General features: G+C 40.7%; 1 pseudogene; it reads left to right on the plus strand.

Annotated features, from left to right (window-relative positions):
• Positions 1-6,848: 6,848 nt before the first annotated feature.
• LOC116904460 lies at positions 6,849-58,604 on the plus strand (annotated as a pseudogene).
• Positions 58,605-72,089: the final 13,485 nt, after the last annotated feature.

The following is a 72,089-nucleotide window of genomic DNA, read 5'->3' on the forward strand; positions in this document are numbered from 1 at the left end:
TACATGTTTCCATATAGCGATTCATGTATGCTCCATCTGGCAGTGGAGCCAGGACTGCGAGGAGTCTTGCAGTTTTCTTCGATGAGGGAAATGGGGAGGAGCAATAGCAGCGTTCTATCAGTACACAGATTCCAGATTCCCTGCCAGGCATGATGGGTATTCCTGTCATCCCACCAAAGTTCCAGCACAGCTCCATTGACAGTGTGCCTTTGTACTCTCTCTCTCTCGGTGGTTTTGCTTAGAATGTTTGCCATTTGTCCACTTTTGGACAAATACTTACAAACAGTGTCCTTATTGGGTTCATCATTAAATACTCTTGTTTTCATTTGTCTTCTCTCAAAAGCAGGCTTTTAGATGAGGAGTAAAGATTTTCTGGTTTGTTTTAAAGACAACATGAGGGTGGAAAGGTGAAGTAGGAAAGAATAAATTGTGTGTCCATCAAATAACCACTGGGACAACCTGACCTTAACGCCACCTGGGAGCCATGGGAAGGTATAGCCAACACACTTTACCATTCCCCCGTCCAAGCAGCATGAAAACCAGGGATTTGCCAGATGAGTCAGTCTCTGGTTTACTTTGAAAGGAAACTTCATTATCCCCTGGTGTGGCCCGTGTACAGGAAGAGTAGCTTCTGGCTACCAGAGTGTTCAAAGTTAAAGTTACTGGCTGTTAGAAAGGAAAGTGCTCTGCCCAGAAATATAAAGGAGTAGGAATCAGAGCAGGACACCAATAGCGTGTGCTAAAGCTCTATAGTGTACTTGGTTGTCTTATTATTAGAAAGTGAGTTTCGAGCATTTCCTAATTTCTTCCTAATCTAATTTTCACCACGGATCAAAAGATAAAGATGGTGTGGCAGAATCAATGTAGAGCAGATGTAAGTAAAGATCCTGCGTAAAAGATGGCCTTTACCTGTCCTTTTGTCTACATGTATACTATATGTCCATATATTAAGCCATTTCACACCAAATCAAATACATTTAAGTATCTAAAATTTACATTCTGTCCAAAAGAAGTGGTGGGCAGGGGAGGAAAGTAGGATCACTAATGACTAAGAAGTGTACTTTTTTGTTTCTGCCCACAGTAAAATATCTTCCAGAAAAATCTTCATAGCTTTTGACTCTGACTAAAATACGGCATCACTAAAGTTTGGTAATGAAGTAAATTGAGCGTATGTGTCTTGTTTATATTTTCAAGACGAATTTCTAACTTACAGTAAAATGATGTACTTTTCCTTTAGTGTTTGTAAGGGAAGATGACTCACGCGCCTGCCCAAACCTTTGAGAACGCACGTTTTCGTATTGGCATTTTATCTATGAAGCCCACTACAGAACTGGGACCCATATCATTTGGGTGACTGTTTCCACATAGAGAGCTAGACAGAGCATGGATTTAGAAGCAAAGTTCTACTCCACTAAGGCTGAGGAAGCTGTTAGTACCAGGTATAGAGATAGCAGGTCTGCCTTTATGATACTTAGTAATTTTCAATAAGTTCACCTTTGGTGACTGTAAAAGGATATTTTCTGAATTACTTTGCCTTTACAGACGTAGGCATCATTCCTAAGAAGTGGGGCTGTTACGAAAATTATACAAAAGAAACCGGAGTAAAGTTACCCACTTTTTCATGTTAAAAAGAAAAAAGCTAATGCCATGTATTGAGAGGTTCTTTATGTTCCATTGTTCAGTTTGTTAAATTCCATGCGTTTAAAAATTAGCACTTGGAGTCTAAATCTTATTTAAAACAATATTCTACATATTCTTAGTGAGATCGAGGACTAAGTGCTGTTTTTTAAAATTAAAGTTAACTTATAAATTTACAAAATAGCATTTAAGGCAGTTGAGTTTATTTCTGGAAAGAATGCCCTTGTCCATTTTGAAACTGTTTCAGGGGAGAGAGGAGTCTAGGCCTGGTTAGTGGGGAAGTGGAGGAGTTAGAGCTGAGGGTGCTGTTGGGAGCCCATGGGAGAGGACGAGGAGGGCGGGCCCAGCCCCCTGCCTTTGTTTCACTCAGAGTATATTGACTGACCTTTATTTGTTTTAGTCATTGGAATTCAATGTTGGACTTTATTTGAAAAATTGATTCTACCGCCCTTCTTTTAAAGTTTGATAACAGTGATCTAGATTTTCTACAATATTGGCAATTTCTCCTAAATGCCACCAAGGAAGTTGGGTTTTACTTTCCGTCCAGATTCAGGGTAGAGCCACTTCATACTGTGAAAATTATAAGCATTTCTTCTAAGTTAGCTGAGTCTCTGTCATCCTGTGCGTTTGTGACCATGATGTTAAACTTAAGAGAATTGGACGGATTTCTAAAGAGCATCTACTTCTATCATTTCATTTTATAGATAAACTAAAAACCCAAAGTGGATGTGACCCACCCCCAAGGTCACATTGGGTAGAAATGAGTATGGATTCGAGTGCAGTGAATGAGTGCAGTGAACCTTCTCCATAGAGATCCCACTCTATCAATTTTGACTAACGATTGTGTATATATATATATATATATATATATATATACACATATACATATATATGTGCATCAAGTATAATACTACTTACTGAAGCAAGTATACATGTGCTTTATTAGATGTCTGTTAACCTAAGAAAGATGAGTCCTGGTCCCTAGGGTTAAAACGATCTGTTTGGTAATGGATGTTGATGGCATGTTGGCCACCAGAGATGCATTGTCCTTTGTGTTGATAACACCACCCAGATTCCCCTGTGGGTAGTTAGCAATGCACTAGCCTTCCCCACTCCCCTCTCAGCCCTTTCATTTTGCCACAGTCTTTGTGGGGTTCCAAATCTAAGTCCCTGTCCAGCCCTAGAAGGTTGAAGGCCTAAAGCTAATGCTAGGCAATTAAACTATGACTTGGGACTTTGTATTTTAAGCAGGGGGGTTCAAATATGGGGAAATATTTCAGAACTGATGTAGGGCAGACCACTGACTAGTTTCTGGATGCTTTCCCCACTAGACATCTTAGATCCTATCACTTTAAAGCATGGCTCTTTTAACCTCCTGTTGATTCTCATAACTCTCCCGTTTGAATATGCTCCCCCTATTTTCTTAAGTTAAATAGAATTGGTTCATGTTGCTTGTCATCCAATTAATGACTACGTTTGCGTAAAAGATTCCCCAATTCTCAGATGGGACAACACTAGAGAGGAGTGAGGTGTCCCAAAGGTTGGGTTATTATCTCAAATTCTGAGTCATCGCGCCAAGAAACGACACCTTTAACTGCCACCAGAAGCTTGTAGATTTCTGTTCATTGACAGGCTTGGTATTGGGAGACCTGTTATGCGATAAAGATAATTCCGTTCTCTGCTTTATCTTCTCCCCATTTAGAGACGACTTCCTAAGAAGCTGTCCTGGGCCTCTCAGGGCTGTGAAGCACTGTCCTCCGGTTCCCAGTGTTCATTTTGATCTGCTAAAGTACCCTTGTGCTGGCCTTCTGCTGAGTGCTGTTGACCTTGTTCGCTGATTGCTTTTAGTGATTCCCTTCAGTGATTGATGGAACCGACCGGACAGCAATGAAAACAGAGCCGATTCGCTTTATCTTAGCAGGATTAAAGCCTGGAAAGAAATCTAATTTTTCTTTATGGGGAAGGGAAGTCAGAACAAAAGATTTTGATCAGTGTCTTAAAGTAACATGAAAGGAAGACTGGAGGGTTTAATATGGTAAAAGGAAACTCCGTAAAGGAAGGGCAGCATAGCGGTTGGGTTTCTAATGGAAGGAGTGGGACTCTCCAATTTCCTCTTTAACAATAAATGCGTTCACATTGTAGGCATGCTATAGACACTGGCCCATGTTGCCTCTGGATACATTCATGATGTAACTAGGAGCAGGAGTGAGGAGAAAATGGAAATGTAGTATAAAAATTAAGGTGGTTGGACTGGAGCATCGGATGGGATGGTTGGCTCTTCACCATCCCATGATACCTCTCTAGCTTCATCCCAAGCAGTAATTGTTTATAACTATTTTAAAATTTATTTAATTTTTAACTGTTAGTAATTGAAGGCCAGTTGCAGGTTAGCCTGTGGTGGGGTCCTGTCCCAACAGGATGAACTATTAAGAAACTCCCTTTCATTCATTTTTTTTCTCTTGTGGAAATATATAGATAATTCTGTCATAGGGAGAGCTGGGCTTCAGAATGTTGATGCCGTATCATTCTGCTTCTGTAAACACACTTTGTGTCAACAGTCGGCCATTTAGCCTCTGTTACACACTGCAAAATGGAGATGTGTCAGTCAGAGGCCAGCCTACACGGTGCCTTGTGTAAATTGGAAAATGTCACCCTGTCCTTGCTCCTGAAAATGTGTTGCCCCATGAGCGTGGTAAATGAAAGACAGGCTTGATTTCTGACCTCCATTTAAAAATATAAGCTACTCACCTGTACCTAGCGTTCATATTGAGAGTTTTTGGGTTCCCCTAACCGAGACCAACTATAAACATCTCAGACCAACCAAGAATCCAGTGTCAGCATAGTGTAGGACGTAGATCCGGAGGGAAAGTGGCAAGTACTGCCTGTCTCACATCAGAGCCAGTGTTTTAATTCAGGAGCCAGGGAGTTCTCAGTGCTGCTGTGACACGTTTGACCCTTCATAGCACTGCTGGCTCAGAGCTTGCAGTCTCAGGGGTGGTGTTTGATTGCCTGGTCCCCATCTGACCGGGAGCTAGCTGGTGGAGAAGGATCTTCTGAAGGGCGCAATGGCAGTCGGGTAGTATCCAGTGCCTCCTTGGAGGATCTCATCCCCGATGAATGCGGGATGCAATTAGCATGCAGTGTTGCATTGTTTCTCAAGCTTCCTGACGCTCTCACCCTTTAACACAGTCTCTTATGTTGTGCTGACCCCCGACCATGAAATTATTTTTTTTCCCTTTTCTTCTTTTCGGAGCTGGGGACCGAACCCAGGGCCTTGCGCTTGCTAGGCAAACGTTCTACCACTGAGCTAAATCCCCAACCCCATGAAATTATTTTTGTTGTTACTTCATAATTGTAAGTTGGCTATTATTATGTAAATACCTGTAAATACACGATGGTCTTAGGTGACCCCTGTGAAAGGGTCCTTTGAGCCCCACCCCCCCAAAAGGGGTTACAATCCACAGGTTGAGCCATGGAGAGAACTTGGTGCTATACAACAGAAACCATAAATCCTATTCTAGGTTTTAGGCGGTGAAACATTCTAAAGATATTATCTAGACCTGGATCCCTTAAAAGACTACTCTGAAGACGGAGCATAAAGTGTTAGCGCTAAAAGGACTTCAGTGACAAGTTTTCCTTGCCTCGTGTTTTGCGTCATGCCTTTTTCTCTGCACATAGACATGACAGAAAAATATAAAAAGAGGACGCTGTTGATGGTTGAAATTTCATAATTAAGTATTCATGAAGTGTTGTGTGGATTCATTATCCTCTTTATATAGTCTCTTTAACTCACCCCCAAACTGAGGATAGAAGACAGTATACTCCAAAGGAAGAAATGTTCTCAGACGCATATCTATTCCCCGTGGAGTGAAATGTGATGTCTTGATGTTATCCGTGTGTGAGAATAGCAAAGTGGTCCTACAATTGACAGTGCAGTCTGCAGGATGGGATGATGCTCTGCCCTTAGGCTTCCACAGGATCCAGTCTTCTGTGTGACCCACATCTGCTGCGGCGAACCCTGCTCCTAGTGCCTAGGCCTTCCAGAATGGGAGAGAGGATGTTAGCCTTTCTTTTTCTTGGTCCTTGTTCCTCACTCTACTAATTTTCCAATTCACTGTGATGTTTTCAGGCCCTTGAATTTCCACGGTGCATAAAATTACTGACGCAATGTATGGCTTGGTGGAATTTTATCTCTGACATCTTATCATTGTGCATAAATCTGTTTGTGTACATTTTAAGTGTTCTAGTGGCATTCTAAGCCCTGGTTTGTTTTACTGATTTCCCTGGTAGGCAAAGCCTGGGCTACCTGTAGGTTCTGTGTGGATCTTACAATTCTGGTGAACAAGACACACACAAGTAGATGCATATATATATTCTCATAAATTATGAAGAAAAATAATTTTAAACAAAACCAACCTTGTGGGAGAACAGCAAGGGTAGGGCATGGTCCACTGAGCAACCAGGCTTCTCTGAGGCACAGAGCAGTCGCAACTTAAAGATAGACAGGTGTGATGGTTTGCGTGCGCTCATCCCAAGGAGTGACACTATTAGCAGGTGTGGACTTGTTGGAGAATGTGTGTCACTGTGAGGGTGAGCTTGAAGACCTTCCTCTAGCTGCCTAAGGATACCCAGTCTGTTCCTGGCTTCCTTCAGATGAAGATGTAGAGCTCAGCTCCTCCTGCACCATGTCTGCCTGGATGCCGCCATGCTCCTGCCTTGATGGCAATGGACTGAACCTGTAAGCCAGCCCCAATTAAACGTTGTCCTTATAAGACTTGCCTTGGTCATGGTGTCTGTTCACAGCAGTATAATTCTTACTAAGACAACAGGAAACCTATCAAATAAAAGGTTGGGCACACAAGAACTAGAGAAGCAGAAAGGAATATATAAGCATACAGTTATAGAATATAGAATATAGAAGCAGCGCATACAGTTTAGGAGAGCATGGATTTATATGGTTGCAAGAAAACACAATGTAATAGTGACTTAGTATTTAAATGTACTTTGCTTAAACAGTCTTTTCTCTGAAGCATCTGGGCTCATTCCTCAACCAATCTAATACATTGCATCTCATTTCTACACCTGCTGCTATGGCTACTCCAAAAGGAAGGAGTACACAGTGCTTTTCTTTACACCCTACAACTGAATTCATGAGTTAAATGTTCTCGTGCTTCATGATGCTGCTTCATTGTAAAGAGCTGGGATACGCAATGACGAGTGGAGAGCTGTGTATTAGGCTCCGACTGGATGGTATGTGAGGAGTTAGACTATGCTGGGCAGAGATTAGCCTAGGTGAACGTCCCGTGGTAGGGCTACAGTCTGCATGCTCTAGAACTGCTTAGTAATAATGAGATACTCGACTCCCTGTGGCTACATAGCAGATAATAACTTGAAGTGTGACTCAGTTTATGGCTCTAGTCCTCAGGGTTCTGCTGTGTCTTTTATTGAGGAAAAATATACTTTCTAGAGTTAATGCTAAATGAGAGGCCTGTAGCTGATGATCATTATGGACTATATATCACATGTGGCAACCATAGCCAGACATTTTCTTACTTAATCCTAAAGACTATCATTGCTTCTGATTTGAGGTTAAAAAAAAAATCAAACAAGCGAACAAGCTAAATGACTTATTTCAGGTCACACAACTGGAAAATGGTGGCACTGGTGTGCAGACACAGGCAGTCTTGACTTCTGTGCTACACTGTAGTTCAGATTGGCGAGGAAGGACCCTGCTGATCAGGTGCTCGAGCGTGTAGAAGAAAAATGTCACATCTTCAGAGTCATGCAAATGGCAAGAGAAAGGTGTGTGTGCGTGGTACTGATGAGGTTCCATTCTCTTTCATGTTAACATCCCCCCCACCCCCGGGGATCAGACTGTGAGGAAACAGTACTTTGTTAACTTAGCAGAGACTCTCTCTCGTTCCAGTGTTGCCATTGTTCTTTCTTGGCGTTCTTGCATATTTCCACTTGTGGTTGGAGAGTACCTGGCCCACTGAGGCTCCATCTGGGCATCCAGTGACAAATGCCCATCATCAAGGCCTTAGAAACTAGGCAAGAGAAACATCAGAGATGAGGCTACATTTTTGCAAATAATTTCCCTACCTAGAGCACTTCAAAGCTAAAACTTAAGAAAACTTGAACTGACTGTAGAAATGGAGACAGCTCCCCTCAGATTTAGGACTGTTTACCTAGAACCCTGTACAGCCTGATGCCCAACAGGCAAGTTGTGCAGAACAGGCACAGCTCTTATTTTCCAGCCCGTCTTATTCTTTCTTTCTTTCTTTCTTTCTTTCTTTCTTTCTTTCTTTCTTTCTTTCTAAAAAGTGACTCTGGGATAAATGTAGAGTGTACTGTGTTGAGGCCCCAGGGAGAAGAGATGAGTACAAGAAGTGACTCTGGGGTAGATGTAGAGTGTAGTGTATGGAGACCCCAGGGAGACGAGTGCAGGATCAGCAGGCAGGATGAGAAGTCATTGTGCTTCTGCTTGACTCAGAGTCATGGCAGAGCTCCAGTCCAACATAAACAAAGCCCTTGCCAAAGGGGGGAATTTTGTTTTTCTAAAATTAAAACAATAAAAAAAATACCCCTAAAACTAGATGCTCCATCCTGCTATGAACATCACATAATAACAAGTGTAGACTGTCTGAGCTGAAGCTTTCACTGTGAACGTAAAGATTTCAACAGTGTTGTCCAGGCACCCGATTTTCTCCATTTTGGAATAGCCTGAGTTGGACATTTCAGGTCAGGTCTTCTGCTCCAGACAAGCTCTTGCCTTTCTTGCCTCTGGATTTTTCTTCCTCATGTAGATCCCATGGGCTGAGCTTTCCCTTCCTCCTTGTTCTCAGTGTACTTCTCTCTCATTTTTACCGCATCCTCTCTTGGAACCCCTTTTTTCACTCTCAGTTTGGGCTCATTGCCCCTCTACCTTTGTATTTTACTCACTACCTCCACCCTTTATTTTATTTCTTGGCTTATTTAAATAAAATTATCTGGTTTACAGAGACTTTCCCCTCTTCACACAAATCTGAAGCCCTCACAGTTGTGAACTGTCTTTATCCAGTATTGTTAACCTCTAGGCCAAGTAATGTTCTTGACAAATGTCAGGCACACCAAATTCCAATGCGTGAAAAACTCCAAGAAGAGGAAGTAAGACGACACGATTCTATGCTGGCTTTGGAAGTGAGGATGGTTTCTATTAAGTCGTCATCAAAACAGAGGAATACCAAAATTAAACTTCATGATCCAGCCATCCCAGGAGCAGGTAAACAGAAGAACAAAGCTGGACCTGAATCTTCGTGCTGACTTCCAATTCTGACTTCCAGTTCTAAAGCAGGCTGTTGATTCAGCGTGCTTTAATTAGCCTGGCTGCTAAATAGCTGTGACTATCACACTCGTGGAACTCTGTGGGGCCTGCTATTCTTACTGAGTCAACACAAACGCAGCTCATCATGAAAAACTTTGGCCAGTTGTATGGACTTGACATTTTCCTGGAATCAACAAGGAGCATGTATTCCCATATGGCAAGCTACTGGATTTCCTCCCCTATATTGTGAGTTATAAACACACTTTCCCCATTGACGTTTATTACGAAGTAACACAAAGCAGATTGCTGGGTTTGGGCTTGGACTCTGTGGACATTCCATAGCAGGCATAGTCTGTGTTCTTCGTGTGCTGGACTGAAGGCATATCCTCGCAGGTTAAGTCCTCAAATCCTGCTCCGCCGTTCTAATAATTTCATTGACTTAACCTTTATATGGATGAAGTGCTTTGCTCCTCTGTACTGGTTGAATGAATGTTTCATGTTATAGTTCGGTCTGGGATCTGTCAGGTGACATTACAAGAGGTTTGAACACCAACACTGGGTCACACCGGGACAGGCTCCAGATGCTTTTGTATTTTATTATACCATCCTCTGTCTCCCTATCTGGATTCTTTCTTCTCTTTTTTGCCATCTGTCAATAGACTTGAATGAGGTCCTTAAACACCTATGCTATCGACAGGTCAGGGTCATTTTTTTCATTGTAAGACAAAAATGTATTATAAAACAATATCTAGTTTAAATTATCCTGTGTTTTTTCCAGGGCTAAGTAGTAATTTACTACTATGATTATACAGTTTATTCCTATAATTCTAGTATTTGTGGCAAAGAAATTGAATTGTGTGTATGTGCATGTGTGTGTGTGTGGACATACGTGTATGTGTGTGTTGGACATTTTTACTAAAATTAATTTGCAGTTTGGGAAAATCCCATGAAATTAAAATTTCAATACTTATAAATAGAAGTTCAATGAATCATAGCCACAATGATTAATTTGCTTTTTGCCCATCGTTGCTTTTAATCAACAGAGTTGAATAATTTACAACACAAAGCTTCTGACATGCAAAGTCTAAAGTATTTCCTACTTAGCCCTTTGCAAAGAACGTTGAGTGTCCCCGACTGAGAATAATGAAACTCTGTTTTCAGTTAAGACTTCCAGCGCAGATTTTCATTGCAAGAATAGTATGTTAGTTCCCAAGTATTACCATAGCAACATCATACTTTGTGAGGCTCAGAACAACAGGATTTCTTACTTCCCAGTTCTCAAGGCTGGGAATCTGAAATCAAGACGAGCCATGCTCCTTCCGAAACCTAGAAGATAGGTTTTTCCTAGCTTCTCATGGTGGTCTTCAACACTCTGGGTTTCAGTTATGTAATCTCAGCTTAATCCTTATCTTCACATGGTGTTCTCCTTGCGTGTCTCTCTGTGACGTGGCCATCTTCTCACAAAGCCACTAGTCACATCAGACCAAGGGGCGACTCTGCTTCAGTAAGATCCTCCTCAGTAATTACACCTGCAACAGCTCCACTCCAGATAAAACCACAGACGACATGCAAGGCGGAACATTCCAACACACTCATTTTTCGGATTAGGGTGAAGGGAAGGAAATACAGCTTCTGACAACTAGCAATTTGGATCTTCAAGAAGGGTTCATCTAAAGGAACAGAGACAGTTAGTGTCAGAAGGGACTCTTGAGTCTGTAACTGGCAAGTGACTGTGCCCTCCACTGAGTTTGGGATACAGCATGAGTTCAAAGTCAGTTACTCTCCCACATCTAACGTACACTTAGCTTCACCAAACACTTTTCTAGAAATAGCTGTTTAAGCATTAATCATGAAACCCACTATTTAAAGCTTCAGACTGCAATGGCCTAAAATCCGTAATGCTGTGATTTTTATTCATTGATTAGAAGGAAGGAACGAATGTAGTGAGCTTTATTTTTACCCTGATTTTATTTGTCAGCAAACATTCTAGAGAACAGAATGTGTGTACTCAATCGAATGTACTCAGCCTTCACTGTCAGCAACTCTCATAGTTTAACATTCTTCTTTTGAGTGACATCCATATGAAGGAATACTAAGGACAAAGATCAGAAAGTTGAAGAATAACCTGTTTCAGTACTTGAAGAAGTAATTTATCTGATCGCTGAAAAACTCTTTTTGTCTTAATAGCTATCACTTTTAGGTGGGTTTCTCCTCCATTAGGTCTGTTAATAGCTGTTTGCAAGAAAGATACTTTCTCTGTGTTCAGAGATCATTAAAATATGGAGTATGACAGAACAGATCCCTTCAGAACTATGGGTTCTGAACATGGCAGATGTTTAGAAAGGTCTGCAGGGATCTAAATGGACATAGGCCTTACATAAAGACACACTGGGTAAAGAAAGATGTTGGTGTTATGCTGACGAGAGAGAGAGAGAGAGAGAGAGAGAGAGAGAGAGAGAGAGAGAGAGAGGAGAGTTTAATCAGGCATTATTTACTGATAAACACTATTCCCTACAGTATTTTTCAAGTGGTTTCCCATTCTGATATTATGGAGAAGCCTGGGTGGTTTGGACTAAAGAAAGCCATCAGTGTGCTTTAGCAATGTTGTTCTCTTGAGCTGCATCCAGGCTTTCTGGTTTACTGCTTTGGAAGATGCTCCTGCTTCCAGCTGCCAACATCCAGGCAGCTGGGCATGTGGCTGAGAAACCCTGGAGACAAACACCCCTGAATGAACCTCCAGCAATGAGACCCAGCCACCCAAAACCTAAAATAATCACAAGATGGGATGATTGTGCTTGGAGAGGAGAAGCTGACAATAGGATTGTTACAGCACAGAAAGTTCCACACTGGCTGTGGCTGTGAGGTAATTAATTGCCCTCGTGTATGCCTTTGAAGTAGATGGAAGTGAGGGAAAATTACCCCATTTGACTGATAGAACAACTGAGAGGAGAGGAGCTAACTTGCATGTGGTTACCCAGGGAATAGTTGGCTGAGATGCCAGGATTCTTGACTCCAAATTCATTGCTGTAACCACCAGACTGAAACCAGCCGCCAAAGGCTATAATTTGGTCTTGAAGCTGTGGCCATAGTTTAGAACCACAATAGTGAGAGAAACACACTTTAAGGAGGACCTTGAAAATCTCTCAAGAGAATTATGCCTCTTTATCGGTGTTGATTATGCAACGCTTGCAATGAATGAAGATTCTGTCCCTGCCACATATTTTGGGTTTGGGTTAGGCTGTGTCGCTCTTAGGAAACTGGGAAGCTTTGCTTCCCCATTGAACCCCAGTTTTTAGAAGAATTGTGTTGAGTTTATGATGCATGAATCAATGTGTTAACATTCAGCTTTAAAATTGGCAGAAGTATATGGGGGTTGATGAATATGGGAAGTTGGGCTAGTGAGAGATTTGGAGGTTTGGAAACTGGGTGATCATACTTCATGGGGACACTCGGGTAACTTGGATTGGACCCGAGGGAGACTAAAAGTCTGCAGGGATCTTAATGGACATAGGCCTTGCATAAAGACACACTTCTGTGTCTCTGGAAGCACATGTGTGTACAGAATATGGCAGAAGTAGGGTTCCATGGTGACTACCAGGCTCAAGTTCTGCGAAGGAAACCTCAGATGTCACAATATCTGGGTTTATGTCTTTGGGTTCCAGGTTCAAAAGTAGGTATTGTCAATATCGTATCTTGAGAAAGGTAAACGGAACCATTATACTAACAATTATACTATGGAGTACCCTGCGGGCTCAGTTCTATATTATCCCTTTTCATTCCTAATTCCAACCCTATAATGTAAGCTTAAGTCTTTATAACTTTTTATGTGGAAAATGTGTATTAGAGCGGTTGACAGGTATGGATGTCGTAGTGAGACATGAGATGGAGAAGAGATATGAACCTGGGACTCCAATTCCATTGCCGAAGCACTATGCTCGGTTTTATCGCACAATGGACTTATTAGGGTCTCAAGCCACAGGCAAAAGGGAAGGGACCTAGTCTTTAAGACTGGCAGATACTTCTGTGAAACCAACTTTTCAATTTTCATTGTAAGGACTGTATAATTTCACAAGAACAAACTTCACTAGATATCTTTAGCCATTGTTCTTCAGTAAAAAGGAATACACCAAACTCACCAATACCTGGTTCATGTCTGACAAAATTAATTCTGTAATATTTTCTAATACTCAATCTCTATCTAGATTTTTTGGAAATGAGCAGAAATCTTTCATCTTACCTATTGATGTTTCTTTCCCAACAGTTATCATCACATGGCCATCTAAGTATTTATGTTGATATCCATATGCTGCCCCCAACCTTGGTTAATGGTGTTTCTTATTACTAGGTGGTTAAAGACTCATTAGTGTTAAAGAGCTGAGAATAAGCCACCTCAAGTGTTCAGGTGTAAATGTGAAAAATGATGCTGATAGACAGACAAACAGACAGACAGACAGAGACACAGAGACACACATACACAGACACACACACACACACACACACACACACACATGCACATGTGCATGTGCACACACACAAACACAGGCATGCACAGACAAACACGGGAACGCATGCATGCACACATGCGCGCACACACGGCAAGGTTCAGGCAACATCCCAGCAAATGAGATGGAGAAATGTCTGAGCTGGTAGATGGGGTTATGGGCACAATATCAAACCACTTGAAAGTTCCAGCACAGGGTTGGGCGTTTTCTGATGTCTCTACCCTAACTGATGAGCTATTGGCACTTGATGGCTGCCGTGGAAAGGAAAGTCACTTGTCTTTGGGGGTGTGGCCACTGGTTGGTTCCTCATTCTTCAGTAAATGACCTCATACCCATGCACATACAGGGCCAGGTACAGCAGCACACACCTTTAATCCCAGCACTTGGGTGACAGAGGCAGGAAGATCTCTGTGTTCATGGCCATCCTGGTCTACAGAGCAAGTTTCAGGACAGCCAGGGCTACCCAGAGAAACCCTGTCACAAAACAAAACAAAAACAAAACAAAACCAAACAAAACAAAAAACCAACTAACCAGCCAACCAAACAACCAAATAAACAACCAAACAACCAAACAACCAAACCACTATGGGAAATATGGAAAGCGCTAATTGGACTCTGGGAAGGAGCAGTGGTAGAAGGGCTAGGAATCCTGGAGTGGGGAGGAGAGGTGGATATAATAAGATACATTACATACATGTGTGAAATTTCAAAGAATAAACAAACATTAAAAAAATACTCTATCTTAATGTAGTTAAGCAATATGTTTTCGCTCTGATGAGTTACATTTTTGGTTTCTTTATTCAAGACATTTTCTAAAATTATGATCAACAAAACATTCCCCAATAATCCCTTCTAATTAACAACAACTTCTTTGACTTTTCATCATTAAGTCTTGAACACATACCCCATACAGGAACTGATTTTTATGTAAATGCGATGGTTAATGTTGACAACTTGATGAGATTTAGAATCACTATGGAAACAGTATCAGGCTATGTTTGTGAAAAGCTGTCTAGACTAGGCCAATTGATGTGGGAAGGACCCATCCTAAATGCGGGTGGTATGATTCCAAAGTCTATTGGGTATAGATGTCTACATATGTGTATTATATCAAACTTATTAATAGTTTAGATCAGGAGCTGACACAATACTTCCTGGCTACTAACTGCCAACTCCTGTACATTCTATAGAAGAGTACAGATGTGGTATCCATTTTCAAAGGCTTCAAATCATGTAGATGAAAAGTTGATAGACCATAGAGAGAAATAGTTACATCCTTTGTTTCTTTCTTTGTCCTGGACCCATTCCTCTGGGAAATATTTCACAGTGGACTATTTCAGCACACCTCATAGTCAAACAGTAAATGGATTGAACACATAAGAGGTATGAAAATATGCCTGGTAAGTAACAAGAACAATGCTAAATTTTCCTTATAATATTATTTCCTTCTTTCTCTCATTTGTATATTCAAGTAATGTAGGGTTCTTGAATTTTCATTTTTATATTTATTTATGCAATTTATTGTTGCACATTGGTTTTAAACCTAATTATATGGCAGTAAGATTCTAAAATTCCATCTGTTTGAAATTCCTTTGGCATTGCTCCATTTGGTCACTTTTCATAAATATTCCATGATTACTTCAGAATTATATCCCTACATTATCAGATATAGACTTCTATAAGTGTTTATTATATCAAACTCATGAATTGTTTGGTCAAGTCTTATATGTTACTATATTTAAAATGTGTGGATTTTACTAAGTCAGTGGATGAAACTGAGATGGTAATGTAAAAATATCACTAAACAATTTAAAAGTTTTTAAATGCACGTTGGAAATTTTATATACAATAACAACGTGGTTTTCTAAAATAGAGCATGGCATTGCTTTGCATTTTACTAGAATTAAATCAAGTCCTTATGTTCACAATGGTACTTACAAGTTTTTTCACTCAAAACTAATGAAATGGTTGAACAATAAAATAGCTTCATCTTTCAGCTAATTTTTCTTTTAGAGTATCCTTGGCACATTAGGGACTATAAGGTGTGTTGAATATTTCACTGTAAGAAATGATGGGTCCATTTTACTCTGTGGTCTATCCACTTTTGATCTATATGACTTGAAATAATTCTAGAGCTAATAGATTTTCATGGGGAGTAGAGACTTTGTCAGTTGAGACGGGGGATCTTTTTCCGTGACTCAAATATCATCTTATCTGCTATTATTATAGCTTTTCAACTCTAATGTCATTAGTTTTTCATGAATAGTTTTCCCCTGTCCTCTTATTTTCAACTATCCAGGTCCTTTTGTATGACTTAGGTATACTGTCTGATCCCTTTATTTTGAGTGTGTATGCCTGTGTGCTCATGTGTGCCATGTATAGCCAGAAGTTAGTGCCAGACGCCTTTCTCATCCTTCCCACTGTGCTTTGGAAACATGTCCTCTCACTAACCTGGGGCTCACTGACTCAACTTAACTGATGCCAACAAACCCTGGGCTTCCTCTGCTCCATCTCTGTAGTTCAGGGCTTCCCTGTGCATGCCTTGCTTTTATGTAAGTCCTGAGGATCAGAGCAAACTCTTCTTGCTTGTGTGACAGGCACTTTACCACCTAAGCCATCTCTCTAACTCTGCTACGCTTTTGTTTTTATGGCAAATTTAATACAATCACACTTATTGTGGTTTTAAAATATAATCTGACTTCTTTTAAAAGATCATCTTCGTCTCTTTTACTTCGTTTTATCTCTCTCTCTCTCTTTTTCTCTGCTTATCTTTGTGGAATCATGAGATTTTCTTTGAAGTTTTTTGAAGAATTATTTTAGCTATTTTTAATTACGTGTATATGTATGTGGACGCCTATGGAATCCAAAAGAGGGTGTCCTATCTAGGCGAGCTAGAGTAACTGGTGACTGAGCCATCTATCAGGGTTCCAAGAAGCAAGCTCAGGTCCTCTACTGCAGCAGCACACTCTTACCCTTTCTTAAAGGGTCCTCTGTGTGTGTGTGTGTGTGTGTGTGTGTGTGTGTGTGTGTGTGTGTGTGTGTGTGTGTGTAGCCTTGGTAACTCTACAGCCCATACACATTGCTCTGCTGAGCCATCTCTCTGCTTTTGTTAATTTTCCAATTTCGTTTCTTCTCTCTTGACTTCAAAGTTATTTACTTCTGTCTCAGTGACCACGTTTCAAATTTTGCAAGTATCTTCAGCAAGATTAGCAGTCACTCCTTGATCTCTCTGGGAGGCTATTCAGACCCTGGATGTACTTTTAATTCTGATCGCCCTCTCTCTCCTCATGAATGTGCTATCTTTTCTGGCATCAAATTAAAAGTTGTTATTTGGGGACTCCATGGTTAGGAGTGCTTTTCAGAGAACCAGAGTTTGGTTCCCAACACCACAACAGATGGCTCATAACTGCTTGGAGCTCCAGTTCGAGGGGGATCTTATACCCTCTTCTGGGACCCTCAGCCACCTACATTCATGTGGTACACACACACACACACACACACACACACACACACACACACACACACACACACACACGTGCAAAGAAGCCTTTAAAAATTTTTTATCATTATTACTATTATTTTATTATTATTATTATTATTATTATTATTATTATTATTATTATATTGCAAACAACCATGTGTAGGCTTAGCTTCATTTTTTTTAAATGAAATATTTCTTTTTTCTTTCTTCCTAAAATTTCCCTTTGGAGGTTTCTTCAGTAAAGATCTCTTAGTGATTATCGCAAATTTGTTTGCCAAAAAAGTCTCGTAAACCTTTGTTCTTGGAGTGCAATTACACCGAGAGTGTAAGTTGCAGTGCAGTTATTTTGTGTCAGAACCTTGAAAATATTATTTTAGTGCTTTTTTTTTTTTTTTGGCTTCCCTTGCTGCTGCGAAGTTTCTACCTATAATTTGTGGATCATTTTCTTTCCTGTTGCTTTAACAATCTTCCCTTTGATTGTGCTGTAGAATTTTAAATTTTACTGTTTCACCGAAATATATCCAGGAATGGGTTTATTTTATAAAATTCTTCTTAGTAAATACCATACTTTTTGTGCCTACAAGTTCATGTTTCCTCAGTTCTGGAAAATTTGGGGCCTTCAACTCAGAAGTTGTCTTTCTCAACACTCAGGGCACTTGCTCAGTACAGGATGGCAAGTATCGACATTGGCCAGACTTTCAGTGAAGTCGCTACATTAATACAGTATTTCAAGGCACCCACAGTAAGACAGCTGTAATACAGGATTTCTGATCAGCTGGATGGCGTCTCTGTGAAAAGTAGGAAACAACAAAACAGAACCCTTTTACATTAGAAGTCACAACTTAGGGAATTTGGATCAGGGTTGAGGTTTGGTCAAGCCCTAAAGTAGCTTTCTTTTGTTGGTCAAAATCAGGACAAGCAATTTTGATTCCTTCAGAGATAAAACCTACAGTGGGCCTGGACACTCACTGAGTTAGCATCAAAGGCACTGGGGATGGGGCAGGGGGGGAGGGAACAACATGGCACAACCACAGGAAATCTTCCTGAGGTGCACTCAACGGTGACATCCTAGGACACCTTTTACAAACATGTCACCCATTCGCCCACTCCTAATACTGCGACCAGTATAGATGCTGTCTTCTGGCAATTGCATGGCCCCTGTACATGGATCTAGTTTTGCATCCTTATTTCCTTCTTCGTTCTTTAATTAGAGGATCACCTCAAAAAACACAATAGTTGATTATCTAGGGGACGGAGTTGACACAGGGTCTCACTCCATAATCCTAGCCTACTTGGAACTCACTTATTTATCCCAGGCTGCCTACCTGCCCTGCCTTTCCTTCCCAAGTGCTGGGAATACAGTTATACACCATGCTGCCAGCCTTGACTGCTATTTTTTGTTCTATTAAAAAATCACACCTAAGGGTTGGAGATTTAGCTCAGTGGTAATACACTTGCCTAGCAAATGCAAGTCCCTGGGCTTGGCCCTCAGTTCTGGGAAAAACAGAACAAGCCACAACCACACCTGTATCACTTCAAATTTGGGTCAGTAAAAACATTTAAAATGTGTTCTAGATTGATTAGCATACTTTATCATATAAAATGTATGTGCCAAGCATTTCCAATCCCCTAATTATGTGCTTAGATAATGATGAAATGAAAGGGAGAGAGACATTGGAATCTATCCTCAACCAGTTTTGACTGGGCATTTACCCCCTGCCCAGGACTGGCCACTAACCACTGCACTGCAAAGGTAACACAGGGACACTAACAGGGAAGTCCCTGGGCCCTGAGCTGGGAGAGTTGCAGGCCCTTAAATAACACATCCCATCCTCTGATTTCACTTGGGATACATCAGCCTAAGTAACCTAATTGAGTGTCATAATTGATTTGGGAGACTCATTTCCTTCCTTGGAAATCATTAAAGGTAGCCACGGCATGCTTGAAGCAGCACTTTCTCTAATGGAGTCCCTGGATCTGCTCTTGAGGAAGAAAGGCCCTGCCAGCAGGTGACTGCTCAGTCCTGCTGGCCCATAGCCTGCCCAGACCTGCCCTCTCTACAAAGGCCTCAGTCGCTCCCCAGGCCTCCCCACTGGGCATCTTTCAGAGTACACAAAAAGGGCATATTGCCATTCCTAATGGAGGCAGCCACCCTGGGCAAATGGCTGGCCATTGGCGTCGTATTGGTCATCACCCCAATTAGTGTGACACACTCCGTGCCACTGAAGAATTTGTAGCAGGAAACTCCATTGTCAGTGGCTCAACTCCTCAACTCTGTGAAATACCTAGATACTGCGACTCCTTTTTCTTGCTTCAATCCTTAGCTTGGAGACATTTCCACCCAGCTGAGAAAACCCACTAAAGAATTTGCAATCCCCTCTGTTGATTTTAGCCGCAAGCTGTGAATCTGGGAGCAGCCACTCTGCTCAGAAAACCTTGGAGTCACGGGGCGGTTGTTCATCCCTTCATTTATTCTCTCCTCTACTGAACAAAATGTGAAAGAGTAACATGAACACCACGTAAAGACACTGGAGTTTAGGGTTGCAGATGGAGTGCTGTCGGAGAATTAGCTTTCTGACCCACATCCCTCTGCCTTACTCTTCATCATGTGTCTCTCTCTACAGTGGAATTGTACATACGTATATGTATGTATACAGATATACAGTGATGTGATATATGCACGATATATACACACATATACATATATACCAATTCTATTGTATGTGATATATGTACACATATATACACACATATACATATATACCAATTCTATTGTATGATATATATATATATATATGAGCAGTTCCATAATTCCATATATATACCTTGAAAGAGCAAGCTTCAAAACCCCTTCATTCCTGAGGTAGCCTCTAGTCTCCCAATGGCATGTCTAAAATGAATGTCTAAAGAAAGAATTCCTGTGTTGTTGGTGACATAGGACACCCTCCTTGTCCATTGCTTGGTTCACAAATCTTGCTGTTCCAAAGTTCTTCCATGTATCTAACCTAGGTCTCCTTGATATTACTTAAATTTCTAGTCTCCATAGAACAAATAACAGGTTCTTTTATGGTAAAGACATTGTAGACAGTATTTCCTTTATATATATATATATATATATATATATATATATATATATATATATCCTCTGCAAGTGGACTATTTCATTCCCAACTATCGGAGAGAGAGGAGCACACATGGAATGTACCAGAATCCACGGCTTTCTTCTCCATCCTCTCCCGCAGACAGGACTTACAGGTTTTATTTGTGGCTTCATCTTGAATCAATCTAAATGTCTGCAGATGATTCTGATTTAAGGACCATTTTTCAAACAGGCATCCTGAGTTTCAATGGGAGAATCCTGTCATTAAGTTACTGGATTTAAAAACTACCTTTGACAACTAAAGAAATAAACACAATTTATCATAAATACCCATTTAAATACAAAATGTGTAAGGGCAAAAAAAGATGCATGAGGAAATAAACGGTCCTGTGAGGATTCGTGTAGTTAGAACAGGTGAGTGGGAGAGGCGGAACAGGGTGTGTCCTGGGTACCCAGGCTAGAGAGAAGGACCTGAGCTGAGGCAAAGGTGGCGAAGCAGGGGGGCCCCACCAGGCACTGAGGGAAGGATGTCCATTCATGCTATAACAGACTGGGAATTAGTGGGCTTAGTCAGCTGAAGGCTGTGAACTGATATGAGTGGTAATCAGGCATCATTGACTTCCAAAATGGATTCAACATAGAGCTTAGAATCGTGTTCACATCCCTTCTTCCCAGAGACAGAGTTGGTCTCTGATGGTGAACCGGCCCAAAGTTGCAGCTAGAGAGAAGTGGTCAGAGCCAGAGCTTCCCTATGTGACAGTTTTCCTTACCGCACAAGTCCCCTGGAAGCTGTTTGGAGAACTGATGTAAAGTCCCTATCACCGAGATGAATGTTCCTTGCTTGGTCACCAGCTCCGCCTTTACTTTTCAATGATTACAGCAATGGTCGCATCTCTAATCCTTGGTTTCATACTTTCTGATCTCTAAATCGTTCTAGTTTTAGAGGTACCATTATATTCCTGATGCCTTAGACAAAAAGGAAGTTGAGTAAGGGATTCAAGGCCACACCCAGCTAGTCATAAGGTGAAGGGCGTGTGAGGAACAAAATAGGACACCTGACTACAGACAGATGCTACGGGAAGGGGTGACTGGCTACAAAGGACACCTGCTGTGACTGAGTGCTTTGAATGCAAAGGGCAGGGAGGTGATGGGTTTGCTTGTGGCCTTTCTGACGGTGCTGTTTAACAGGAGTGAACATGCGTCGGAATGTTCTAGGTTGTGGTACTGGAGAAATGGCCCAGCAGTTAAGAGCGTTAGCTGCTTTTCCAGAGGAGCTGAGTTCTGTTCCCACCACCCTATCTCATGGCTTATGACAACCTAGAACTCCAGCTCCAGGGGAGCTGATGCCTTTTCTCTAGCCTCTGTGAGCAACACACACACACACACACACACACACACACACACACACACACACACACACACACACAATTTTAAAAATAAAATAAAACCTTTGCAGACTGGACAATCAAAATACTTACATTTGAGTACATTTTGTATAACTTTAAAAAGAAGTAAAATAACTGATGGTACCAACAGCTAACGAGTGTAAACAATCAATCAATCAACCAATCAATCAATCAATAAATGGGTACAGTTGTTGGATAACCACAGCTCAGTGAATACAGGAGTATGCGAGCACTAGATTCCTCTTTATTCATCCTGTGAACCATCCTGTGGATCTTTCAAACTGTTCCCACATCAGGCACCCTTAGTTGACCTCCCACTAAAGGGGAATCTTGATTAAGTGGGAGGGCTTAACTTGTGCAACTCGCGGAGCTCCTGGGGAGCAGCCTCCATGAGAATGAATGGGCTGCCTGCAGAGTTCATGGAAGCTGGTTGAGCTATCAAGCATTCCAGGCTAACCAGCAAGTCTGGAGGGCAGCCTGCCTGTCTTCCCAGGACAGGGGTGGTGCCTTATAAATGCCCACGGTCTGGTGAACACTGTGTGCTAGTGATGCCCAAGTCATGAGACCTGGGCTGGCACAAAAGGTTTTCACCGAGGTTGGTCCTGGGGAATGTGTCCTTGTCTGTCTCAGTTCCTGATTACACCAGAGGAAAGACAGTGCTTTCTAATCAAGAGCTTAAAACCCCAGATCCTAAAATCTGCCTCTTCCTCCTTGACCTAAAACCTTGGACTGGTTGAGCTCTGCATATTGCTGTCAGGTTGAAAGAATATAGACCTGTCTTTCCTTGTCTCCATAAACTGTCCCTAGAGAATTCTGATGTCAGGGCTTCTTGCCCAGTTGCCATTATTGTCGTAAGCCTTGAACTCCGAGCATAGGCGTCCAGTTATGAACACAGGGCTTTCTCCCTTACCTGCACTCCCAGGATTGCTCAGCAAAGGATGTAACCTCCTGTTCTCTCATCAGCTTCTAGCTGACTGCAAACGTTTACAACTCTTTTCAAACCTTCTACGTGTTCATAGTCTCTCGTTTTGGGCAAACAGCCCAGCTTCCAACTATGTAGAGAAATAAACACCATTAAGTATAATTTCTCTCCTAGAGACAAATGTCTCCCTGCCATTTCCCAGGACTCCTGCATTCCTTCCCATTTCAGAAGAGAAGGCAGGGGGAGAGGGGTGACTTTACAGTGGTTAAGAGCAGGGGGCCTTGGGTTTCTGCATTGCTCCAATACTAGCTAGCATGTTAACATTGGGAACACCACCTGACGCCTAAATTTAGCCATCTGTAGACAGAGGTACTATCGATTCCATAGACTGTAGAGAAACACGTAAGGAAGTTGGAATATTTAAGCAGTTCCTGTTGGGTAGATGTGTCCTCTGTATGCAGGATGCTGTCCATGCTTCCTTCCCAGGGCAGACTCTCCCTGTCCTCTGAGTCCATGTCTCTTCCCACTGCAGTCCTCATTACAGAAGACACTCTGCCCCCACCTCTCCTCCAATTCTAGGATCAAATGTCAAGTTTAACAGATTTCCCTTGTTAAAAATCTCACCTCTCTGGATCTTGATACTTGCAAGTATAACTTGCTAAATATATAAATTTTAGACAAGTCAGATTTCCTCTCCTTTTTTTCCTCCAAAGAGACTATTTTCTGTGTTTAGAATGCTAACTGCGTGACATCTCCTTTTATCTCACTCCGTGCTTGGAGGGGTAGTGTGCTGTGCCCAGGGTTCTGGAACCAGGGAGGCCTACGTAGGAATCATGGCTACCATATTGGTTCGGTTGTATTAGCTACTTCGCTATTGCTGAGATCAAAGTATTTGACAGAAACAATTTAAGAAAGGAAATCTTATTTTTGTTCATGGTATCAAAGAGCTCTCAGTACATGACTGCGTGGCCCCTGTGCCTAAAAATCATGGCAGAGGGAGCCTGTAATGAAGGATACACTTTCACACCATGGCAGACCAGGGAGCAGAGGGTAAGGCTAGAAAAGGCTGGACTCATCAGTGATCTGCTTCTACTAATCTACTTCTGGCAGCCAGAGGCTCTCACCTACATAGGTTCTACAGCTGCCCAACATAGGGCTTCTAGTTGGGCCACGTATTCAAAGCATGAGCTACTTGGAAATATTTCCTATTCCATTACTAAGCCCACGAGGTCCGTTTTGTCCTATATAAAATGGACATAGTCCAGAACCTGTTACCATGGAATTGTCCTATCAGCACAAATAACACTGGAGAGGCTTGTAGCCCCACACTTGGCACAAGGCCTATTCTATCACCATTGTTACAGAAATTAAGGATCTCCCAAACCAAGGTGTTGTAGTTGCTGAAGGACCCAACCCAGTTTGCGGCTGTGCTCACACATCAATACTAATGGCGCTGTCAAAACTACAGAAAGAGCAGAAACAAGAAGCAAAAGGGGGAAGCATTTTTTTTTTATTCTGTTCACAGACTCGTTTCAATGCACGCTTGAGTGCTTCTCTGTTTGAGTATGTGTGTGTTTTAAGTTTAATTCATACAATTAGCTTTTCATTTCCCATCTCAAACAATTTGTAGCTAAGGAAGAAAACTAAACTTCCCCCCCTCTGGGAAACAGGAAGAAGGTTTTTCTGAGGTAGCTTAGATTATTCCTGCAACTTGATTAGTATTGTGTGTCGTGTCCATCACGATTTTAAAGCTTTCGAATTAGTTGATCACCACAATCATTCAAATAACCTAATAGATCTGATTGTTTATGTAGCATAGACTTTGACACGCGTTTTTAAAATTTTCCCTATTCTTTCTGTGTTGATAATTATTTTTCTGTGATCTTCCCCAATTTTTTTCAACAGAAAGAGAAGATGATTAATATCCTGAGCATTGTTGAAGTAGTGTCCACGATATCCACAACACGGAAGACAGATTCTTATTTTCAATAAAGATAAAGATGCCCTTCTATGTAAGAGGGCAACAGACACGAAGAGTCGATCCTCAGCGTAAGTAAAAATGACCAATAAGAACGCTATAACAACAGAGGCGAATGCCAGCAGCAAACCACTGAACTGAGAACGGGACCCCCGTTAAGGAATCAGAGAAAGGACTGGAAGAGCTTGAAGGGGCTCGAGACCCCATATGTACAACAATGCCAACCAACCAGGGCTTCCAGGGACTGAGTCACTACCTAAAGACTATGTATGGACTGACCCTGGACTCTGACCTCATAGGTAGCAATGAATATCCTAGTAAGAGCACCAGTGGAAGGGGAAGCCCTGGGTCCTGCTAAGACTGAACCGCCAGTGAACTAGACTGTTGGGGGGGGGCAGCAATGGGGAGGGTGGGAGGGAACACCCATAAGGAAGGGGAGGGGAGGGGATGTTTTGCCCGGAAACCGGAAAGGAATAACACTTTTAAATGTATATAAGAAATACTCAAGTTAATAAAAAAAAAAAAATAATAAAATAAAAAGAAAACGATTTAAGTTAAAAAAAAAAAGAACATTATAACAAAACAATGGGTGCTATTTTAATATGGGAACTAACTCAGCATGTACCCATGCAATTCTTCATGACCAACTAAGATTATATTTGGACTTGCGTAGTAAGAAACATCCTGCTTTTGCAGATAACTCTACTGCCTCCATTTTATACGTGACTGAAAAACCAACAGAAGACCTATAAAGGAAAAGGCAAGAAGAAGGGGGTATAGAGTAAACTGACCAGTGGCAGCATACTAAATATTTGAATATGGGGCAAATTGCTCTGAAGTCCATGTATAAATTAATTTCTAGCCCCAAATTTGGTAAAACATGGCTGGAGGGTGACAACCCTCTTGTCATCTTGCTGCTGGTCAGTCCTGAAAACTGAAGCTTCTGTTGATCTCAGATTGCACTCCCCTGGGCAGACTCTGGCTCTGACTATAGCCTGGAGTCAGACTCTGCCTTTGGATTTTCCTCTCCTGTCCATCCATCACGCAACACATTTGAAGGCTCGCTGTATTCCAGAGGGACCTCCCACTTGCTAGCTCATTTATTTTTAAATATCAGTGGCTATCTTTTGGAAAAACTTCTCCAACCATTTAACGAGATTCAAGAAATCATATTATAAAGAATGATTTTCAGAGGAAACATAGTAGAAGGACCGAGCACTTTTCCAGCACAGAACATTCAATCTTCTTGGTCCCTAATGCGTATTACCATCCTGGCCACAAGAGATGACACTTCATTCAAGGTTTAAGAAACTAATGGCAATGCTATTATAACAAAAACAATCTTTGACTAGCTGTCTACATGCTGTTTAAACGGTTACTGAGGCAGGATATGGAGAGCCTCCTGCCTTAGATCACTGACTTTCTGTTATTCAACCCACCCAGCCTTCATTTTCTTCATGAGTGAATGCTTCCCTCTGAGTCCCAGTAACCCAGAGACACAGAAGTCCAAAAAGAGCACTCACTCTGAGATGGGAGCAGGTTATAGCTCCCCACACCTAAAAGCACTAAGCACAAACTCACACCCAGCTCACTAGAGGGAATCAACACACACACACACACACACACACACACACACACACAGACACACACACACACACACACACACACACACAATTACTATTCAAAAGTAGGACAGAAGGATAATTATATTTTATATATGGTTCTTGCCATATGGCCACTGTTTTACCTAGTGAAAATTTTGGATTTTATCTGTAGCTGTTAGTGTTCCTGGGTATAAATCCTTTCATCTGATCTTTGCATTTAGAAGTTGGTGGTTCTCACATGAATTTGAAGTAAATTCACTGAATTTGTCCTTCAGATACAAAGCAGATCCACAATGTTGCTGTTATCTGTAGATTGTTCGCCCCTCCCCCAGTCCTTTCATATTAAAGCTGGCAGAAAAGGCCCTAAGCAAGGCTGGTTGAACAACATCCTTGGAAAGCTGGACCCTTTTCCCTCCGGACAATGAGCTCACCTTCAAACTGGCAACAATGTAACTTGAAAGACGAGAGAGCTAATCAGGTCTCACTGAAGAAGTGGTTCTCAACCTTCTGGAAGCTGGGACTCTTCAGTACAGTTCCTCCTGTTCTGATGACCCCCGTCTCCACCATAAAATTGAGTTCATTGCTATTTTGTAACTGTGATTTAGTTACTGTTATGAATCACAATATAAAAGTTTCTGGAGATGGAGTTTTGTTAAAGGGATCAAGCCCCACTGCACAAAATGAAGATGGATTTGTTTGTTTTTTGTTTGTTTGTTTATTTATTTATTTAGTGGAGTTTCAAGCAGCAGGATTTCTCATAGTTTTACTTTTACAAAATGCCCATAGGCAAAGAGATTTTTGTGGCCAAGACATTGAGCTATTTCTAGATTAACAGGGAGTATGAGCGTGGGCATGTCCTGAGACTTCCTGTGCTTTAAAAAAATTCTCTTTTTAAAACTCTGTTTAGCTTAGTGATTCCAAATTTGTTTGACCACAATCCTTTTTTGGGAAACATTATTAGTATTGCATGGAGCTAAAAGACTACAGAAAAAAGTCACTGGTTGTCTTTACAAATCCTTTAGGATCATGGAAAAGATGTGTAATAGCATTTGGGGTCACAGGCTTTCTAATTTAGATTAGATCTTGTGACTACTAACTTGACAGGCTCTGGAATCACCTAGGAGACAAGCTTCCGGGTGTGTATGCAAAGGATTATTTAGGTTGGTTAATTGCAATGGAAAGACTCATCCTAACTGCCCGACTGAATAAAAGGATGAAGATAGGGAGCTGGCATTCACTGCTCTGTGCTTCCTGGTTATGGATACAATGTGACCAGGTGCCCTCAGCCTTAGAGACCATGGCTCTTTCAGGCTGCTACTGTTTGGTACAATTGTGAACCAAAGCAAACCCTTCCTTCCTTAATGGTTCCATAAAAGCATTTTATCACACCATTGAGATAATATGGAAAACCAGCACCAAGAAGTGGGGCCATTTCTGTGATAAGCCCAACCATGTGGCTCTTAAAACTTAAATGCATGTTTTGAAATTTCAAAGATTAATATAATTATTCAAAACTAATAATAATAAAAACATCTGTATCGTTTTACATAGCTATAATTTTTTGCTAAGAACACCAGATCTTCAGTACATATGTCTGTTGCTTCTTCATTCCAAGTTGCCTCCTTCAGGTCAATCTCAAAACCATGCAGGTCATGTTACAGGGGAAAGAGGTTTAAAATTGCCAACAAGGAGAGTAAAAGTGACAAAGCATTTGAAGTATTAAAGAAAAACTTTCATTAGGACATTAAAAAAATGCTTCTAGACCACACCCATTAAAGGCTGGACAGGTGGAAAGGGCAAATTTATTTGGAAGGAGATAGCAGAACTAAGAATACTGCAGGATTCCTTTCTCAAAAACAGACAGGCAAGCAAGCAAACAAGAAAAAAATCCTGCCTAGGAAAGTTGTCTTGCAGATTCGTCACAAAGATATGCAGAGCCCAGTAGGCGTCGTTCAAGGGGCCCCATGCTACACTTTGATCTGAAAGGGAACTCGGCAGCAGTGCCCACACGACACTGGGTTTGTAGGTCTGAAGGATGCAAAATGAATGGGGTCCTGGATTCGTTTTCCGTGGTTTCAGAGAACCACTGAGGCCAGGCAATGTGTGGCTTGGTCAGAGTCTTTTCAAGGTAACCCCAAAAGTTCATTACATGAAGCTGTGAAGATGAAGACGGAGCTGCAGTGGAGACCCCACAATCCTGGAGACAGGAGAACCATGGGATTTCTGCTAAGGGAAACGAGCCGTGAAATAGAGTCAGCTCAAGAAGGAGAGACGTTATGTATTGTGGGCAACACATCTGGAGGGGAGGGAGTTACAGAAGTCCTTTAGATTCCAGATGATTCTGTCCAGTATCCCAGATGCTGATATGGAGATGCAGGGTTTGGTGTTTTCCCTGCTGGTCTGGTTCCTTCCTGCTTTGGTCTGTTCTTTCCTGGCTATGCCCCCCTGCCCCAATTCCTCTCTTTTAGAAGGAGAAGATTTATGCTGTTCTAGGTGACTTGTTTATTTTGTTTTTTTTTTTAATAGTTCCCAGTTAAGTTATTGTCTTAAATCTTACAAGATACTTGGACTTTGTCCTTTCTACACTGTTGGAATTATTAAAGACTATGGAGGGGGAAGGGTGTAATGTTATGACTTAACAATATGTTTGGGTTTAAAGTTGACAACTTGCGATGCTTAATATTTATTGGTAACTTAACATGAGCTAGAAGACAGGCCTCTGTGCATGTCTGTGAGGAAATATCTAGATGGAGGTGGGAGGAAGACCCACCCTAACCGTCGAATCCATAAAATGGAGAAAGGAGCTGAGAAGTAGCTTTCATCACTTCCTGTCTTCTAACTGCAGATACAGTGCGACTGTCTGTCTCAAACCTCTGCTACAGCTTCACAATGAACAGTGTGGGCAAACCATAGAGAGTGTTGGGCTAGAAGTTATCTGCACAAGTCTTGTCACAGTCTAAGCCTGTGGAGGTGTGTTCACTGGTGTCACACATGATGGGCATTAGCAGCTTCCAGATGAACAGGGCACAGAGGTGGGGATGAGTGGGAAAGGCTAAGAACACGTCTATGCCACTATATTGGCTGTCTTGATAGTTCCTGGGTAAGGGCCATCTTAAAAGTCACAATGTTTGGACTAACTGGCTATTTTGTTCCCGTTCAAAACCATCATAATTTTCAAAGTTGTTTGAGTATAAAACATAGTTTTCCAAAAACTAATATTATCAACACTTTATGGGAGTGGCAGTCTGTGCAAAGCACATAGGGCACACTGATGGGGCCCAGTCAGGAACTGTAGCTTATGAGCTATCTTCATGTTAAGCTAGTAGTCCCACACTCTGAACTCTGTATTGACTCCACTGTAACTTGCTGTACTGAAGTTTTTAACCCAGTCTCCTTAATGAGCACTTTTGTTTGAAACTGTCAAAGAGCCTTACAAATGAATTGTGTCAGACGAAGAGCTCAATGTCCTGAACCCTTTTAAGGATGGCCCATATTCAGCGATTCATCCAGGCAGGAGTAAAAGCACACAACCATTTTTGGGCCAATGTGAGAGAGTTCTGACAGCTAATGTGTTCCACTGTCTTAGGTCTCAACAGAGAAGGCCAAGGATTTGTTACTCCTGGTGGACCTACCCTGATTCATTTGAAAAAAAAAAAAAGATGTGCAAAAAACATTACAGTTGGACTTCTGGTCACTGGTACTTCCGTTACTCTTCCTAAGTGTAGATTACAAATGCCATCTCAGTGTCTTCTCACAGAGAAGCCCACCCACACCCAGAATGTGTTGTTTCTTCTCTGTCCTTCCTGTGTGTCCGTTCAGCTTTTCATGAGCACAGTGTAGGTGTGTAAGTCCGAGCAGGATGTAAGCTCTCTGTGAAATGGACAGACACGCCAGTTCCCATTGCACACAGAAGAGGGAAGCTAAACCTGGTTTGGATGGAGGCAGATACCTTTCTACAGATGGATACCACGCTTCTTTAGTAGGAGAATCCTCTACTTGACAAGCAGTCGCACATTAGAAGAGCCAGGTTAGGACGCTGGAAATCTGACGATCATTCTCGAATTTAGCATTTCTCTCCATGTGCACTCCATCTGTGGATACTTCCTCTCTCCCTTCTCCCTATTTTCTTTCTCCATGAGAACTAACACCAGTGTCCAGAATTCCACTCCCTCTCCTTCCACCTCTACGATAGCTGAAATGATATTTTCCTTTATGAATTGTTATTCACAGCAACCTTCTTGACTAATGCATTCAAAAGATGGGAATGCCATTTTCCCCTTAAATGGGCCCCTTTAGACAAATAACTGCTAGGCATTTTTTTTCCCTGCGAATATGTAAATAGGTTAAAAATGAAGATGCAGCCAGTGTTGTGTGAATATTATTCCAGCATTACACTTAAGATCCTTTCAGCCCCATTTGCTAACATTTTGTACTCCTAGCCAAAGTGCCAAAAATTGCTCTCTCCTCATGCAATTTTCAAAAATTTTGCTGGCACGAAATGAAGTAAAATCTCTATGTGCAGGAGAGAGCAAACTTCATTTAGCGTGTTTTACAAAGTGCTAAATAGGTTTTCTATTTTGGGAGCGGAACGGCCGAACGTGTGCTTCCTGCTATCCAGATCAAACATTTGTAGTTCTGTCCCGCGGATTACATCCTCCAGGTTATGTTTGGCTATATTAACACGAGGCTTATTATTTTCTGCAAAGGAAAAAAAATAAAATTACAGTATGTTTCTGGGAAGCGATGTCAGTGCTGCAAGGCTATTCTTCATTGTTTTTAATTTTTTTCTTATTTAAGATAAGATAAGGTTGGGGGGGCAGATTTGGGAAATGGCTTTTGTCTCCAATAGTTTTCAGAGTAATGGCTCTTATTTCCTTTTGCTCTTACAAAATGCAACAACTGAAACTGGGTTCTGACCTCGCTGGCAAGGAATTTAGGACCTTAGATCACTAACATCATTTCTAAGCGCCCATCAGATCTATATAGCACACGGGGCTAGGTATCCTTTGGGTGTGTTTTCTATGATGTTGAGTCCCTTTAAAAACAACATTGATGACTGATATTTAGCAGCTGCTAAATATGAACAATTCGGAGAACTTGATTTTCACGCCAGATTGTACTATTTAGATTGACTTCAGACTCTAATTCTTCACCAGTATACAATGCCTTCTCACAAACAACATACTTCTTTATAATCCTCTCACTATTTGCATCATGAAATACAGACTTTTTTCTTTTAACCAACTGTGTTTTTATGTTATAAATAGAGTCACTTGCAATAAGGAAACAGCAAAAGCCTATATATAAAAATTGGTGTTTGTTTAAAAGCAGAATTTGACTGATGGAAGGCGTTCAGTGTGTATTTCACACTCCACCTCTTACAGGGATGCTCTGAGACAGAACATTCACACCAGCTTGAATAAGAGCACGAGGGACATTACTATTCATAAGCAGGCACTGAGGAATGAAAGAGGTCTACAGTTCTTCCAAGAGTGCTGCCCAGTGCAGACAGACAGCTTCGTCTGTGTGCATACTGTGTTGCATCACAACTGTGGGGTCCTGCAAGCTCCTGGGACTCAAACTCTGCCCAGCGTGGGTGTAAGGAGGATGAACTTAGGTCCCTGGGTTATCCCATTCTAGAAAGGATGGGAGCAGAGGCCAGAGTATTCTGGAGAGTCCTTCCTTGTTCAGAGTATGTGATAGCTGTCCTGGGAGGAGAGGACTTGTCCTGATTCTGAATGTCTTGGGGAAGGTTTCTTAATATTTGTCTTAGAAGTATATGAAATCAGAAAAAAAATTACGAACAGCAAGAATGAAAATCAATCTTACAGAAAACTCATTGCCAGAATCTGGGAGTAATCCGTGGAATCTTGACGTCTGACAGACCTGGCAAGGTCCTCTCATCTTGCCTTTGATTGGTGACATTCCTAAGTTTTGCTTCTCAAGACAGACTATAACCCAGAGCCCTGAATGTACTCCACCTAGAGGTTGTGATGTCACATCCTTATCACACACGACTGCTTTGGGAGGCTTATTGTACTTAGTGGAAACTGCTTTCTCTCCTCCCATGCTATTTGAGAAGCAAGCTCCAGAAAATATGGCCTAGGAAAGGGCTGTTGTCACTGAAATGTTGCTTACCTCAAAAGGATGCTGGATAGGAACAGACACTTTAAAACCTAGCTTGAGGTAGGGAAGGCCATCCATCAAAGGAGGTCTCGCTGAAGATCTAGACATTGACAGTTAATACGGAGAAGGAAGTAGGCCAATGTAATTCTTTATTGTCAAATATAAGCTCCCATTATCCATATCTTTTAAGATAAAGGGCAGGGAGTAGGATCTAAAATAAGATCATGAAGACACAGTGTAAAACACTGGGAAGGATTTGGAAGAACACTGACTGCTTGGTATTTGGTAGAACACTGGCTGGATGGGTGATGAGTTTTAGCAAAAATTAACATGCCACAGCCTCCTTGAGACAAGGAGGAAAAACCCAAACAAGACAAGATATACAAAGCACATGGACATAAGAAATAATAAGGATCAAGATGTAAAATGGAGGATTAAAATATACATTTTTTACAAGATAAAAAACCGAGCAATTCGGTGCATAAGAAATGGACTCAATGATATGAAAATTCACTTAAGGACCTACCGTTCCTAGAAAGGAAAATACGGGATAGGCTGAATAATGAGAAAGGATGGAAACTTAGCCCACAGTAGAAGTTAGGCTAACTGAAGGAGGAAAACCAAAAATACCTGAAGTGAGCATCTGTGAAAATGGAAGCAGATTGGTATTCTAGAGCGAAATCAGCAGAATTTAAAAAGAAACTTTGAAATTCTATAAACCCTAGCTATAGAATGCAGTTCTTCTATAATGGAGTAAAAAGGATCACTAAGTGCAGTCTCCTTTACACACTAGAAATCAGTGGAGTGAACTGTTGGGATATAATAAACTTGCAGCATCAGCCTAGGAACATCTGATGTTGATTGATAAGTCTCAAGAGGATTTAGAATGAAATCAAATGCAAAAAGGACACGGGAGTCCCTGTGATCATCCTCAATTTCTAGAGAATAGTTAGGGTAAGTGATGTTCCCATACTTCGGATGTTATCTTTTTTTTCTTCTTAACACAAATAAGCATTGCTTTGCTTTATATGGCCTTGAACATGCTGGCCTGTACAGGATTCTCTGGTGAACTCTGTTATCAAAGGCTCATAACTCTGCTATCAAAGGAAGTGGAATCATAAAAATGAGCCTGGTGTGCAAATTACAATCCCATGAACCTATGGATTAGGCACTGCTGTCCAGGAAGCCATGTTTCAGTGCTGAGAATATCCTAGACCTGTGCTGGGAAATAGGTAGCTTCTGTTTACATATAGTTATTTAAATGTGACCAGCAAAATACAAATATGTGGTTACATGCTATGCTGGATAGTGATCTGGGAGGGCCAGTCCATAGTGGGCAGTGCCATCCCTAGACTGGTGATCCTGGGCCCTGTAAGAAGACGGGTTGAGCAAACCATGAGGAGCAAGCCAGTAAGCAGCACCCCTCCATAGCTTCTGCATCGGTTCCGCTCTCCAGGCTCCTGCCCTGCATGAGGATAACTTGTTGTATTATATAGAACTGTGAGTAAAATAAACCCTTTCCTTCTCAAGTTGCTTTTGTCATGGCTTTCCATCGCAGCAATAGTAGCCCTAACTAAGACAAATGCCAACAATATTGACAGTAGATTCAGAGCTTTGAGATTCATACATTGCTATGGATTATTGTTACACGAATGTTCCTACTATCTCATATGATGGGCATGGATTTTGAACACTCAGAAGCTAAAAAATTAATCACTCATAAAGTTTACTTGAAAGATAATCTTTGAAGGTCTTCTAAGTATTAATAAATGCAAAGACATTTTCAGTTCAAGAATAAGGAGGTTTAGCTGGGCATGGTGGCATATGCCTTTAATCCCAATACTTGGGAGGCAGAGGCAGGTAAATTACTATGAGTTCTAGGCTAGGCTTATTTAGATAGCAAGTTCCAGGACCACCAACTATGTACAGAGACTCTGTCTTAAAGCAAAACAAGAATAAAGAGGTTTTATTATTAATGTCTTGATAGCTCCCAAAACAGAGATCTGGGACCACACACTTTCTGTGCCAAAGAAAAATACATACATTTCAAAGCTATCATTATTTTTTTAATTTAACATAATATTTGTATCGACTCTCCTTTATACATCATACACCCCCAATCCCATTCGATGCTTAATTCTTCCATGTCCTCTTCCTCCTCCTCTGACTGTGTTACCTTCTCCGCAACAAAACCAAAACCAAACACATAAAAACAAGTCCAGTCTGTGTTATCTATATACTCACTGGAGCATGGTCAAACTCTCAGCGACTTGTCCTTTAAATAGAACTTAATTCTTTCCTTCTCAAACCCCTGTCAGAAGCCGCCAACTGCAGAAAGCTATACTTCAGCATCCTCATCACATGTTTGAAGAGTTCTCTTTCATGGATTCCCATTTAAGCTGTTACTTTGGTAGGGAGAAAGGGTAGGGAGGGTAGAGGTCACCAGAGAAGCTTTCTACATACTTCTTTCTTTTCTCAACCTTGCGTTTTCAGTTATCAGTATCGCTGCCTAAGTAGCTTCTTTGCTCTTCACCATGAGCAATCCCAGGCTTCTACAGAGTTTCTGGCAACAGCTCTATCCATAAACATGGCTGCTGGCTGCTGACCCAGACAAGGCCCTCGGAGGCAGCCCTGATCACAGACATCGACATCAAATCTGGTTTCAGGTGACTGCACAGGCCGTTCCCATCAACAGGGACCCCTGCGGCAGTGTGACCCATGGACATCAACTTGGTCTCAGGCTGCATCACAGACCACATAGATCTGCCTGGCCTTTGGAGATAGCATGGCCCACTGACATCAATACAGACCTTGGCTGCATCTGGGCCTCAGATCCAGTCATGGTCTTTGACAGCAGCACGGACCCAGACAACACCATAACTCCTGGTGTCAGTGTAGGCCACTCATCAAGATGGCCCCTAGCAACAGCACAGCCCATAGTATAGATTGTTATGGCTTCAGGCTGTAGGTCAGACCATGGACATCCACAAGCATTTGACTGTAACAAGGCCACAAACATCAACACAGACCCTGTCTTTGAGAGGGACAGTAGAGAGACCATGAACCCAGACATGGCCCTTGGAAGTAGCACAAGCCTCAAATGGCAGTGCAGGACACTGAAATTGGTATGACTCAGGCAGCAGCATAGACTATGGTCACCAAGATGGCTTACATCAATATTATTAAAGAAGAAAGAATTGAAGTAATTTAAGCATTCAGCTCAAGAAAAGCAGAAAGTGCACAGGAAAGCAAAACTGAGCAAGGCAGAAGACGTGAATACACAAACATTTGAGAGGTGAATTCATATATAAAGATATAAAGAGAGAAATAGAATAAATAAACCTATTTATTTATGAGGGAGTGGGAAGCCCTAATACATCTTCAGTTAACTAAAACAAACAGCAGAAAGGAGAATAAGCCCACCACACTGTGAATGGCAAAGGAAATATAAGAGCTGTGGTGCTTTGAATATGCTTGTCCCATAAGAAGTGACACTATTTGGAGGCTTCACTTGCTGGAGTAGGTGCGACCTTGTTAGAGGAAGTTCATCACTGAAGATCTGAGCTTTGAGGTCCTATGTTCATGCCCCTCCCCGTGGAATGTGACCCTCCTCCTAGGTGCCTGCAGAAGACAGTCTCCTCCTGGCTGCCTTTGGATCAAGATGTAGAACTCACAGCTCCCCTGCATACTTCCCACCATGATGATAATGAACTGAACCTCTGAAACTGTAAGCCAGAGCCAATTAAATGTTTTCCTTTATAAGATTTGCCTTTATCATAATGTGTTCACAGTGATGAAACCCTAAGTCTGAAGTAAATGTTAAATAGATTGATTTTTAAGGATAAAGAGAAAAATACAATACCTCACCATCTGAAAAATGAAAACATGTTCAGGCATGGGTTAACTTCCATGAGAAAAATTAGAAAACACGTTAAATATTTTAACATGTTTTAAAGTTTTTTTAAGCTGGTTATGGAAGTGCTTTTGAAATATTTCTATCTTTCTTTTTTTTAAGATTATAATATAAGCACATCACGGCTCCAGGAAAGAACATCAAAAGATCAGTCCTGAAAGCATGCATACAAGTAACATCATACAGCCTTGGACACTTTGAATGAGATTTTCCAAATGTCTAAGGAGATTAATTCAAGAACTTGTTGTTAAAAGACTGTTTTGTTTTTTTCCCCCAGTGCTGTTTTTTGTTTTAACAGCCAAATTAAAGACAGTCACCAACGGACTGGCCTCTCCTATTTCCAACATCCCCCACCAGAATGGCTCCTTAGTTACAGCCAAGAAGTCAACACTGAAACATCGAAGGATCTCATCAGGATGCACTGGGCACTGAACACAGTAGGGCTTGAACCAGCGGATGTTGCTGGTTATTATTGTGTACCACACAGTGTTCTCACTGTCTTACAAGTCCTCCACTATTCAGAGCTTGCTGCCCTGACGCCTGCCAATCACTGATTTTGGTTTGTGTGGTTCATTGTTTTTCCTTTCTCAGAACGTCTCCTACTTAGAATCAGATACTATGTAGCATTTCAGACTACCTTCTGTTCCTTGATGATATACATTTACATTTTTTACACTTTTTCATAGCACAGTTTATAGCAGAGAAAATATTCCTTTTCTGGATGTACAGGATTTTAATTTCACACTCACTAACTCAGGGACATCTTGGTTGTTTCTAAATATTTGGAGTAACACATATAGCTGCAACAAACATCTGTGAGTAGGTTCTTGCGAGGACAGATATTTTTTGGAATTGAGAGTCAACGATTCTTGGTTGCTAGATCCTATCAAAAGACTGTATGTCACTTTTTAAAAACTGAACAGTCTTCAAAAGTAGGTATATTATTATGCATTTTCCATTCACTTAATCAATAACAGCGTTTGTTGCTCCATGTCCTTGTCAATATTTGTTGTCAAATTTCTCAAGTTTGTCATCCTACCAACTAGGATCTGGGATCTTATTTCTTTTTTCTTTTAAAATAAAAATTCTTTGTTGGCATGTTGTGAGACATCTTTTTACATGTTGCTTTAACGTCGTTGGTAAGAAATTTGTTAAGATCTTTTTCTCTCTTTTTAATCAGTTTGTCTGTTTTGAAGAATTTGGTTAATAGTCATCACACCTGTGTGCATTTATGTTCCAGGTGGAAGACTACAATTGCTTATGATTTATACAAATTAATTCTCACAAGAGTAAGTCAAGTGGGCCCCACTGTTGTATGCATTTTATGGAAGAGAACATCGAAGTGTTAGAAAATTGGGTCATAATTTCTTTTTCTGGCATTGTGATTAAATAACAAAAGCAGCTTAAGGAGAAAGGATTTCTTCTGGGTCACAGTTCAAGAGTACAGTCCATTATGTAGAGGAAGGCAGTGAGTTTCTAAAGCAGCTAGACACATCCAGTTCATAGTCCGAAAGCAGAAAGTGGCAAATGCATATTCCTTCTTGCCTCTATTCTTTCACTTCTTCAATCCAGGATCCCATCCAGGGAATGGTGCCACCCACAGTGGGCAAGTCTTCCCACCTCAAGTCACAATACAGGTGTGCCTAGATGCCGTCTCCCAAGTGTTCATCAAGTTCTCATCAAATTGATAACTAGGGTTGGCCATCATATCAAGTAACTTGACCAATGTTCCACTTTCAGTAATATTGGCTCAAGCTCCAGTCCAGGTAGCCTGGTTCCAGAGTGATGCTATGGTAGTAACTATCCTATCTTTTATGCCAACAGATTTTTGGAAGAAAGCAAGGTATACATCTGAACAGTCGTAAAACATAAAGTAGATTTTAATATTCAGAACCTAGTCCTGACTTAATAACCTATCACTTAAGCTGGGAGATAAGGTTTGGTTGCTTGTTATGGGATAAAACAGATATTCCTAAAACCAAAGACTATCAAGACATCTTTGAGGCAAGCACATTCATCATTACAAGTGCTTATACAGTAGTTCCACTCAATGCAAAGAGTCGTGGTGTGTATATGGCAGTGATAGGTATGTAAAAGTTTTAACTTTAATAAAAGGGAAAACCATTATTTAGGATGCCAGTGACACGATATTCTTCCTAGGGAAATTAAATATCTAAAATGAATGAAAGAGCACAGTGTGCATATTATGAAAAGAGAAAGTACAGAGAAAACCTGACTTGTCTACTTCAGGAAGTGCAAACACAAACATCTTTACAGGTCAGCCAAGTGATGCAAATCCATAGCCTGTCCTTTGATCAAATAGGCAAAGCAGGTAAGATGTTGTCAGAAGTACACAGAATCAGAGTGCTAAAAACTGAACTGTGTTCCTGAATCCTGTGGACAAGAAGCAGGCCAAAACATTTAGAATAATGAGAGTAAAGAGTGAGAAATCCTTTACTCCCATCATATATTAAAATGTACATTATAACTAAAGTAATTTAAATTTTATTCATTTGATTGGTGAGAGAATAAAATCATCTATTAAAATAGAAAAGATAACAAAATATATAACTATATGTACCTGTGTGCCCTGTGGGGCACTCAAGTCATTTTTTCACGCAAAAACAATGTCTAAACACTAGCCTTGTAATGGATAAGACTTAGATCAATAGATTAAACAAGACACTGTTGTCATTCCTCGGGTTCCAGTGATAAAAGTCCCACAAAACTAAGTTTACAAATTAACCAAAATATCATTCAAGATGGATGTGTCATTGTGGTTTAAAGAAGGGACATTAAGCAGGTGAGTGTATAGTTAGAAGAATGAGCCATGTTGACAAGGGAAGGAGTGGGGATAGCCACTGAGGAAAGGTTGACAAAATCAAGAAATGCATCATCCATTCCAGAGGAGCAGAGCAGGAAATGGGAAATTGCCCAGGGTAAGCTGGAAAGTTGTTTGAACTTTAGGATGTTGGACCCAAGGTAAAGAATTGGGTTACGAGCACAATAAGATCTCTCCACAGAAATTGGCACTTGTTTTACTTATAAATATCATCCACCGAGGCAGCTAATCCTCTGTGGAAACTCATGGAGTTTAGAGAAAGATATAAGGGGTTGCAGCAGAGTACAGTTCTAAGTACATGAGTAAATTTTAGATGTGTTTTTGGAGAAGAAGACAAATAATTAAATTTGGGGCAAAAGAAAAGGAAGAGTCCGTGCCATTTCTCAACTATGAGCTAAAGAATGAATCGGGTGGGTGATATTAGAAGATGGCAGAACACCAGGACTGAGCTTGGTGTGGGAGCCAAGAATCACGAATATAGTAGGCTGGAGGATGGTGTCAGACATTTTGAAGAAGTACAATGAGGCAATTATACATCTAATGTTCTGATGAGAAGTCTGAGGTGAAGCATCCTTTGATAGCATTTAAAGCCAAGGTACAGATGAGGGCATCCGCAAGGCAATGGCATCGGAAAGGACTTCAGCCAACTTCCAACACTTGAAGGGCAGAAAAGGAGGAGCATGACTGCAGTAGAAACAAGGGAATCAGGTGAAAACTATGCACAAGGAAAGTATCTCAGAGGGGACAGTATTACAGCAAGGCTAAGACTTAAACTCAAGTGAGGTTTAAGACAATGGAACTAACACTCAGCTTGAGAAACTTAAAGAAATCCCACTAGAATCAGGGACAAGACAAGGCTGCCCACTCTCTACCTGTCTATTCACTATAGTACTTGAAGTTCTAGCTAGAACCTAAGAAAACTAAAGGAGGTCAAGGGGCTACAAATTGGAAAGGAAGAAGCCAAACATTGATATCTGCAGTATTCATAAGTGACTCCAGAAATTCTACCAGAGAACTCCTACAGCTGATAAACAACTTCAGCAAAGTGGCTGGATACAAAATTAACTTAAAAAAAAAATCAGTATCTCTCCTTCACAAAAATGGTAAACGGGTCAAGAAAGAAATTAGGGAAATAACACACTTCACAATAGCTATAAATAATATAAATTATCTTGGTGAAACTCTAACCAAGCAAGTTAAAGACCTGTATGATAAGAACTTCAAGTCTCTGAAGAAAGAAATCGAGGAAGATATAAGATGTAAAGATCTCAGAGGCTCACGTATCAGTAGAATTAACATAGTGAAAATGGCCATCTTACCAAAAGCAATGTATAAATTCAAAACAATGACCCTCAAAATTCTAACGCAATTCTTTACAGATATTGAAAGAACTCTCAACTTCATATGAAAAATAAACAAAACAAAACAAAACAAAAAAACAGGATAGCCAAAATAATCCTAAACAATAAAAGAACTCAAGCTGTACTACAGAGCATTAGCAATGAAAACTTCATGGTATTGTTATAGAAACAGGTTGGTTAATGGAATTGAATAGAAGACCCAGAAACAAACCTACACACCAATGGACACTTGATTTTTGACAAAGACGGCAAAACCATACAATGGAAAAAGGAATGGTGCTGGTCTAACTGGATGTCTGCAAATAAAAGAATGCAAATAGATCCATACATATCGCCCTACACAAAGTGAAGCCCAAGTGGATCAAAGATCTCAACAAACCCAGATACATTAAAACTAATAGAACAGAAAGTAGGGAATATTCTGGAACTCATTGGTACTGGAGGAACCTTCCTGAACAGAACACCAGTGGCTCAGGCTCCAAGATCAACAATTGATAAATGGGACCTCATGAAACTGAAAAGGTTCTGTAAAGGCATAAAACACTGTCACTAGAACCAAAAAGCAGTCTACAGACTGAGAGACAATCTTCATTAACCCTACATCTGATAGAGGTTTAATACCCAAAATTTATAAAGAGCTCAAGACGTTCGACATCAAAAACCCAAACAACACAATTGAAAAATGAGGAAGAGAGCTAAACAGAATTCTCAACAGAAGAACCTTGAATGGCTGCAAAGCACTTAGAGAAACGTTCAAAGTTTTTAGTCATCAGGGAAATGCAAATCAAAATGTCTCTGCAACTCCACCTTACACCGGTCAGAATGGCTAGGATCAAAAACTTAAGTGATTGCACATGCTGTCGGGGATGTGGAGCAAGGCGAACTTTCCTCCATTACTGATGGGAGTGCACATTTGTACAACCACTTTGGAAGGCAACAATTGATGAAGTTGGTGGGCACAGAATTCCTGTAGAGCAAGAGGTGAGGAAGCGGGAGCTGTTGCTCCTCACAACCTTTTCCATATAAGTAAAAGGTTAAAATCATTCCAGTTCAAAACAGTACTTGAGTTTGTTAAAAGCAGTTCCAACCAGCCAGGTGAAGAAAGGCTACAAAGGTTCTTAGTATGATTTATCGCTAACTTGGGAAAACAAAGTTTGAGGTTTCTGAGAAGGAAATGGAAGAAATACTTCAAAACGAGAGCAAACCTCTCTCTTTCTCTCTATTTTGTATTTTCATTTTGTAATCATACATTTTCCAACTTTTCCATATTGTGCTCTTGTTTTAAACCAAAGTATTAGTCTCCCTCCTCTCCTCTCCCTCCTCTCCTCTTCTTCCTCTCCCTCCTCCCCCTCCTCTCCTCCCCCTCCCCCCCTCCCCCCTCTCCCCTCCCTTTTCCCTCCCCCCCTCCCCCCCCTCCCCCCCCCTCCCTCCCCCCCCTCCCTCTCCCCTCTGACTCTCCCTCTCCTCTCCCCTCTCTCTGTATGTTTCTCTTTCTTTCACCAACCACTTTTTAAGGAACCTACTTTGTCCAATACCATAAGAAGTCAATTCAGTATAACAAGCTATCTGCATTACACTGGCTGCCTGACTTCAGACATCTGTGGTCTATGAGACTGCTCACAGCTATAACAGAAAGTAGGCAAGGTGCTATCCTCAGTAAAACCACAAGAAACAAAGTGGAAGTTGTAAGTCCCTGTAACTCCAGGCTACTCATCAGAACTACAGAGTACAACTATGAAATGAAAGAACTTGACACAAGGTCATGGCAATTGAGTCATCTTGAGCAACATCATCAGAGTGGTTAAGGCAGAAATTGCCCCTCATTGAGTAAGATCGTGGGAGAAATCTTTAGGACATGGTGACCAATTTGTGGTTACACTAAATTCTTCAGTGAAGTTAGAAGTGGGGGAGGTTACCCAAGAAGTAGCCTTTCCTTTTCTCTTGGGAGTTCCTGTGCATCAGCTAGAGTGTAAGTATATTGTACACAGAAGCAGAGGATGGCTACACTGTGTGTGTCTCCCCCAGCATAGAAAGCTGTGATCAGCTGTCCAACGAACAGCCCCAGATTCCCTCTAGATCTTGTGTTCAATACTCTGCCATTTGTCTGAGTCCAGTTAGGGAAATGCTAGCTCTAAATACGTTTAAAGAAATGTGGTCAATGACAGGAGACTTCAGAACTGAGGTTGAGGTAAAGACCGTTTTGCATACTTCCTGTTATGGCTGTGGGCTTGGTAATGTAACATTGCTCAAGCTCACGTCTACCTACCATTGCATACTAAAAATTTGGGGAGGATCTGGATTATTACATCTGACTCAGTAGAACGAGGGGGGGGCACTCATTGTATCTGAGGCAAGGATTCCCTCAGTTGGCAGTGGGAAAGGTAAAATGTGTGCAAGCAGACTTGACTCAAAATTCTTCTGGTGTCTGACTCAGAACCAGAGGGTCAAAGACTTTTTTTAGCTACGGACCTGGCTTTTGCACCGTGTACTTAGGCAAGCGCTGAAAGGAAATGATCTCATGAGATGAGCAAGTAACTACATTATGTCCACCTGGAAACCAGGAAACGGCCAGTGCACTGGAACTTAGACTGCAGAAGATCTAGAGGTGGCCGGCGGCCTGACTGACGCACCTTTTCTCTGTCTCACTGTGTTCCTCACCTTCACGCGTAGATGTCGATGTCACAGGTTCTTTTACATTCATCAGACAGAAAACACACCTCTCATTCCCCTCAACCTATCAAGCTGTGTAGTCCTCAGCTTTTACAATCTTCATTTTGTAATCTGAAGCGAGCTACGAATGAGGCTGATGTCAGGGTTTATAAAGTACATTCATGTGCCCTCCATTTTGGTTTTCAAGACAGGGTTTCTCTGTGTAGCTCTGGCTGTCTGAGAATTCATCCCATCAACCAGGCTGGCCTGAGACTCACAAAAATCCTGCGGCCTCCACCTCCTGAGTGCTGGGCTTAGAGGTGAGCACCACTACTGTCCAGCTGTACTCTGATCGTTGCTAGAAAGTCTTGGCTTTATGCTTACAGTTACTTTTATCGGATTTTATTTTTATGTCTATAGATGATACGTTCAACCTTATATTCCATTTAGTTTCAGGGTCTTGAGTTCTTAGCTATGCATAAGGAGGAGTCTGGTTTTCCATCATTCAAGTCCTCAGACAATGTGCTTCTGTAGAAGATGATGGCCACGGTGTAGGCAGCTTGTTCTGCACCTTCTCAACCAGATGTGTATGGGCAAGTGGCCCATGTGAACCAAGCTTCTTCCCTCTCCATCTCTCTCTCTAGTCCTCTTTCTCTCCCTCCCTCTTTCCCTTTTCCTCTCTCTCTCTCTCTCTCTCTCCTCTCTCTCCTTATTTCTCCCTCCTTATTTGCTTCCTTCCCCCTGCCTCCTTCTTCTTTCCTCCCTCCCTGTCTTCTTATCTCTGAAATACTGCACTGCCCGGGCCCTGCTTTAATTAAAGAAGAGCTACCAGAAGTCAATCTTGGGCTGGATTTTTATCTAAAAGTACTCTAGAAAGTCCTAACATTCAGCCAACAGCAACCGTCAATGTTAATTGAAGCATTTCAAGTCTGACTCTCTTTGACTTTGAGAAAAATCAATGCTTTCTATATTGATAGTTCTCAAACTTTGGTGGTTACAAGAGATTAGTCACACCAATTAGTAAACACAACAAATAAAAAAAATCTAAAGTACAGCCAAGTTTAAGAACTGTAGCTGTACCCCTCCGATTCAAAATATGGGTATTGTCCTGGAACTTGTTAAAACAGCAGTCTTGTCACAAGCTTGTCTGCAATTGCCTTTGTCACATTGGAGTTTTATTGACACTGCTGCAGCCTGGAAGTTTTCACCTTAAATGTTGGAGTTTGCTAGCTTATCACCTCTTTCAAGTCATTCCCTTATGATCAGAGAGCAACAATGTAAAGGAGTAATTCTAAAACCTTGTTTCCGAAAACCATCCAGGTCTTTTCAGGGACAGGATGGCTATGGCTTCAGCTTGTTTCGTCTTTATATGTTTGTTACTCTTCTTTCTTTTCTCCTTGGTCCTGCACATGTTTGGTGACTGCAGGAGGAAATGCGAGGGAGGCAAAGGCCTCATGTTCTTCGTCTAAAAATGAAACGACGCTCTGAATATGAAATAGGAATCGATCAGAGATGCTTTGACACCTTGCAGTGTGGGAGGAGAAGGCGGCAACCAGGGCGCTCCCTCCGAGCAAGTTAGTTAGCTCTGCTCTGTTGGAACAATGGTGTTCCCCGGGATGGCAAGATCATGCTGGAACCTCCTCCCACTCTCCAGAATGGCAGCCTCCACACCAGGCAGAAGATTTGTTCTTCAGAAAGAGTTTTAGTACAGAGAAGCCTGATAAATATATTTCTACTTAGGGTGAGTCACCGCCACTTTCCATTGAAGCAATTTTCTACATGTGATGGGTTTTTAGAATTTGCATTCACTCGTGCAGCACTGTGACTGAGAAATAACTGTTGAGCCACACTTCGGTAAGGAATTGCCTGAAAGCTGTCTGTGCAGATTTCTCATTCCAGAACGTTCCTTTCTAGTCAGCCTCTGCCTCATTCTTTGTTCTAAGCCTATCCTAAACCCTATGAAACTACGTTATATTCTGCATGTCCTACGTACCTTACATGTGCACACACACACACACACACACACACACGCAGGTGTACAATGTGCAAATCCCCTGGGTCTCCTTCCCATAGGTGTTTCTCTCAGCTAATCGTAGGCTATTGGAGGGGCAGTTTCTACAATACTCATCTAATATCAACAGTAGTTGATATTTGGGAATTGCTTTGATATTATGTGATGGGCACTTAATATGCAAAATTTCATCTAATTTTCAAAAATTGAATGAAGTTTTTATTTTCCCCAGAGCGGGCAAAAAGGTCAGCTCGTTGTCCCCAGTGTCCATACTTTGCCCTCTATAGAGGAAAAAAGTCTTGTAAATGAGCGTCTCTTGATAAAATGAAGGAATTAAATATGGTTCATTATGAAGATTTTAAGCAAAAAAAAAAATTTATCATGATACAATGAACTTCTACATACTTACCTACTAACTAGTATCTCCAGTCAATAGTTTTTGTATCTTTCATCCATATTTATTTTACTGTGTGCGTATATGTACATATGTGTGTGTGCATGTGCGCGTGCATGTGCATATGTACACATGTAAGGTATGTAGGACATGCAGAATATAACGTAGTTTCAAAGGGTTTAGGATAGGCTTAGAGTAAAGAATAAGACAGGAAAATTCTGGAACGAGCAATCTGCACAGACAACTTTCAGGCAATTCATTGCCAAACTGTGGCTCAACGGATATCCTAATGTCAGACACTTTTGCATTTCTGTAGATGGCAGAGTGGTGGTCTCAAAAAGGCACTTCCATATTCTAAGTCCCTGTACCTGTGAACGATACTATTTGTTAAGAGATGAAATGTTATCTTATTTGAAGTAAGTCTTTGCCTAACATAATCACCTCAAAGATATAGAGATGAAGAAATCATCATGAATGATCTATGTCGGCCCTGCATCCAGTGACAAGTCTCTTTCCATGAGGAATGTAGGACAAGGGTTAGCAGACAGAGAAGATGAGGGGACAGTATGAAGATAGAAGCCATAGATGGGGGATTATCAGTCACGAGCCAAGGATTGTGTAGAGGTACCAGACGTTGGACTAAGCAAGGACATATTCTCCTTCAGAAGTACAGAAGGGAACACTGTCCAACACCTTGATTTTAAGTGCTTGCTTCTAGAACTGAGAAACAACGAACAAATGAATTTTTGCTGTTTTGCATCAAGCTCCTTAGAATTTGCTACAGCATCTCTGAGAACTAGTACCACCTGGCATATTCTAGTATGTATCATAAATAAGGATAGCCTTCTACATAAATACAGTACAGTGATCACACATAAGAAAACTGACCCTATTGACCTAATTCTGCTAATACCTTGGTGTTAATGCTTCCCAGAAGTCGCATAGAGTGTTTTTTATGAGATCTATTAGAGAATAATATACTACATTTGGTTATTATTCCTTGTAAGTATTTTTTTCTTCTAGAAAAATGTCCCCTTTATCCTTTCTACCCTGTTTCCATGGCACTGAATTATTGCTAAAGCTGATAAATTACTCACATTATAGGAGTACCCCTTGGATAGAGTGAGAGGCTGTTGCAAGGTGGTGATTCTGCTGGGAGAGTTCCAAAGCTCACTGGGTCCTGTACTGCTTATAACAATCTCCCTGCGGGAAGGGCTAATGGGAGGCAGTGACAAAGGAGAGACAACTTTCTCCACTGGCTGACATCTTTTGCGGGCTTCTTCTCTCTTCTTATATTGGAAGATATTAAGGCTCAGTAAGTAATGGCCAGAGAGGAGGTAGGATAAACCCCCTTCCCACTGAAAGCATGGTTCTACACACACACACACACACACACACACACACACACACACACACACACAAACACACACACTTACAATGTTTTGATGTCTGAATGTTTGAGACCCAAGGAAGATAGTGGTACGGCTCATTCAGAATTGGAAGGCCTGGGAAGAAGAAGGGCCATCCTAGATAAAGGGCAGCAGAAGACCAGGATGCAGCAGAATATGAAAGAAATACATTCCCCCTTTCTAGTCTATTGTTCTATTTATACCTTCAGTGGAGAGTGATGCCTACTTACATTCTCGGAAGGCAGTCTACTTCATTGAATCTACCAGCTCAGGCTTTAATCCTATATAGACATTCTCAGAAATAATGTTTAGCAGAATAAATGGATGTTTTACCAACTGGTCAAGCTGAAGCATTAGATTGACCATCAAGTATGTTGTAATTGGCACTGCCTCCAAAGTCCTTGTATTTCATGCAGGTCTCACTGAGGCAAGAATTTCATCTTTTGGACTCTATTCCTCTATAAATATTAGACACTTCCATGAAAAATAGCACACCTCTAAAATTTGAACACGAATGCCTTGTATTGCTAATGAAGTTGTTTTTTGTTTGTTTGTTTTGGTTTTTTGTTTTGTTTTTTTACCATACACATGTCTTGCCTACTGATTACATCATTGAAAGGGATCTGGGGCTGATGGGTGTTTAATAATGAAAGCCTTCATCTGCTTTCTAACTTCACACAGGACTAGATGTTCAATGAGAGAACTAGAGTGGAGAACTGAGTGCTTAGCCACCAGTTTTGGCATCCATTATGTACCTAGAAGGAAGAAAGGCAAAGCCTCTGAGATTCTTGGCTGAGGGGACACCTCATTAATTCTGAAAGGACTCTGAAAGAGAAATGATGGCCCTGTTTAGAATGTTCAAGGTGTTTCTTGACCTTTCCTAGATTAACTATCATGGTCAAGGCCAAGAAATGTCCTTTTGTCACTGTCTCAAGGTCTGACATTTGTATTCTTTCCTGCCTCTTGTTTGACTTAAGGCTGCCTTTGGGCATTTATTGACCGGATTAGCACATTAGTTTTACTATTTTCTTCTATGTCCTTTTATGTTCTGGTGAGTTTATTAGTTGAAACCAGTTTTCTTCTGAGAGTTTATTCCAAAGGCCTTTACAGAAGGCGGGCATATTTCCTTTTCTCATAAAGATAAGAACACATTGGTAAGCTAAATAAAGTTAGTGAATTGTCTAAGACTGAACGGTGGATCCGATTCCATGACAAACTCCCTTATAAAGAAGCCACTTCAACCCCTCAGGCTTCCTTCTCCAGACACATGAACCATGGAAAAACAAGTACTTCTTTTGGTACCTGGTCGTGTCCCTTTGTTTTCTCTGGAGACATTTTTGTGACCCAAAACTAGCTGTCAGTATTTAGGATCTCTACCTGGGCTCCAGGAAAGGCAGAATCATGAGTTCTCTTTGAGTACATACCAATAGTCCAAGAGCAACTATAGAAGACAGGCCATATTTAGGAATATATGGAAACTATATTTCAGAGGGAAGAAAACATGAAATTTCATGTACTCCCAATGATAAGTTCTCATACCCAAATTAATCCACTAACATACTTCCTAGTGCTCTTCATTTTAATGGCATGCTTACTCAACAGTGTCTGATTAATAATCTCACTTTGGTTTTGTACAATTATGTATCATTTTTCCACAGAAGCATCTTGGAAGCGCCTGGAAACCATGAGGGTGCTATTAAAACATGCCTGGATCTGAGAATGTACAAGCAGTCCTTTATACTCACCCTGGACCTATCCTACAGTTTGCTTCTAAGCCTATCTTCCCTTAGGCCATCCCATAATCTTTTTTGATGACTTTTAATCTGTCTTTCTAGAATGAAAAAGAATCAAGTAACGGCTTTCAATTATTCGAAAATAAAAAACGACTTTCTGTCAGCCAGTACAATTTTGTAGTTCAAAGCTAATCAAGTATTAAAATGCCGCAAACATTACTTTCAAGAATTCCTGATTGATTTGCCTGCTTGTACTTCCGTTTTCTTGCCTGCGCTTATCACCAGCGAAGAAAAAAAAATCCTTTCAAGATTCCTAGATAGTTTCTTGCTACTGCCTTTTTTTCTATTTTTGCTGCCATGACAGAATTATATGTAATGAACAGAAATTTATTTGTCTTACAGTTTGAAGGCTAGAAGTCCAAAAAGGAGCATTGGGCCAAAGTATATTAGCTTATACCAGCCAGGTAGAGGAGCAAAGGATGGAGAGGGAGGAGTGGGGGAGGGGAGGGTCATAGATGCTCCTTCATCAGGAACCCACACCTGCAACAACTATCTTCTCATCATAATGGCAAGAATTCATTGCCCTAATTAACCATATATTAAATAGGCTACCTCTCACCTGTGAGAATGAGGTTTTTAGGACACGACTGTGGTTAACACATACAAATCATAGCACACATGATCTAAAAATCACCTCCCATAGACAGCTTTGTATAGTAGATTCTCTTTAAGACATTTAGATACAAAAGTGAATACAAATTCAATACCAGCCACACCTACTGGATTCTTGTAAGCTGCGTCAGGTTGAAGCAGACATCAGAAAGCTCTCATGGAAAATGATCTTATGGAATAACTCTAACCTTCATCTGGCTCTAAACCCCACAGTCCCAAAATACAGAAAAGTTTCAAGCTCTCAGTATAGCTGGAAAGGTAAAGACAGATGGAAAAAATGAAAATTAATTAAATCTGGGAGCATGCAAACAAAAATATTTCTTAAATGAAATATAGAGTGAGCATAGCACTAAGGTTTGGTTCTATGTTTTAAATTAGTCATCCTCTAACTAATGTTTAGTAGCACCATCATTGCACTGCTGCAGGATCTCTCTCTCTCTCTCTCTCTCTCTCTCTCTCTCTCTCTCTCGTGTGTGTGTGTGTGTGTGTGTGTGTGTGTGTGTATTGCTTGTATAGAAGTAGGCTTCCACATATCTTTTTTAAAATTTATTTAGTGTTATTTATTCATCCTTGTGCTCTGTCTGTGTTCCTCCACCATAGTTTAACCCTTACAGATCCCTTACTCCCTTGTCACCTTTATGCCACTGTATTCTGTCTCCTCTCTCTTAGAAGTCCTCCCCGTGGCCCTTTAGTAACATTATGACTTCTGTGCATATTGCAAATGAAATGAATATATCACAGGACCCAAAGCTAACATCCACAGGTAAGAGAAAGCATGTGACATTTGTGTATCTAGTTCTGGATGAATGTTTCCAGCTCCATCCACTTACTAAAATGGTTCACTATTCTTAATAACAAAATAAGATTCCATTATGTAAATATAACACATTTGCAATATCCATTCATCAGTTGGTGAACATCCAGGCTGTTTTCGTTTCCTGACTACTCTGAGTAGAGCAGTTATGGATATAAATAATATGTATCCATAGAATAAAGATATGGAGTCCTTTGGAAATATACTGAAGATTAATATATCTGAATCATACGATTGGTCTAAATTTCGAAAGTGACTGCCCCAGAAATGAGTAAGGGGTTCCCTTTCCTCACATCTACCTAACCATTGTTGTCATCTTCTATTTGTCTTTCTTTCTTTCTTTCTTTCTTTCTTTCTTTCTTTCTTTCTTTCTTTCTTTCTTTCTTTCTTTCCTTTCTTTCTTTCTTTCTTCCTTTCTTTGCCCTTCTGACAAGAGAGAGTCAAAATCTCAAATAGTTTTAAATTACATTTCTCTGACAGCTATAGATGTTGAACATTTTAAAAAATGCCTCTTTTTTTACTTTATCTTACAAGGACTCTAGTTCTAGGACCAACTTTTTACATTGGGTTGTTTTTTTTTTCCCTGTTGTTGTTTAATTTTTTAGTTCTTTATGTATTCTGGATTCTAGACTTCTATTAGATGTACAGCAGGTAAAGGTTTTTCGCATTCTGTCGGCTGCTACTAGAATGATGATATTCCTTGTTGTATAAAACCTGGGTATTATCATAGGATCCTATCTATTAACTGTCAGTTTTAATGCCTGCGCTATTGGAGTCTGGTTCAGAAGGTCCTTTCCTGTGCCTGTTGAGTTAGTGTATTCTCTGGTTTCTCTTCTCTCAAAATCAGGGCATCAGGGCTTATGTTGAAGTCCTCGATCCCTTTGGCCTTGAGTTTTGTGTAGGGGGAGAGATAAGAATCAAGTTTCATTCTTCTACATACAAATCACCAGTTTAATCAATAGCATTTGTTGAATATGCTATTTTTTTTCTCCAGTGTGAACTGTTGACTTCTTTGTAAAAAAAAAAAAAAAAAAGAAAGAAAAGAAAAAGGAAAAAAAACAAAACTCAAAACCAAACCAAACAAAAACAAACAGACAAACAGATAATAACAACAAACCCCTAAATATCAGGTTGCCGCAGGGGTGTGGGTTTATACATGGGTTCTCAATTCTAGTTGAGTGATGAAGTCTGTTTCCATGCCAACACTATGATGGTTTCCTTACCATAGCCCTGCAATAGAACTCGAGATTTGGATGCTGATGGCTCCAGCAGCTTCTTGTTGCTCTTTGTATTTTTAAAGGAAATTAATATTTCCTCTTTTTCAATTTCTATTAAGAATTATGTTGGGATTTTGAAGGGTATTGTATTAAACCTTTAGATTGGTTTTACTAGGTTAGCCATTTCCACAATATTAATATTGCCAGTCCATGAACACAGCAAGTCTTTCCATTTTTCTATTATCTTCCTTAATTTTTTTCAGTGTCTTAAAGTTTTCATTGTACAAGTCTCTCACTTCCTTGGTTAGATTTATTCCAAGATAATTTGGCAAGATGATTGTGAATGATATGCCATGATGTTTTTCTGTTTGCATCTACAAAGGCTACTAATTTTGTGTGCTGATTTTGTATGCTGTTACTCTGCTAAATGTATTTATCAGCTGAAGGAGTTTTCTGATTGAGATTTAGGATCGCTTACATAGTCTGCAAAGAAAAACTAACTTCTTTCTTTCCCAGTTATAATCCTTGTAAGGAAAACACAAGTGGGGAGAGTAGATATTCTAGTCTTGTTCCTAATTTTAGTAGAAATTCTTTGAGTTTTTCTGTATTTAGGGTAATGTAGGATGTGAGCTTCTTGAATATTCCCTGTAGTATGTTGAGATATGTCCACTGTATCCATATTCTCCCAGAACTTTTCTCATAAATGAATATTGGATTTTGTCAAATGGTCATATGATTTCTGTTCTTTAGTTTATTTATGTGGCAGGTTAATTTATTAATTCATGTATTATGAATCATTTCTGCATCTCTGAGATGAAGCTGACTTGATTATGGTGTATAATCTTGCTGTATTCTCGAATCAAGTTTACCAGTATTTTATTGGGAACTTTTTGTGTTTGTATCATCAGAGATATTGGACTATATAGTTCTCTTTTTCCTGATTATTTGTATAATTTTGGTATTGGGATAATTCTAGCTTCACAGATTGAATGTGAAAGCATTTCTTTTTCTGTGTTGAGGAGTAACTTGAGGAGTATTGGTGTTAGTTGTTTTGTGAGGGTCTGGTGGGATTCTGTATTGAATCCATCTGACCCTGAGCCTTTTTAGTTGGGAGATTTTTAATATATGCTTCTACCTCATTGGGTGTTGATAGGTTATATCTCGGCCACCAGTGAAATGAGTCAATTAAAACTCAATAGGAATATATTAAAGGCAGATTTATTGAGAAACTGCTTTTAAGCTCTTGTTCACTGGCCCCAAAGAAGTCACCTTGGGGAGAGTGGAAAATAGGACGGAGAAGAGAAATAGAGAAAGGGCATGGGCGCATAATGAGAGAGAGAGAGAGAGAGAGAGAGAGAGAGAGAGAGAGAGAGAGAGGAAGAAGAAGAAGAAGAAGAAGAAGAAGAAGAAGAAGAAGAAGAAGAAGAAGAAGAAGAAGAAGAGGGAAAGGGAGGGGGGGGAGGGGGAGGAGGAGGAGGAGGAGGAGGAAGAGGAGGAGGAGGAAGAGGAGGAGGAGGAATAGGAGAAGGAGGTAGAGGAGGAGGAGGAAGAGGAGGAGGAGGAAGAGGAGGAGGAGGAGGAGGAGGAGGAGGAGGAGGAGGAGGAGGAGGAGAAGAAGAAGAAGAAGAAGAAGAAGAAGAAGAAGAAGAAGAAGAAGAAGAAGAAGAAGAAGAAGAAGAAGAAGAAGAAGAAGAAGAAGAGGAAGAAGAAGAAGAAGAAGAGAGATTATATAGGAAGGTGCCCCGAGGAGCAGGGCAGCCTAGCATCTGGGCTGCAAAGTTCAGGGCTGGGGTCAGTGTATGCCGGGTAGGGAATGAGGGATGCTGGAAGAATCCAGAGGCCAGTGTTGCTGGGTCTGAAACCAAACAGGTATTAGTAGTCCCTTTAAATTATTTATTCATCCTGAGTTTACTTTAGTTAACTTTGGTAGAATATATATATACATCCATACATACATACATACATACATATATACATACGTACATACATAGTCCCAATTCTAGTCCCTCAAGAGCAGAGGTGGTAAGCTTCTTAACATTTCCATACAATATTTCATCCTGTTGGGTCTCAGTAAGCACTTGTTCTATGGAAGATAGATCACAATAAATGTTTACTTGGTAGATAAATGGCCTTGAATACATCATAGAGATCAAAACAAGAGTCTAAGAAACTGAGTCTAAATCCACAGTTTCAGCAGGAACCTCTATGAGATGTCTATCGATTATAGGAGCCACCTAAAATCTGGGCAAAGGGCACTCAAGGAACCACAAGATAGTTCAGTGGGGACCTCTGGGGACAACATAGTCAGTCTACTGGTGTTACCTGGTTGTTTAATCTACTCTATTAAATTAAATTTTAAAGTGTTTAAGGGAAAGGAGTATAATTTCTTTTTATGTTTTATATATACCTTACAAATATTTTTCAAGAATAAATTTTACCCTGCACACTTTTCTCTGGAAGTGACTGAACCTCTTTTTTGCTATTTCATTATTTTCTTTAAGATAAGACATGGAACATGAGAAAGGTGCTTCCCTTCCAGCAGTGGATTTGGGGGAGGAGATTCTGTCATTAATAATTAACTGAAAGCATGAACATGAGTGAAGGTAGAAACCCCTATCATTCAGCAACACATCTGCTTGCTATTGACTCTCCCCACTAGCATGCAAACTCTGCCAGACCTCAGATCAATATCTGTTTGGTTTGCTAGCATATCCTGAGCACCTAAGGAAAGTTTGGGGTGCATTAAACACGCTAAATAAATATTTGTTGATGGAAGAAACAGGGGAAGAGGAGAGAAGAGACTGAGGGAGGGAAGACTTTTGTATATGGAAATGTATAATAACTATGCATCCGTGCTAATATCTATCCTACTTCATTGGTAAGTGATCTAAGAAACACACCTGCTGGAATCAAATTCTCTCCAAGACTCCAGTGGAGGGACATTCTGAAGCAAGAGGAATAAACTGTAAAAGAAAAGGAAAGAAAAGAAAAGAAGATGGCTGTATGACTGGGCAGGAAAATGGCATGTAAGCTCCAAGCAGACAGATGTTAGAAGATAATGCATCATGGGAAAATGGCACAAATGTGCCTATAAGATAATGGTTTCTAACTACCTGATCAGAATCGGGAAAAACCAAAGGAGTTGTTGACTACAGCCTACTTTATGTGCAAGGATTACACCTCAACTTCAATGCAGTAGAAGAAACATTACTTTAATTATGCACTTCTGCACTTGGATGAGAAGTATTTCTAGAAAATAAGTACATTTTCCCCTAATGGTCATGACATAGTTTTGGGATTTTTTTCCCCTAGTCTTTCGATGTCTTTCTTTCAAGCCTATTGCTTTGACTATGAGCCTATTTGGTCTTACCAAAAAAGGTGTGTGTGTGTGTGTGTGTGTGTGTGTGTGTGTGTGTGTGTGTGTGTGTGTGTGCGTGTAAAACCATAGTTCAGGTGACATGGTTAGATGCCTCTCTCTAACCCCTCTACAAGGAGAGTTTTTATAGCATTTGCTGTAAGTTCTGTGGCTGTCACTTGATCCATGTCATAGATTTAATATGTATACATATATAAGTATATTCTCATTATAGCTAACTATAGACTGAAGAATATTTGCTATTCATATCCTATCCTTATGTCCTGTGTAGATCCAATGTAGTTAAAGTTTTTACTTATTGCAATCAAAAAAAGAAAAAGAAAGAAAGCCTTTTACAATTTGGAAGTGTTAAGTTTACAAAGAGTGGACTCATGGTAGTTTTTCTTCACTGTTCACAAGATTTATGGTCGCCTAGGAGACACACCTCTGAGCATATCTGTAAGGGCATTTCCGAGAGACTTAACAGAGGAAAGAGGACCCATCCTGAATGTCCTGAATGTCAGCAGCACCTTTCCATGGGCTGAAGTTTTAGACTAAATAAAAGGGTGGGGCAGAGTTTGTTTAGCAGCAGTGCTCATCTTTCTGATTTCTGGTCTATTAAAACATGAGCCAGCAGCTGCTACAAGGGACTGCCAATGCAGGGTCTTTCCTGCCATCACGGACCATGTGCAAACTGTGGGTGCAAAACTGTGATCCAAAAAATATCTTTCTCCCTTAAAATTGATTCTCCTCAAATATTTGGTCACAGCAACAAGAAGGAAAACAAACACATCAGGGTATCAGCTAGACATCTTTATTTTCCTAGAAAAAAACAAACAAAACAAAAAAATCCTATAGCCTGTTACCCTATTAAATGGGAACACTGAGGTAGGAAGATTGCTGGGGGTTTGAGATCAGCTGGGACAGCATAATAAGCCAGCCCTTGGCTACAGAATCAGACTGTGTCTTGCTAGCATGGTTATGAAGGAAGAAACCCCTTATTAACTGTTGGTGAGAGGGCAAATTGGTGAGGCTACTCTGAAAATCAGTGTTCAGATGCTTCAAAAACTAAAATCTATCGTATGACTTAGCTACACCATTCCTTCACGTACACTCAGGGGACTCAACATCTTGCTTCATAGATCCTTGCCCAGCCATGGTCATTGCTACCTATTCACAATGTCCAGGAAGTGGAAACAATCTGCTCTTCAACGGATGAATGCATAATGAAGGTGTGGTGTGTATACATAATGGAATGCTGTTTAGCTGTAAAGAAAAAGGAAATCATGAGATTTGGAGGTAAATGAATGGAGCTACAGAAAAATTACCCCGAGTGAGATAACCTAGACCCAGAAAGAAAGATGCTGCATGGCGTTTCTCACCTGTGGATCGTAGTTCCACATCATTACATATGAGTATACAACATGGGCTAACTGCAGAAATCAGGAAAATATGAAGGGACCAGTGGAGGATGGAGTAGCAGGGTTTAAGCTTGAGAGGGGACTGGAGAGATAACAGGAGGTGAGATGATGTTAGAGACAGAAAAGGCTGGGAAGGATAGAGGGAAATCAATAAAGAGAGAGGAGGCTGGGAAGGATGGATGGAGGTCAATAAAGGGAGAGGAGGGAAGGACAAATGACACCATGGCTGTTTGATAAAACCTCAAGGAATCACACTATTTAAAATTTACCTAAAATTATACAATAATACATATAAGTATATTAAACCCACACATTTATATCTGAAAAGCAATTAGGCCCCTTGTGCTGACAGTGATAACCTCAAGGCTGACAAAACTCCAACAGGAAACAAACAAACCAACAATTAAAAAAAACAAACCTTCCCTTTAAACGATTAGGAAGTATAGTTCAAGTGACTCCCCAAACAATACAAACAATTGGTGTAGTCCTTGGCTGTCTCTCAGATGATGAAGTTATCCTCTATTGCTGAAGTTATTTTATTGCATTCTCAGGACATAAGACTCAAATGATTTCACCTGTATCTGACCTAAAAGCCTTATTCTTGTCATCTAGCTTCTACAGTACTAGAAAATACTATGCAAGCTGCCAAGGGAAGGCAATTAAATAGTCCTACCCACTACAGCACTTATGAACCTTGAATGTTACCAATATGACAAGATGTGTGTAAAAGTACAATAGGGGCACTTACCTGTTAGTGACTAGCACTTTGCTAGACCACGTAATTCCTTACTACATTCTAAATCTTGTGTTTACATTCTATTAAACAGTGTTTTCCTAGAAATAGCTATCAAAACAAGACTGAAATGGTGGCAATATTGATGGACAATATCTATATGTCATGCATCAATATGTCAATATCAAATGTCAATATGTCAAAATGTCAATGTCAATGGACATCAATATCAATAGGAAATTTTACAGGGTCCTACCCATAGACAAAGACATGTGCAGGCAATTAATGACTACTAGAGGTACAGTAAGCCTCTCCCAGGGACAGGACTCCTTATTGGTTGTTCAATGCAGAGTTTTCAACCCTGAAGTTGTATACACATAAACAACAAAAATGAACTCAGTACTTTCTATAAAACCATATTTGCAGATAGATATTGTTTAAATTTGACTTTGTCCTAGAATATTTTTTTCTCCATCCATGGTGTTTTAAATTTTTGCTGGGTATGGCTAGCATCTGTGGCCACTTAGAGTCTAAAAGTGAAAGACTTCTATAACAATAACTTCAAGTCTTTGAAGAAAGAAATTGAAGAGGATATCCAAAGATAGAAAGATTACTCATACTCATGGATCTGAAGGAATAACATAGTAAAAATGGCCATCCTACCAAGAGAAATCTTCTTAAAATTGCAACATGATTCTTTACAGACCTTGAAAGAACAATGCTCAAATTCAAATGGATAAACAAACAAAATCCAAGATACATAAAACAATCCTGTATAGTAAAAGTATTTCTAGAGGTATTACCATCCCTGACTGTCCTACAGAGCAATAGTAATAAAAACTGCATGGTATTGGTATAGAAACAGACAGATTAGTCAGTGGAATCAAAATAAAATATCTTCAACAAATTGTCTGCTCTAACTGGATGTCAGAGTGTAGAAGAATGCAAATAGATCCATATCTATCACCCTGCACAAAACTCAAGTCCACATGTATCAAAGATCTCAACATAAAACCAGATACACTGAGTCTGGTAGAAGAAAAAGTGGGGAATAACCTTAAACTCATTGGCACAAAAGACACAACTTCCTGAACAGAACAACCACACAGGCACTAAGACCGACAATTAGGACTTCATGAAACCGAAAAGCTTCTGTAAAGCCAAGGTCACTGTCAATAGGACAAAATGGGAGCCTACAAAATGGGAAACAATTTTCATCAATTCCATATCTGACAGAGGGCTAATTTCCAAAATGTATAAAGAACTCAAGAAACTATACTTCAAGTAAACAAATAATCCATTTTTAAAAAGTGAGATGCAGATCTAAACAGAGAATTTTCAAGAAAGGAAGCACTTAAATGTTTCATGAAAAACTTTCAACTAGATTATGTCAGATTATCTTATTCATAACTTGATATTAATTAAGTCATCAGAGGAGATACATGCAAAAGATGAGAATGGAAAAGTATTGTTTGAGATAGTAGATCTCTGTGCTATGGGGGAGGCATTGGAGATGTATAAGGATGTAGGTTTGGCCAAGTCCATCACGACGTCCAACTTTAACCACAGGCAGCTAGAGATGATCCTGAACAAGTCAGGGCTCAATTACAAGCCTATGTGCGACCAGGTAGAATGTCACCCTTATCTGAGCCAGAGCCAGCTGCTGGAGTTCTGCAAGTCAAGAGACATTATTCCGGTTGCCTACCGGGCCCTGGGGTCTCAGCATCCTATAACTTGGGTGGACAAGAACGCCCCATTTCTTTTGAATAGTCCAGTTCTTTGTGCCATGGCCAAAAAGCACAATCAAAGTCCAACTCAGATTGCCCTTTGCTACCAGGTGCAGCATGGGGTTGTTGCCCTGGCCCATAGTTATGAAGAGAATGAGATGCAAGAGAACATTTGAGTATTTGAATTCCAGCCACCTATAGAGAATCTGGCAGTCTGAGATGGTCTGAACAGACACTTCAGATCTTTTCCTGTGGACATTGCTGCTGGACACCCCAATTTTCCATTTTTTTAATGGATATTAATATGAGAGCACTTGTCATGGCATCTACCTAAGCTCCTAAATGTGGGTAATGATACTACTGCCAATGGAGGCGATGCTAATGAGACTCAGCACTTCTGGGTGGTCCATATGACTCTTAACACATTACTACCAATTGGAGCCACGTTCACTAGCCTACAGGAGAGACACTAAGTTTTTAATCACTTACTGAAATAAAAGTAACTCTTTTTTTTTCTCTTCAAAAAGAAAGAAATGTTTAACATCCCTAGCCATCAAGGAAATGCAAATCAAAAAATCTCTGAGATTCCATTCCTGACAGAAGGGCTAAGATCAAAAACATGAATGGCAGATCATGCTGGTAAGAATACGGAGCAAGGAGACCACTCTTCCATTGCTGGTGGGAAGGCAAACTTGTTCAACATCTGTGAAAATCCGTGACAGTTTATCAGAAAACTTGGAATTGATCTACTTCAAGACACAACTATACCACTCCTGAACAAAAACTCAAAGGATATTCCATTCTCCCACAAGGACACTTGCTCAACTATGTTCATAATAGTTTTATTTTTAATAGAAACTAGGAACAACCCATATGTCCTTCAAACAAAGAATGGATGAAGAAGATGTGGTATATTTATCCAGTGAAGTATTACTCAGCTGTTAAAAATAACATCATGACATTTGCAGTCAAATAGATGGAACTAGAAAAAAATCATCCCGAGTGAGATAACCCAGACCCAGAAGGACAAACATGGTATATACTCAATTATAAGTGTAAATTAGCTGTAAAGAATAGCCACACTACAACCTACAGATCCAGAAATGCTAAGCAACAAGGAGGGCTCAAAGGAGGAGGCATGAAGTCTTTGAGAAGTAGAAATAGAAGACATATTGTGGGAAGACTGGGGAACATGGGGACAGGAGGAATCGGGTGGAGGCAGGGTGGAGGGAGAAAGTACTGGGAGAGATAAATGAAATTGGAGGCATGTCGGTATAGGCTAGAAAACTAGTATAATGGAAACTCCCGGGAATCTACAAGGTAACCCTAGCAAAGATTCCTAGCAATGAGGAATGCAGACCCTAAACTGGTCATCGGTTTTACCCAGGTAGACTTCCAATAGAGGGATTGGAACACCAAACCTGACACAAAACCTTCAGCCTACAATTTGTCCTGCCTACATTATGTGCTGGGTTAAAGATGGCAACCACTGACTGGTCCAGCTTGAAACCCATGCCACGAGAGACACCCCTGACACTACCTAGAGGGTCAGGAACCAGAGGATGAATAGCCCAGAGATCCGGGATAGACCTAAACAGGACTGGTAATTTTTTTTTTTAAAAAAAAGTCAATGAAATGGTCCCTAATGAAATTACATTATACTCATAGACAGGAGCGTAGCATAACTGTCCTCAGAGAGACTTCATTTAGCAATTGATGAAAACAGATCTGAGACCCACAGCCAAACATTAGGCAGAGCTCAGGGAATCCTGCTGAAGAGAAGAAGAATTGTAGGAATTAGAGGAGTCAAGGGAGGGCACCAAAGAATATCCACAGAATCAACTAAGCTGGGCTCACAGGGGCTCACAGAGACAGAACCAACAATCAAGGAGCCTGCATGGGTCTGAGCTAAGCTCTCTGTATGTATGTTAAGGTTACGCGTACTTTGATCTTTTTGAGGAACTCCTAACAGTGGAAGCAGGGGCTGTCTCTGACTCTTTTGCCTGCTTTTAAGAACCCTTTCCTTCTGCTGGGTTGCCTGGACTAGTGTTAGTACAAGGGGTGGTGCCTGGTCTACTGCTACATGATTGTCCAGATTTGGTTGAATTCTATGAGGGTCCTACCCTACCCTTTTCTTCAGATAAAAGGAGGAGTGGGTGGGGATGGGATGGGAAAGGGGACTGAGATGGGGGAAGGGGAAAGGGGAAACTGTTTAGAATGTAACATATGAGAGAAGAATAAATAAAATTTAAAATAAAATAAGAAATAGACCTGTGTGTGTGTGGAGAGAGGGAGAGAGAGAGAGAGAGAGAAAGAGAGAGACAGAGAGAGAGAGAGAGATTTGTACATATACATACATAGTATAAAACAGTATTAATTAGTAAACAAGAAGCTATCAACTTGAGAGTGGGGTAGTAGGGGAGGAGTTTAAAGGAAGGGAGTTGGGAGGGGCATCAGGCAGGAAGTGGCAGAGCAGGGGTGATACAATTCTATTACAATAAAAACATACTGAAAGAAAGACAGACAGATGGACAGATGGTCGGATGGACGGACGGAAGGAAGGAAGGAAGGAAGGAGGCTCCTGTCTCATATATTTCTTCATAGAAAATATGTGCAAACTGGTTCAAATGGCCAAAAGTCATTTGAAATAGATTCTGAAAATGAAATGATCTCTAAGTAAATGCTCTCAGTCCTGATGTACTATAGCCAGTACCTCTGGATTCTTTGGGCAGACATTGTGGAGGGAACTCCTGACCTCAATGGGAAGAAGAAAAAAAAAATGAAACTCTTTTTTCTTTTGTACCAATAGACTATGATCTATTAATCTATATGATTTTACTCTAAGTTTCCACTTGATTTTACTGTTGCTTCCCACCAGTGACTTTCCTTGGAATGTACTTTAGAAAAATAGATGAAAACTTCAGGGTTCATTTGAATCTGGCCTCTGCACTTCATGAATAATAATTTAGAACTGAGAGATGAGGAGAGTTGAGCGGAAGGAACTGATGACCTTCGACACTGTGCTAATTTTAGTATGCCAGGAATGTGCTCTGGAAAGGCAGCGCTTGAGAGGTTGTTAAGGTAAATGAACTCCTCCATTCTAAGTGGTTTCTATGTGTTAACTTAGTATCGCAATTATCCACATTTCACCTACAAGGAGCTAAGTTGCCCAAGGTTTCACAGTGGCAAAGCTGGGATTTAATTTTTAGCTATTTGACATGAAAATCTTCTTATACTATCACAGTAGATGGCCCTCCTGTGTATGTGGAATGAAACATCAGTGCAAGTGTTGAGACATTTCTAAAACTTTGGGGCGTTTTCTACTGAGATGTAGTAAATAGGCACGAGTGGAAAAAAAATTATGAATCTCAATCCATAAAGCAACATGAAAGAACTTTTGGGACACTCAAGGGTGTCAGTCTGTGAAAGCAGATAATGTGAAAGCAAATGTAAATCTGTTCTCAAATTGCTCTAGCCGGCCTGTTTTCGGCAAACCAGAGACATATGGAAGCCAGATTCATGTCAGGGCAAAGTCTCTTGCCTGTAATATATTGTGTCACAAAAGCTACAGGAAGGACATTTGAATGATCATTAAAGAGCTTTTTCACAGCCCCTACTTCTGGTGATGGCAACTGTAGTTGCACCAGTGGCTTTATTAAGATGTAGTAAGGGGGTGGTGGCCTTCTGATGCCTGTCGTTGCTAAGGAAGACACATAAACACTTCTGTACTGGTTTTTAAATTCCATCCATCCTGCAAAAAAACTGTTCATGAACAGAATTAAAATAGTAATATCAGTATAACAGAATGCTAGCCCTTGAAAATTTTTATTTTTAAGTGCTATGTTTCCACCAATACGGAGTTAATGGTACCAGGGTAGGTCTGGGTCCTCTCTATATTAAAAAGCCTATCCAGTAGCTAGAAATGAACATTACATTTGAGAAAAGTAGTCTAAAGAATGAGTATTATATCATTCAAACATGCTGAGATAAAATAATGGAAAGATTAAAAAAAAACAACACCGAGATGTGGTTGGAGGGAGGGAGGAAAGAAACTGGAAGGGATTTCACATGGTGACTGTTGCTATAGGAACCATTTACCAATTGCCCAAGGTATCAGTTCCCAAGAAAGTCAGGAGTACTAAGAAAAAAAATCAAAGGAGCAAAAGAAGGATCTGTGTGAGTGCACGCAGCATCACGCTCACAATCCAGCCACGAATCCAGCCACGATTTGATGTAAACACATCGAAAGACGGTATTTTCTCAGAAAGGGCAGTGGTGGCAGGCACCCAAAGTGTTGTGACCACTTCTCTTTCAAAGAGCAAGTAGGCGGTAATGCGTTAAACAGCGGGGAGGTCTTGGATGGCTGCTCTGTCATCTTCCATAGCTCGGTACCACTCCACCAGTCAGTTCTGTGTCTGATCATTTACTTTGTCTGCAGGTCCCCCTTTCTCTTGCTTTAAAATCAATGAGCACAGAATCTCAGTGCCAGGGTGTGGTCTCAAAATCTCAGTGAGATTTCTTGTCCAGAGCCTGTCAGACTCAATCATATCTTTGGACTTATGGCTTATTTGTAACTTCCTATCCACAACAGATAGATGTACACCGCAAGTGAATTGTCAGTTTAAAAATCTAATCACTGTATTTCCAATATCCCAGTAAACGTGTTCCTTCATGTTAGGGTGAGGACATAGTAGGTAGGCTGGATGTGTTGGGCCTCAGCCTTTCATATTAACTGGACATAGGGTGTCAGTCACCTCTCAAGCCACTGTTCTCCACTGAGTTCTTTGTCTTTTTGTTGGCTGTGGGTGACCCTTCCTTTGTTCCTTTCAAAATGTCATTTACTACTTGTCTTTCCTGGCTAAGAGTGGGAGTCCCATAAGAGAAACTTTTTTGATTCCTTGGTAAATCCCAGGTTCCCCAAACAGTGATAAACACACACCTACTAGATGGTTTTAAATAATTTTTTTCTTATGAAATTTTAATTTGGGGGCATTTCACACACGAATATACATTTACATCATTTTCACCTCCCGTTCATTCTTTCAACTCCTTCAACTCTTCCTGCCAACTCCTTTTCAGATTCATGGCCTCTTCTTCTATAATTATTATTAATTTTTTAAAAAAGTGTGTGTGTATGTGTGTGTGTGTGTGTGTGTGTGTGTGTGTGTGTGTGTGTATGTGTGCGTGTAGACTCAATAAGAAAATGCACAGCTGAGGATAACCTAGTGGCCTCTGGTAGAGAAGCTAGGGCATCCCCACATTCCTCCTCTCTGATGTCCCCGGTCTACCGGGTAGGTCTACATCTTCTAGTCTAGATTTTATGGACAGCACATAGAACATGCCTGGGATGTGAGTTAAACGTTGGGTTCAACCATATCCCTTCTTTTGCTGCTTTCTCTAAACTTGCTCCGTAGGAGGATACTACAAACGCCAGTCTACAGAAGAATGTAGGGAAGGGACCCAGAAGAATGCTACAGACCCCTAATGGCACCTGGCTCCATAGCATGTCAGGAACTGAAGCAAGAACTCAGAACCAAAAGCTAGAGCATTCACATGGCAAAGTGACATAGCTGTTCCTTTAAACAATATTTCACAATAAATTGTGAACAATATATAGCATGTTGTAGCGAACTTTGGAGTGAGCACAACGAGGTGAAATCCGAGCTCTGTCATTTAGTGTGGACACCTTGCTCAGCTTTACTGAGCTGAATATTCCTTTTCTGTTAGAGGATTTGAGGGGACAATAAATGGAGTAGGTGTTCAATTAATGATAGCTTGCTTTCCTGCCTCTAAGCCACTATGTGTGCTAAAACCACTTTAGAGAATTTGGATCCTCATCTCCTAAACCACATTCAGGAGCCTTTTTTGGAGGGAGGATGCATGTGCTTGCTAGTGTGGATTTGTGCACCCCTGGGAACTGCCTTTTTCACCATTCTACTGCTGTGAAGAGCCACCATGACCAAAGCAACTCTTACAAAAGAAAGCATTTCTTTGGGGACGTGCTTACAATTTCAAAGGCTTAGTATATTATTGTGATGGCAGAGATCACGGTAGCAAGGAGCATGGCAACAGGCAGGAGAAGTAGGTGAGAGCTACAGCTTGGTCCCTAGACAGAAAGAGACACTGGGCCTGGCTCCGGATTTTGAAACCTCAAAACCCACCTCCAGTAACGTACTTCCTTTAACAAGGCCACACCTAATTTTTCTAATCCTTTCAAAGGGTTTCACTCCCTGGTGACTAAGCATTCAAAAACATGGGCCTGTGAGGGCCATTCTTATTCAAACCAACACAGAAGGGTACAAGACACACACACACACACACACACACACACACACACACACACAAATGCACATGCACACAGACACACAACACCCACAACCTGTACCACACACACACACACACAACCACACACACACACACACCAACAAACACACACACACACCACCACACACCACACACCACACACACATACATACACACACACACACACACCACACCACACCACACACACACACACACACACCACACACCACACACACCACACACACACACACCACACCACACACACACACACACACCACACCACACACACACACACACACACACACACAAGACCCACACACCACACACACACACACACACACACACACACACACCACACCACACACACCACACACACACCACACCACACACACCACACCACACACACACACACACACCACACACACACACCCACACCACACCACACACACACACACACACACACACACACACACACACCACACACACACACACACACAACACACACACACACACACCACACCACACACACACACACCACACACACACACACACACCACACCACACCACACACACACACACACACCACACCACACACACACACACACACACACACACACACACACACACACACACACACACACACACACACACCCCTACCTATGTGGATAAATGTGGGTGTGTGCATGTGGAGACCAGGTTACATTAAGTGTCTTTCCTCAAAAGCTCTCTTTCCCTTTATTTCTGAGACAGCAGCTCTTACTGAATCTGAAGTTGATGATTAGATGAGCCTAATTAGTTTAATTAGGCTAATTAGGCTAGGCTGGCCATCCAATGAGATTCAGGAACTCACCCATCTCTCGCACACCTCCTCTCAGTTTGATTATAATTTTAAAGTGATAGCTACCACGCCCAGCACTTTAGATGAGTTCTGTGGGTTTGAACTCATGCTGAGGTAGCAAACATTTATCAGTTTGACTCAACTCCCCGGCTTTCAGCACTCTTCTTACTCTAAAAGTACATCATTGTACACAAGTGACCTTTCTTTAACTTATGCCCTTACAATAATGTTTCCTGGATCTTGGCATCACTTCTTAGTATATTTCTCCCTCCCCATCCCCATCTCTGTGTGTAATTCTATATTTATCTTCCTTTTCTAAAACGAACAAAAAAAAAAAAAAAAAAAAACAAAAACAACAACAACAAAAAAAAACCCAAAAAAAAAAAAAAACAAAAAAAAAACCCTACAATTTGCTACCTCGGAGGACATCTTTTCAAAAACTTTTATAGTTTCTATACATTTTCTATCTCTAACATTAGGAGAAAGACCAGTTATACGTCAGATGAAAAAGAAAATCAGGAATGGCATTAAAACACGGCAAACATAAAGACTGTAAGTCCCTTAAATACGAAGGAGATTTTACAACACTGACTGTTATTTTCCAAAAAGTCTGGTTTCTGGCTTTTGTCTAAATGAATCCAGTAGCAGCAGACGCTTCTGTTGCTATGTGACCTGGAAATTCCCAAGTAATCACCATTGAATAGTTGATGTTTAGATTAGCTAAGATGTTCTTAAGGGAATAAATCCTTTTCTGGTTATTTTTGAAGGGATCTGTGTATCTGGTTCAACACATTAGTGCAAGTATGTCCTCAACAGGTGCAAATAAACACATGCGGAGTCAGGGCCCTCCGAGGGGATCTGGATCCTATTCTCTACCAGACACATCAAGGCAGGACGGAGCTCTGACCCAGGGCTGTGTGGGGGTCAGGAGGGCAAGGCGAGAATCGGCTGGTTCTCTCTCTCTCTCTCTCTCTCTCTCTCTCTCTCTCTCTCTCTCCTCTCCTCCCCCTCTCTCCCTCCCTCCTCCTCCCTCCCTCTGTCTCTCTCCCTCCCCTCCTCTCTCTCTCTTTCTCTCTCTCTCTCTCTCTCTCTCTCTCTCTCTCTCTCTCTCTCTCTCTCTCTCCCCACCCCCCCCCACTCATGTGAGAGCAGAAAACGGGCCATTTTTAAACAGGCTTAGGAAAGGAAGTATTTTTAGAAAGATAACTTGCTACTTAAAATAATTCTATCAGTGACATTTTAATGTCATGTGCAAAAGCAAGTGTTGGGATAATACAACCTGCTTATAACCTGCTCTCAGTCAGTACCATGAGGAAATATTTGTCAAGTGTCCTTGAGAGAAAGGTGACCAGCAGATGGACGTAGGGATGGGAAACAGAATGTTAGAAGACACCATAGACTTAGGGAACTATGCTAACGTAGCATTTTTTTTCACTCTTTTTCCTTTCTTTCTTTCTTTTTTAATTCTGTGTCCTGTTTAATTGCTGCTGGTCTACCCTCCCTTCAATAGCTGTGCTGAAAGGGCTGGAGTCACTCAGACCTTAGCTTAGGAAAAAGACAAAGCAGTACTATCCGTTAGCTTTTTCCTTTGAACCACGAAAATCCTTATGTTTTAACCCCCTAGCTCTGTGATGTCCTAAGCTGTCCATCCTCACGAGCAGTAAACCACCAAGCTCAGTTCTAAGAGACCCCTTCTTCCCTTTCTTCTCCTCTTCCTTCTTCCTTCCCTCTCTCCCTCCCCCTTCCTACTTCCCTCTTCCTCCCTCCTCATCTCCCTGATAGTCCCTCATTTTCCCTCTGCTTTTCTCCTACTCTGACCCTTTACCAAATTTCTCTTTTAACCCTCTCACCCTCCAGTGTCGTCATCCACCAAACAACACCTTACCGTTTTGTTAAAGAGAAAAATGATACTGGTCTCCATGAGAAGCTGAATATGCCCATATAATTTTTGCCCAGGCCAACTTGGAAGTTAATCAATTTTTAGTCAATTTTTATTTAATAGACAAATAACGGCAACCAAAATCATAGACTCTATGTACTCCACATAGTGAACCTACAGACTCAGGAGGCAAAGGACTCCGGAGTCTTTCTCTCCTCAGATCTTTCCAATTAGAACTTGAAAGCCCATTTTCCTCCCAGAGAAATGCCAGATGCATTCTTCTTTAATGAGCTTAGGACCAAAACTGCAATCTGATCTGCAGCTTCAGGTGGAATATGGGTAAGAGCTCGGAAAGAAAGGAGAAAGGGGTCTGGAGGAGGATGGAGATGGAAGGATTACCTTAATTAAAGGTAAAAGTAGGATCAGAGAGGTAGCAAAGCCTTCAAGGAACTCTAGTCCTGTGGTCTAGGAGACAAAGCCATGGAGGGCAGCTGTTCTCATGTAGGAAGGGGAAAAATCCAAGTTAACGCTGACATTTAAAGAAATATGGTGGGCATCACGAATGCCTCACAGAATATCAGTAATCGAAGACAAAACCTTTTTATGAACAAATCACATCATTCAAGGTTTAGAGTAGCGTAGTTAACACCTGTCCAAGCAATTATTCTAACTCATAAATTCAGATACTATTCCCAAGGATTTCATTGTATTTTTCAGTCTTAGCAATTAAGGTCATATAGACAAATGGAAACTCAATTCAGACACTAATGCAAAATAAAAACAGTTTGTGACACGGTTTCCCTTTAAAAAAAATGTTTTTAAGGTCAGGATTTGAAGATGCCGTCGTTTGGATCCAATAACTCTAATCTATTCAAATAATGAAAAATTATGCAACTGCAGGAATGAATGTGGCAATCACACAGCATGATAAAAATAAGTCAAAGATAAGTCATTACAGGACAAGTAGAACAATGATATGAACCAATACATTGGCATTTACATGAAAAGGCAAGAATAATATATATGGACTTACTTAAATATGTGATTTGACATAGATGTGATTTGTTCTTAGTAGCATTTTTGGTTACTGATATATTCTGTGAGGTGTTTGTGATACCCACCTTATATCTTTAAATGTCACAAAAATATTCAGATCTTTTCTCCCTACAAGAGAACAGCTGCCCTCCATGGCTTGGTCTCCTCAATATACTTACATAGACAAGGAAGTTTTCAGGAAGAACATGTGAGAAATCAATAAGTAATTATTTTGAATTATTGGACAGGAGATAACTGGACTAACTCCACGTAGGGTTGAGGAGACATTTTACTGTGTCCAACTTTATACTTGTTAGATCCTTTCACTGTGAGACACGTGTGTGTGTGTGTGTGTGTGTGTGTGGGTGTGTGATATATATTTTGCGCTTCAAAGTTCTCTGTGATAACCCCAAATAAAATACAATGCAGCAGTCCAAAGGACAGTTGCAAACTGATGAACCTGTGGAATCTTCACGATCTCCCCCACCCCTGACTTGTATTTTGGTTGCAATCTCGGTTATCTTGTTTCTTGCTAAATATCTCAAATGCCTAAGGTTTGACCCCTAGGTAAAAGGAGAGATCAGGAAACTTCAGAAAACACAACCTCCCGGTAATCTGCTTAGAGGCATTTGGAACTGCTCAGTGATCCATGAATGTCAAGGCAAACTTCTAATATCCCTCTTCCCAGCTCATGTAAATCTCTTTATCTCGGGTAAACTTTAGGTCAATAAGAAATACCGGTGACCTTTGTTTTAAGCTCCTGGGCCTTTCAGAGGCATTCTTTCACATACATTTCTGATCACTCAAAAATATATGCAGCATTTCAGATAGCTTTCGCTCATGGCGGGGTAGCGGCACTGGAAGATGTGGAGTGGTGGCCATCTGTGTGAAGGTAAGAAAGGGCACTTGTTTGCTCTGCTCCTGTGGAACTGCAAAGATTCAAAGACTTCCCTCCTGACTACTTCTGAGCTACTTTCCCCTCCAGACATTCGAGGCTCCCCTGTTCCAGCAGCTCCTGTCATTTTAAAGCTAATTTCTTATGTAACTAGATGCCTTCCTTTTCTCCAGGTGGCAAATGTTCTCTATGTAATATCTGGGGAGTGCTTATCACTGGAGTTATTAAATGTACAAGCTGACACAACAAACCACCAATTTGTTATTTTGATGAAAATATTTTTGTATTTTCAGCAGATGGCTCAAAATGTTGCCTTTGTATTATAGTCTTTGTTTTGACAAAGACAAAAAATAAGAGAGAGGGAGAGAGCGCTCTGGATCATTTTCCTATGAAACTTAATCTAAAACCAAACAATTTGGCACGTGACTCCCTAGTGTTGTTCTGCATTTCACTCTGAAGCCATTTCCCTGGCAACCTCCACCTTCTCCCAGCTGTAGAGGTCAACACAATAGACTTGTCACAGGTTTGAAGTCGGGTAACCACTTTTAATTTGGAGAAATTATTACCCGGGGAGAAAATAGGCTGGTCCTGCACTTCAAAGTAAAAAAATAGAAATCAAGATGCACACAGCCTCCTGAATCTGACTGACTCTTAGTGCTGCTGTGTGGCCTCATAAGCAGCTGTTCAAATAAGTAGTTGCCCAGAGGAAATGTATATTCAAATGGGCCTTGTCAATTGCCTCTCCTTGCTTCACACCTAAAAGCCAGATGCAAGCTCGTCCCAGCTAACAAATAGATACCTTCGGCTGGCTCATTATGGTGATTACTGGCCATATATTACTACCATGTGAAAAGAGCTGTGGGCAGGCCAGCCCAGGGGCATTTACAAGTGGTTTATTTGTGTTCAGCTATTAAGAATCCTCGAGTTATCAGATCAACGACTGCTCTTTGGGTTTTACAGCAAGCAGTTCCTAACAATCCGTCCTTCATCTGCTACCTTTGTGATACATTTAAGCAGCACTTAAAGACCTAACCTGCTGTGTGAGAACGTTACTTCACCCTGTTCCAGAGAGTTTTCCAAGTCCTCCTGCCCTATGAAGGGCCTGCTCTATGACAATGCTTCCCTGCAACCCCACTGCAGCCCTGCAAAGCATTCCCCTTCCTTGTTCCTCAACAGGACTATACACCTCTTCTGGGGGCAACAAACACTTTCTCAGTGTTAATGAATGTGGACTGAATTTGATAGGTTTGAATTTACAGGTTACACAAGTGCTGAACCTCAGACAGGGTTCTTTTAACAGAGAGAGGGGGGTGGAGAGAAAGAAAGAGAAAGAGAGAGAGAGAGGAGGGGGAGGAAAAGAAAGAAAGAAAGAGAGAGAGAGAAAGAAAGAAAGAAAGAAAGAAAGGAAAAGAAAGAAGAGAGGAAGGAAGAAAAAGGAAAGAAAAGATGAAAAGAAAGAACAAAAGAAAGAAAGAAAGAAAGAAAGAAAGAAAGAAAGAAAGAAAGAAAAAGAAAGAAGAGAGGAAGGAAGAAAAAGGAAAGAAAAGATGAAAAGAAAGAACAAAAGAAAGAAAGAAAGAAAGAAAGAAAGGAAGGAAAAGAAAGAGAGGAAGGAAGAAAAAGGAAAGAAAAGATGAAAAGAAAGAACAAAAGAAAGAAAGAAAGAAAGAAAGAAAGAAAGAAAGAAAGAAAGAAAGAAATTAATTTTAGGATTATTACAAATAAATTTTGCAACGAGAAGTGCATTTTTTAAAGCTGACCAGTCTATACTCATCACAAGACTTAAGAAAGAAGAACATGACTTTTAAGAATCAATTCCTGAAGTGGTGGCATGGCTCGGTGGGTGAAGGTGTTTGCTGGACAAGCCTGATAACCACAGGGGATCCCCAGAACCCAGAGGGAAGGAGAGAACCAACCACTTCCAAAGCTATCCTGTGGACTCCACATTTGGGCTGTACGGACATTTTCATGAGCACACCACACACACACACACACACACACACACACACACACACACACACACACACACAGGGGAGGGAGGAGAGAGAGAGAGAGAGAGAGAGAGAGAGAGAGAGAATTAAATTTTAAAAAGTATCTATTTAACTCAAGTATGCCATTATTTGAGCCATTTTATGAGCAACAGTCACACATCTTTGATCTCTTCTTCATGTGACAATGGTTTTATATTATTTTCAGACAGGGCGAAGGGAGTCCAGTTTTGTTTTTTTTTTTAAACAACCTTGACTGAAATATGACAGTTTTTATTACTGTAAATTTCTTTTGGCACCAGAAAGTGTTATTAGTGATGTCAGGTAAATTTTTAGAAATTTGTTTTTACATTTGGGAAAGTGTTTACTAAATTTCTCCGTACGTGAACTAGAGTAGTTCGGGGTGCAATTGCAGTGTCTGATCTTAAATACAGTTTGACCGGAAATCTAGGTACCGAGCACAACTCTGATTTGTGAGAGATGCCCTCATTGGGAAGGGCTTTCCTAATCTACTTCTGCATTTGCTTTACTTTGCAGATTTGCTTTACGGGGTGTGCTGCTTTTCTGAATATGTTCTGCTGATTTCACACTTGGGTGCTGCTTTTAGTTTCATATCCCATTCCCTTTTCTGATATTTCTTTTAGTTTTTATGTCCATTCATAAATGTATTAAAAAAATGGTACCTTTCATGATTGTTTCAATCAGGACAATGAAGGTCAATTCATATTTTTTTTTAATTTTATTTTTCTTGGATATTTTATGTGGACGTTTCAAGTGTTATCCCCTTTTCCCCCTCTCGCATACCGCCTAACCCCTCCCCCTGCTTCTATGAGGATGCTT

The sequence above is a fragment of the Rattus rattus genome, chromosome 6 (genome assembly GCF_011064425.1).
Source record: "Rattus rattus isolate New Zealand chromosome 6, Rrattus_CSIRO_v1, whole genome shotgun sequence".
Classification (NCBI taxonomy): Eukaryota; Metazoa; Chordata; class Mammalia; order Rodentia; family Muridae; genus Rattus; species Rattus rattus.